The 70,914-nt window shown below is 43.4% G+C and overlaps 2 protein-coding genes across 2 annotated transcripts in view; one reads left to right on the top strand and one right to left on the bottom strand.

Annotated features, from left to right (window-relative positions):
- The window catches only part of LOC104521211 (collagen alpha-1(XX) chain-like), a 44,625-nt gene extending 13,832 nt beyond the window's left edge, over window positions 1–30,793 (top strand). Inside the window, 27 exon segments of the mRNA XM_029083795.1 lie at window positions 1,290–1,413; window positions 1,895–2,034; window positions 2,246–2,375; window positions 2,902–3,044; window positions 4,140–4,272; window positions 7,200–7,342; window positions 7,993–8,122; window positions 8,421–8,477; window positions 10,704–10,742; window positions 12,621–12,759; window positions 14,941–15,083; window positions 15,477–15,586; window positions 16,346–16,504; window positions 18,505–18,582; window positions 19,294–19,380; window positions 21,513–21,566; window positions 22,534–22,629; window positions 23,130–23,183; window positions 23,535–23,588; window positions 23,939–23,992; window positions 25,343–25,414; window positions 26,120–26,155; window positions 27,447–27,513; window positions 28,096–28,284; window positions 29,601–29,678; window positions 30,499–30,654; window positions 30,753–30,793. Of these exon segments, the coding sequence (XP_028939628.1) occupies window positions 1,290–1,413; window positions 1,895–2,034; window positions 2,246–2,375; window positions 2,902–3,044; window positions 4,140–4,272; window positions 7,200–7,342; window positions 7,993–8,122; window positions 8,421–8,477; window positions 10,704–10,742; window positions 12,621–12,759; window positions 14,941–15,083; window positions 15,477–15,586; window positions 16,346–16,504; window positions 18,505–18,582; window positions 19,294–19,380; window positions 21,513–21,566; window positions 22,534–22,629; window positions 23,130–23,183; window positions 23,535–23,588; window positions 23,939–23,992; window positions 25,343–25,414; window positions 26,120–26,155; window positions 27,447–27,513; window positions 28,096–28,284; window positions 29,601–29,678; window positions 30,499–30,654; window positions 30,753–30,793 (2,706 nt within the window).
- Window positions 30,794–38,587: 7,794 nt separating this feature from the next.
- CHRNA4 (cholinergic receptor nicotinic alpha 4 subunit) lies at window positions 38,588–59,648 on the bottom strand. The gene is made up of 6 exons (XM_010163138.1): window positions 59,585–59,648; window positions 58,170–58,321; window positions 55,536–55,580; window positions 55,335–55,444; window positions 45,563–46,943; window positions 38,588–39,177 (listed from the first exon to the last, which is right to left on the bottom strand). The coding sequence occupies exons 1-6, from the start codon at window positions 59,643–59,645 to the stop codon at window positions 39,052–39,054; spliced, it is 1,875 nt and encodes a 624-aa protein (XP_010161440.1). The 5' UTR covers window positions 59,646–59,648; the 3' UTR covers window positions 38,588–39,051.
- Between the last annotated feature and the right edge of the window lie 11,266 nt (window positions 59,649–70,914).

Genomic DNA, 70,914 nt, shown 5'->3' with positions numbered 1-70,914 from the left:
TCTCTCCATAGGGAGAGAGCTACTTATCTCATAGGGCCCTGGAAACCCAGGCACTGAACTCACATCTCTGCAGCCCCAAGTGTAATTCCTGTATCCTTAAGGCTGTACATAAATGTCTTTGCTTTGTTTATCTTAAAATATTGATTGAAAATTTGTTAGGGCAGTTTTCACTGATGTCTAAAACCAGCCCTGTGGTACTGCATAAGAATAAAACCATGAATGGAAAATCCTTAAGAATATCAAATATCAAGGATATATATCCCTTTGTAATGTGTGCATTTTATTGAGTTCTCTGGAGTACCTGTAGGCTGAGGATATGACTTTAAAAAAACAAACAAACAAAAAGGAGTGGGGGGAACATGTGTTTCCTCTTTGACCCACACCCCCCCTGAATACAGAGCAATAGAAGTAACTGCAGGATGCTTTTCAAAACAGAACAATTAATGCCTTATTCTCTGCTTTCAGTGCATAATTGTGTTGGTTTTTATTTTTAAGATTCAGAATGTTTGAAGAGAGACCAACTTTTAAAATTGTATTTTAACACGTTAGAACATTTCTGCAGTTACCTGACCCTACGCATTGTAAGAATGCAATGTTCTCAGGCTATGGGATGTCTGTAAAACCAGCATTATAATGTTCCCAGCCTTTTATAAAACTGTTCTCCATTTTGTACAGTTTTATTGTATAAGTCTCTGGGGGGTGTTTCTGCAGTGAGCAGACGGTCGGAGGAGAGCTGTGGCCGTGCTGTTAGCGGCAGGTGGCAGCAACCCGGCTGCTATGGGTCTGCTCTTCTGCAAGAGCTTTCCATGTGTCTGAGCAAAGTGGGATCACAACTCTCATGTACTCCCTGATCCAACAATAACATTGTCATTGTATAAAAAGACTTGCAGCTCTGCAGACCAGAGTAGGAGAAGGTGATGTGCACCCCCAACTAGCTTGGTGTCCTTTGGAAAGAAAGGCAGAGCATTGACCACTGTAAAGTACCTACCCAAGTGGTGAAGTCTCAAACTGGAGAAGTCCCCTTAGTGTAACCAAAGGGACCTTGGCTTGTGTCTCTGTAAGGTCTTTCTCTGTTAAGGTTGTTGGTGGGTACCCCAGCACTGAAGGGTACCAGGGGTACCTAGGGAAGTTGTGGAGTCCCCATCCCTAGAGGGATTTAAAAGATGGATAGATGAGGTGCTCAGAGATCTGGTTTATTAGTGGACAGGTACAGTTGGACTGAATGATCTCAAAGGTCTTTTCCAACCAAACGATTCTGTGATTCTATGAAAACATCTCTCTGTTGACAGGTGAAGGTGTCCCAACCTGAGGTCCTGCTGGATGGGCTGTCACCCAGCACAGAGTACTCTGTCGCGGTGTATGCGATGTATGGGGAAGATGCGAGTGATCCAGCCAGCATCCAGGAAACCACCTGTAAGTGCTGCTGCTGGTTACTGAGTTGTTATTAAACACTTAAGGCAGGAGAGATGTGTTAAATGAGGTGCTTCCCATATTGTGCATGTGGCTTGGAAACACGCTGCCTCTTCCCTGCTTGATCCGAAGAGAATAAAGGTCCCCGAGGGGATCTCTAATTATATGGTGAACTGTGAAAAAGAGATCTTTTTTTCACCCTGGGAAAAGGATTCCTGAAAGAACTGTTCCCTGAGGTCCTTGGTGTTTGGAGAGAAAAAGGGAGTTATTTGGTTGTTTCTTCACCTAAAGCCCAGACAGCCTTTCATGACATCCATAAGGATGGCATAAAGTGAATGGTGACATGAAGAGAATATTTTCCCACATGGTGAATGAGTCTTTTAGTTCAAGGTGGGGTCATCTAAGAGCAGCAAGAGTCAACCAGTGGCATTGCCATAGTGCAGCCTGTGAAACCTCAGAGTGTTGTCACTAACTGTTGTTGCAGTGGCCTTGAGTCCTCCCAGATACCTGAGCTTCTCTGAGCTCAGCCACGCGTCCGTTCGAGTCAGCTGGGAGGCTGCGTCCCCAGCCGTGAAAGCTCACCATGTCACCTATGTCTCTAGCAGAGGGAGCAACACTGGGGAGGTGAGTCCTCAAGGGGTTTGTAGATGGAAAAGAAATTTGGGAGATCAGATACTGCCCTGTTCTCCCTCAGCTGGTTCAGGGAGGATGTATCTGCTGGCAGTGTTGTAACTCTGAAATGGGCACTTTAGATGCAGTTGCCACCCATGTGCTAACCCCTCTTCAGCTGTCCCCATGCTCCTCTCCCAACACTCATACAACTCCTCCACTGCAGGTAGAGGTTCCTGGCACTGCAACATCCACCGTCCTGAGACCTTTGTCCTCCCTCACTCAGTATTTCATCAGTGTCCGATCTACATATGACGAAGGGGAGTCCTTTCCAATTACTGGCAATGTTACCACCTGTAAGTAGGGAATGGAAACGCTTTTGGTTCCAGTAACTGGTGACAAAATTGGTTTGTGTGTGTCTGAACTCGGGTGCTTTGATGATCAGTCCCAGCAGCTTATGGCCAAAAGTCTTGCACAAACCCCATATGATTGTTTTATTTTGTGTGTGAATATGTCCAACTGTGTTATGCTTAAAATAAGATAGAAGGAATAAAGAGAGGAAGCAAATGAAGAAAAATACTGATGTATCACTAACCTCTGTGTCCTTGAGAGCCCTCCTAGCCTTCCCCCGTTTACAGTACCAGTGTGGTACGTGTCCTCTCCACAAATGAGATAATCCTCCTTAATTAGGGTTTAAAAATAATTTACCCCTTTCTGTCCTGATGGCTGTTGTCATATGCATCTGAAGAAGTGAAAGACAGGCTGGTCTCAGACATCTGCCTGGTTGATGTTTTGCTCCCTGACCATCTGTTCCTCACCTTGGCTCTGACAAGACACTGTCAGTACCTGGGCTTTAGCTCATCTTCCTTCTGCATCCCTCAGTAAAGGTTCCCCCGCCGCGTGCACTGAAGGTTACTGAGCTCTCCGGGAACAGCCTCCGACTGCAGTGGGAAGCTGTCGCTGCCTCTGATGTGGTTGTCTATCAGATCAAATGGAGCACGGCTGGTGGAGAGAAGCCTCAGGAGGTATGGACCCATGCATGACTCTGGGGAGACTGGGTTGGCTTTGTGCCTGTTTGATGGCTCTGAACTCGCCTGCGAGAGTGGCACAGAGAGGTGCAAAATTATTCAGGTTAATGTCCTCAAGAAATTAAACATCTCAGCAGCCAGATGAAGGAGCCTATGGAATAAGACAGGGTCTGGCTCCGTTCAATGGAGCTGTCACCTTGAGTGGTGGAAGTGGGAGAGACAGCAGGACAGCAGGGTCAGAGTCCTACAGGCTCTGGGAAGATTGCAGAAGTGTTCTGGAAAATCTCAAGGATGAAATTCAATAGGGACAAGCAGAAAGTATTAAGCTTAGGCAGGAATAATTAACTATAGGTGTACAGGATGTAGAACAAACAGCCAAGAAGCGATTCAGTAGAAAAAGATCTGAGGTTGCAAAGAATCACCAGTCCACAATGTCAAGTTGTTGTGAAAAAGACAAAGATAATACTCAAGTATTTATAGCTGCAGATAATGCCTTTAAGACAGGTGAAGCAACTTTTGCTTTCCTCAGTGCTAGTAAACACCTACTACTTTTTGGGATATTGTTCTTCAAGAAGGATGAGGTCCAACTGAGAAGCACACAGAGGAGTATGACCAGAGACAGAGCTGGTGCAGGAGGGGCAGGGATGGACCAGGTGACCTCTTCCATCTCAAGTCCCTGTTTTCAGTATGAGTTGAAGTGGATTAAATACACAAATCTCTCATAAAATGTTTGACATTTGAGCTGGAATAGAGGTGTGCTGAGGTTTTGGTCCTCAGCACATCTAAAAGCTGGAAACTGGCCAAAGGGATTTCATGCTCAGGGCAGGTTGACTGCCTTGTGTCAGAGCACTACATTGTGATACTCAAGTAGCTGCTAAACATAACTGGGAGCAGCACATGGGCATCTACTCTGTATTAATTAGGGCTGGAATTTTGCTTTTGCTTAGATGTGTGCAACCCACAACAGTGAACTTTGTCCCCAAAGCCCAGTGCTAACTCATTTGTGCCTATGGGTAACCTGTGAGACAGACATTTGGATGATGTGAACCAGCCTGAGAACTCAAATGACTCATTTTTTTTCCCCCACTGCAGCTCTCCATCGCTGGAAATGTGGTAACTGCTGTCCTGCCAAACTTGCAGAAGAACACTGACTATAAAATATCCATCTGGGCCTATTACAAAGATGGTGCTCGAAGTGACACGGTTTCTGTTCAGCACAGGACCAGTAAGTGATCCTTGCTCGGTATCCACAGGATAATAAAAAGAGTATGAGATTCCTCAGAACCCATCACAGATCAGATCTGGTCATCTCTAGCTCTGAAAACCCAATCCCAAATGTCTGAAAGTGACTTGAGATATTTAGCCCTACATCTTAAAATGTTCTGAATTTACCCTGAGAAAAAACAGGCTGGGCAAACACAAGGAGGCTGGTGCATCTTATAGGCATCTGATACCTTTGCAAAGTGTTTTATGTCAAATATATTGCCCCCCCTCCTTGCTTCTGCAGAGTGCATTGATGCAGATGAATTGCCTTCCTGTGGGGTGTTCAGTTGAACATGTCACTGTGCTGCTAATGGATGTTTCCTGTTAGTAGAGTATTGTCTGTTGAGGAGAGTGAGGATTTCTTCAGCTACGTTGTTATTGCTGAGCTGTGCTTCATCTGAGGGCACTTACAAAAAATGAGAGAGAATCCTGCAGGCAGATTCTGTCTGGAAGCATTATCTAAATCTTGCTTTGTACAGGCAGGATATGAGGTTAAAAAGCAGCACTCCCAGAGGTCCTCTTAATTAATATTGCCTGGATAATGGCTTTGTTGGCAGTGAATGCAATGCAACTCATTCAGCTGCAGCAGTCCTCTCCTCCACCTCTCAGCTCTCAGCCTGCTTTGCTGAATGAACCCATTTAGGCTGGTGTTGAGCTGATGAAGATCAGAGTGAATGGCAGTCTTGGAATAAGAAGGTCAGGTTTTATTAATAATGAATAATAATAATATTTGTTTATAAAATGCTATGTCATGCAAGTACCTAGGAGCTGCATGCTGACAAGGAGAAAAAATAAATGAAAACATCTTGCAGGTATAATGATAAAGGGATATTTAGAGATATTTAGCGGCTTTGGAAAATGAATGGTTGTGTTTTAAGCCATGAATTATAAAATGTCAGAGGAGTTCCCTCAGCCCACTGCATATGGCATGAGATGGTGCCCTTCTAGGTATGATAAATGCCTTCAAGTTCTTTATCCAGTTCCTCAATGAGCTCTTCCTACCAGAGTGTACATTGCAACTAAAAGGGCTTGAAACATGGGGAAGAAAGAGAAAAAACATGACCTATATAATCATTGCAGATGAATATTTTGATGGAGCGGACTCCGGGGTTTTACTTTTATTTGAAAATGTGCCTGTAATGCTGGTTAGACCCAAGAGTGAGCAGCCTGGGATTCCTCCTGTGGAGGAGCAGAGGTTCAAGAGGTAATTGGAGGCACAGATGGTGTCCTCTGTGTCAGAAATGCTTCTTTCCTCCTGGGCAGCTTCAGGAGGTGACCTTTCCACGGCTGTCAGATCCATGCCATCAAATTCTGCCAGGCCTGGGGGCTTTCCAGAATAAAACTAACTCAGAACACTTTCTTTAACTTTCCTTTTGTTCACTTAAACAGAGTCTCCACTTACCTCAGCTGAAGGAAATAGCCAAGGCAGCCAGCAAAGTTGCAGATGTACAGCACAGCACTAATAAAAATGCTGTTGAAGTGACTTTACCTCCCACACTTGTTTTCTTCTCCGCTTTACCTTGCGGTGAGGCACAGCAACAGCCTCCAGCCTGATTCAGCTGCCAGCAAACTTGGTGCAGCTTCAGGAAAAGTAAGCTCATTTTATACAGAAAACAGAAAGAGGATCAATGAAGATGCAAATGATCTTCATTCAACCTGTGCTCTAAGGTCACCCTAGACTTTGCTGGGTGGGCAGAAGAGCCTTACAGGTAAAACTGCAGAATAGAAACCTCATAGCCTGGGAATGTGTCCTTGACTGTCTTTAGGGCTCACCCATCACTTATAGTGTCTTTGGAATAAAATTCCTCCTTTTCTTCATCCAAGACTTCTGTATCTTCACACCAGTGTAGGTTCAAGGCCAGACACATGATGCTTTCCTGTGCAACCTGCTGTAGGGAACCTTCTTCAGCAGCGGAGTTGGACTAGATGATCTTCCTGACTAGAAGGTCCCTTCCAACCCCTACAATTCTGTGATATATGGGGAGCAAGACACTGCTTGGAAACAAACTGCAGGAGTAGATGACCCCACACTCGAGCCCCTTGTTTGAACAGCAGATAGATTCAGCCCACTATGCCTTTCTCTTACTGACTCAGCCTCTGCTCAGAGAAATCACTCCAGCCTCTGTCACTGGGTCCAGTTTGCTACTCAGCAGGACCCCAGGGAAAGAAAAGCATTTCCATAATTAAAAATTGCTCAGCTTTGGTCTCTAGCAAACTCTTTTCTGGCTGTCCATGGCTCAGCCCATCACCAGTTTAGGATACATCCATATATCGCAGAGCAGGGCCAGAAAAGGGAGAGAAGCTGAGGGACACTATGTGCTCTCCTACTCAAGGCTGTGGGTGTGGGTATGAGAAGCACCAGACAAAACTGTTGTGTTATGGCCGCTCTGGGGATTTTTAGAATAACTTTAAAACAGAAAAAAAATTGGAAATATATTAGAAATTATGATGGATTAATTTTGAAGTGTGATGCAGGTTTAACCAGCAATCAAAATGTTTGTTTAGTGCATCTCCAGACCTTTGATGAAATTCAGTTTCAGTTCAGGACTTTATGAAGGGTGTCCTTCAGTGTTTGACTGTTATCTATCTCCTTTCCTTAAGCTTCCAGGACTCTTCCCTCCTTCCAAATGTTTTTTTCCATGTTCTAGGATTTGAACTGTTGAATGCTTGAGTTGTACTGTTTTGTACTCGAGTAATCCTCATCTCTCCAGGATATGTTCTCTCTCTTGCCTGGTCCCTCGGGTGACTTCTTCTGCTCTGGGTGTTGATTAACAACACCGCAAAGCACTGAAGTGTTCAGAAATGGGTTTGGAAGCAGATGCTGCTGGCCCTGTTTACAGACATTAAGTACTTGCCTTTTATGCCTTTCACCTTTAATCCTCACTGCAGATTCCCGGAGCCCACCCACCAACCTCTTCATTGACTCTGAGACCCCCACCAGCCTCCATGTCCACTGGACCCCTCCCGACGGCCGTGTACAGCACTACAAAATCACCTACAACCCTGTTTCTGATGCTGGTGCTCAGCAAACAGTAAGTGTCCACCTCCCTTGTAGGTGACAGGCACTTGGAACAGAGGGACGTGGGGACAATTTCATGCCCAAGGGAACTCTGTTCACTCCAGTAAGGCTTACCAGAAGGATAACTGGTTTGCAGGAGTACAAACCCAAATCTCTTCCCCTGCCTTGCTGGTGTGTTGTTATGTGCAGAGGACCTCCGGGCTTCTTTGTGATTAAGATATTTTTGTCCATCAAAGCTGCTGATAACGCAGCTGCCTCCCTTCTCTGGACTTGGGAATTCTCAGAGGCAGAGGAGTTTAGGCTAAACCTACTGCCCCTCTGACTTAGGGAGGTTAAACATTAACTCTTTAAAACGTAGCTTTTCTACTCAAACCCAGACTAGTTCCCATGTTATAAGGGATTCTTGCTTCATTTTCATGGGGAATATTGGGGTCTTTGCATAGGGGAATGCTCTTCTCCTGGACACATCTGCTCCCATGGCAATGCATGACCAGGTTTCCTCAGCGTGCTTTCACCATTGCCTGATCTAAGCGGGGATGCTGCCCTGAGCCCCACTGTCCCAGGACTTGCTATTACAAACCTTCCATATAAATCTAGGGTGTGAGTAAGAGCTATTACGGGAACCCTGACCAAATGTGGGGTTGTTTTTCCCCCTCACTGTAGATCATGGCTCCTGGCAAAAGCAACAGCGTGACCCTGCAGTCGCTGCTGCCTGATCGAGCCTACAAGGTGATGGTTTCTGCTGTCCACTACACAGGAGAGAGTGAGATCACATCTGCAACGGGACGGACGGGTAAGTGTGTCCATCAGAACACACATGTTCTTCATAACCTTCCATCTATCAGTCTTGAGGCAACCTCTACTGGGGCAGCGATGTTCTTGCTTGCACTGGGCTGTGTCCAAGGCCAGGGTTTTGCTCAGCAGGGTAGACTACTAGCCTTGAAAAGGGAAAATCCTGCCCAGTTTCTGCACTCCTGTGCATTATTTGCATTTCTAGGATGACTGGGAAGGGCTGGTGACCATCCAAGTCTCAAGCCAGGCACCGCTGTCCTGAGTAACAGGACTCTCATGTGCATTGCTTTGTCTTTCAGCTCCTGTGTTGTCTAAATTCCCTTCAATACGAGGATTTGCTCCAGCTAAAACAGAGGGTAAATCACCTCCTATAAAGTCTTTGGTTTTTCTGTTATTGTTTTGTTTTTCTCTTTTTCACCTTTTTTCTCTTTTTTTCTTTTTTCTCTTTTCTCTCTTTTATCTTTTCTCTTTTTTCTTCTTTCTCTTTTTTCTCTTTTTTCTTTTCTCTCTTTTCTCTTTTTTCTCTTTTCTCTTTTTTCTTTTTCTTTTTCCTTTTCCCAGTAACAAATCGCTCAGTACAGGATCTGCAGAGCAGGCAGGAAAGGGTATGTCATTTCTTGACAGATGCCTCTGGGGACTGTCCAAGGACAGCCAGAAACCACATAACTTCTTAAAATCAGACTCACGTAGGAAAGAGACTGATAGTATTTTTAGAGGATTTCTGCACAACTTGACCAAAATGGAGCAAAGGGAATTATGACATGTTTTAAATTAAAGTTCCCTGTAAAGTCTCTTATTAAATTTAATGAGCATATGTTCTCAGAGCTGATATAAAACAAACTATGAAATGGATTAGTGAGAAATGTTGAATTAATGAGGTTATAAAAAGTTGTTAATAAGTAAACATTAGAATACAGATATTGGGGCAGTAATGCCTTTTCCTGTCTATTTGAAATGATTCTAAACAAAAATTCATGTTTAAAATGTACTGAGGGAAGCCAGGAAAGGAGAATGAGGAAGGTTAGATGAGAAAATATTAGTTTGTATCCAGTAGATAACAGATTAAGTTTTCAAGTGGCTTATTGAGGAACTCTACAGTTGTTTAGAACATAGTGGAAAAGTCCTGTGAACTTTCAAGCAGAAAACAATCATCATAAGGTTGATGAGTCATCTTGTAGAATTTAATATATGTTTGGCTATGATAGCTGAAAAGACAATTGGAGAAATATTAAATTCTATATGTTTTATAAGGTAAATTTTTAAAGAAGTGGAGATGATATGTAATAATGCTGGGAAAACTGTTGGATGTGCAGTAAAAGACTCAAATATTGACATGGAACCAAACTACTGAGAGATGTTGCAGAAGGTTGAATAATGGAGGTCATGGCAACTTGTTTTAACTCCTGGCTTCAGCAGTTCCATGATCATCAAGGTTACAGGTTTAGGTGCCCTTTCTTCCCTGTATGTCTTGATCATGAAGAATGGCATTGAAACTCTATAGATTTAGGAATCTCAGGTGCCTTGGGGAGGGTAAGTCAGCCCCTTTAAATTCTTGGGCTCATTTTACAGAAGTTAGGTACGGACAGTTGGAAGCCCTGCTTTTCTGGTGAGGTATGAAATGTCATTGATGCAAGAATAGCAATAGCAAGGCTCTAACAGAGCCTCAATATAATGATCCGGTAGATTCTATTATACTGATGACCTAGAAAACCATTTACAAAACAGCTCATCTTGTCAAGTGTCCTTGATTTTCAGGGACATTTCTCATTTTGCGTCAAGCATTCCCTTTGTCCCAGCTCCATCTGGCATCCATGGCCTGGGATTTACATGGCAGCAGATAATTGAAAGTAACATTCGTGTTCTGTTTTCTAAAACACCCCCTTACCTGAGCCTTGAAATGGAGAGTGTTTGTAACCATGGGGCCTCATGTTCCAGCCTCATGTTCCAGCCTTTTCTCCTCTGGCTTTGCTTTCTGTCCTGTGGCATGTTAGAGGGTTCATCAAGGGAATTTCTGAAAGGCAAACCACAAAACTTTGTCAAAACTCTTTGTATTTCCCTGAAGAGTTCAAAAGCCAAAAATCTCAGGTTGAGATATTTATATTTTCTATGTGTATTTTGAGTTTCAGGTACAAAATTTGGAACTGCAGATATCATTCTTTAGTTTACAACACCATTTAGCTGTATATTTCAGTAAAAACACTGTTAAAAAAATAAATTAGTGGTTTGATGTCTATTTTTAAAGAGAAACTTGCAGAACATGATGGTCCCTTGTATTTCATATTGTAAGGTACCAGTTGAGTTAGTCAAAAGAAAGCAATTATGAAGATGAAAGACAATAGTTTTATTTTTGTGATGGACAAGCCAAAGAAAAACCTTTATGTTTACATAAACATAAATTCTCTCTATCTCCATTTATACAAAAACAAGATTAAAGGCTAGATGCTGAATTAAGCTGTAGAATAGTCCAGGTTTTTCTGTGTTTTTCCACTTCTCTGCCTAGAGGAACTGTGTTTATTTTCCTTCCATGATCCCCTACTATCTTTTTTTCTCTAATAGTTTTCCCTTTTATTTTCTCCTCACAGCCTGCCCCCCCATCAGCTCTACCGACGGCTCCGTACGAGGTACAGTAGCATATCAAGCCCCATCCCAGCTGGGCTGTGAATGTGAATGTGAAATCACTACCTGGTCTTGGCTTTTGAGAAATATGCAAGAGCTGAGCTGGGGGGAATGGTTTCCCTGTCCTGAGGGGAAAAGTCTGAGAAGTGAAATAGGAAAATAGCCTTTATCAGGTGGGAGAATATTCTGCACTATCTGAATTGGTGTGTTCCTGCTGTTCCACCAGCTCATGCTCTCAGCTGTTAGTGGTTAATGCTGGGATTTTCACTGGCCTTAAGGAAGCTGGGCTTCAAATGGCTGTGGAATTTCAAGAGGATTTCAATTCCTAACCCAAATAGGCTCCTTCAGAAAATCTCTCAGTCTGTCCCAAGACCATATTTGCATCCTCTAGAGAAGATGAAGATACCCAAAGAACCCTCTGCAGTCAAGCTGTATGGGATTTGCTAGGGCAGCAATTCCCATTTCTCCTGTCTATACCACAACCTCTCTTCATGCCGTCAGGGCCGCTTTATGTATTTTCTACTTATAAAACAATTAGTTCATCTTATAAAATGATATCACCTCCTTCCCAGAGAGCTTTGTGATACGAGTGAGACTGAGAAACCAGCTTCAGCTCTTAGCTCCTCTGTTGCTCTGTTGCTGAGCCACTTTGTTTTTGCTCAGCTCCCATCCTTGGACCTTGCAGCTCATGGGATGAGAGAAGATCCTCAGTGCCCTTGCCCTGTCTATACATGCAGAAGCCAAAGCAATCACATCATAAAACCACAACAAATGTTGGCCTCTCCTCCTCCTCCTCCTTGACAAAGGTGGCAGGAGTAGCCCATTTCCTTAGCAGCTCGCGGAAACCACTACACAGTAGATCCACAATATGATAATAACATGAGCATATTACAATATGTTTATAATTGTGACTCAAGCTTTATTTTCAGTCCTTACACTACAATATTTCCTGCATGTTTTAAGGAATTTCCAGTGCCAGAAACTTCATATTAGAGATAAATGACTCTCAAGTAGGTCATTTCCTTTGGCAAAATCACCCTGGACCAACCCCCAGATGAAATAACAACTCAAGCCAAGAAACTGCAGAGGATTGTAAAAGTGAAGGAGTGAGGGAATCCAGACCGAAAGGACCATGTTGTAATGAAGTTGTAGTCTTTCCATTTGCTAAAGAATGAGCTATCTATCTCCTTCATCCCAGCCTGCTGCAAATTCAGATAAACTTAAAAAAAAAATAATCCCAACTGCAAGATCTTGTCTTACTGAACAGAAAACTGAAATGAGAAAATTATTTGGAGCTTTAATGATGGGCTGGGAGAGTGAGATGAAGCTGCACGAGCCAGGGAGGGGATGTCAGAGATGTCAGGGGAGAATCTGTAGACTGCATCAAGCAGGTCACCCCTGGGTGTCTCATGAAAACAGAGAGAAATTGAAATGCTCGTAATTTAAAGTTCTTTCCTAATTTTTCTGATTCTTACATATAAAGCATTTCAGAGCAGAAATAATTCTCTCTCCTTCCTAGCAATTACTGGACTGATTCCATGTCTTTTGAAGATTATATTTTTGCATCTAGTTGAAAAGGAGAAATTGTTGGAGTAACTTCTTTTTCATTTGATTTTTGTTCTGGAGATTTGAAAGCACAGTTGTGAAAGTCTCCACATTTAGTCTACTCTTCTCCAAGAGAAGATTACAACAAATGTTTGCAGAGGGTACAGACACAATTTTCCACTTGTGGAGTACGCTCTGTGTTTCTAGTGGGTTTGCACAGCCTTGCTGTTTTCTCTTATTGCCTTCTCCATATTAGTTAGAGGCTACTTCTACCTGCTCTGCAATCACACTTCTTTTGCTCTTTTCCAACCACTTATTTTTCTGTTTGTCTGTTCCAGGATTTGATATGATGGAAGTTTTTGGCTTAGTAGAGAAGGAATACGCCTCAATTAAAGGTGTAGCTATGGAGCCATTCGTATTCAGTGGTTCCCGGACCTTCACCCTGTTCAAGGACATTCAGCTCACCCAGAGGACCAGGTGGGAGCAAAGCTGTGACCAGTGTCATCCTCACTGTCAGTCTCATGCCTACATATTAGCTGTGCCCACAGCAAAGGAAGATTTGTGGATGAATGATGCAGCCCCACTGGAAAATTCAAAATGAAATGATAAAGATGATGAGCTAAATCCATGAAATCATAGGTAGACTGAAAAAAATGCCAGAGCATTTTTCCTTGGTATATAAAGAAATTAATAAATCATCTGGCATTCTTCAAGATGAGTATGCAACATATCATGTGGAAGTTAAAGGAACACAATAAGGGTATTTATTGTATTTTCTGTGCAGCCATTTTCACAGTGAGGTTTTTCCTTTTTACAAAATCACCTTTTCCAGCAGTGTTAGTCACTGTGATGGACACAAGGATCATGTAATGTATGGACACTGCATGATTCCTTAGGTATTCTGTCCACAACCATGTACACTTGGGTGATGGCAGTTTGAGGTCATATTTTCATCTTCAATCCCATCTCCCAGCATCTCTGCTTTACAGACAGAGATGTGCTTTAGAAAATATTTGTCTCATAGCTGCTCTCTGCAGCTTGGTCCTTATTGATGAGGGGGAATAACTATTCACTCTGGGTTGTGACTTGACCCTGTTCGTTGTGTACGAGGCTTCTCTGCAGGGTCCCAAGTAGGGAGCCAGGCAGCTCCTATGACCTCATTGATTTTTTACAACTATAAATTAGGAATTATCTGACTCCTGACATTCAATGCTACTTTGTTTAAAGCCTAATTACTGAGGCGCTGGCTCAGTTTAATCTTAGTTAAAGAAGTAAAGCTTCTTAGAGTAAACAAAGTGGGAGAGATTCAGAGAACTCTTTGGTTTAAATATTCAGAAAGTTATGGGCAAATCTTTTGGTTCAGCTGGTACATAGGCATTTCAAGGACATTGCTCCTTCAGAAACAGGGAGAGAAATAAGAACCTGACATTACTTATGAATCAGTCTTGAGAAGGTGCTTGATGAGTTGTGCACATGCCCATGCAAATGTGTCCTGCTTCAGATTACAGATGTATTTCAGGCATAACCAATGTGACCTTCCTCCCTGCCTTGTACCCTCCCCAGCTGCTCCAGCCCAGTGTGCTCTGACGGCTTTGACAGCGGCGGCAGAGGGACCTGTATTGTGCCAGCAGCTGCTGATGGGCATCGGTGTGTGGTCATGGGTTCCAGCTCTGAGCCCACGTTTTGCAACTGGGACATGGGGACCTGGAGGGGTGTTTTTATGGGCCCTATGCTTATCCCTGAAGGGCACTTGGTCTGATTTCTTCCAAGGTTTAAAGATTCACCCCATGATACATGATGACAATTCCTCCTTCTTGGAGAGGAGACCTGGGGGAGTGTTTTGGAGCCTGGCAGGGATGTTTTATAAGCTACTGCTGGGCTCTGTTTTGAAAAGCATTAAGGCTCCACTGGCTGTGTCTTGGCATTCATAGAATCATAGAATAGTTTGAGTTGGAAGGGACCTCAAGGTCATCTAGTCTAATCCCCCTGCAGTGAGCAGGGACATCTTCAACCAGATCAGGTTGCTCAGAGCCCCATCCAACATGACCTTGAATGTTTCCAGGGATGGGGATTCTCCCACCTCTCTGGGCAACCTGGGACAGGGATTCACCACCCTCTGTAAAAAATTTCTTCCTTATATCTGGTCTGAATCTCCCCTCTTTTAGTTTAAAACCATCACCCCCTGTCCTATCGCTACAGGCCCTGCTAAAAAGCTTGTCCCTATCTTTCTTAAAGCCTCTCCTTTAAGTATTGAAAGGCTGTTAGAAGGTATCTCTGGAGCCTTCTCTTCTCCAGGTTGAATAACCCCAACTCTCTCAGCCTGTTCTCATAGGAGAGGTGCTCCAGCCCTCTGAGCATTCTCCAAGACAGCTCTGGCAGTGATGGACTGACACCGACTGCTCCCCAGGGGTCTTCCCCATGCCATGAGAGGAGGGCCCTGGTGGCTTCATCACTCAGCACAGGCTTCAGCAGCCCAAGATGGATGCACAAAACAGGAGCGAGGCTCTCTCCTGACATATCATGTTCAGCTTCCTTGAATGAAGCTTTCCAGGTCACCCTGTCCAAGAAACCTGATGGATGAACCATGTCTCTAGGATGTTGCCTGCTGGCTATCACTGCTTGAAGCCACCAACACTTGCTTGGCTTGTCTCATTCCAGTGATGTCCACCTCTTTGCAATCCCACCCGAGCACACCATCAGCATCCTCCTGCGACTCCTGCCTGAGACCCCCAAGGAGCCCTTCGCTGTGTGGCAAATAACAGATGAGGACTTCCAGCCCCTTCTTGGTGTTAACCTTGACCGTAAGGTTTCTTGTTGAATACATTAAATCCAGGTATTTGCATACATTTCCGTGAGCAGCAGAACTCATTTTGGTATTCACTTGGAAAGTTTTAATGTTTCAATGCTCTCGTGATAGAGCAGCAGTTTTGGGGAAGCTTTGTTGTTGCTGCCAACCTTGCATTTTAAATGCTTCCTACTGCAATTAAAAATGAAGATTTTAATTTTTATTCTACTTGTAACGTACACTTTATTTTGACATGCTCTTTTTCTTTTCCACTGTTTAGAAGTATTTCATTCTGACATATGACATCTTTCACCATGTTTAAGCCCATTTATTTACTATTGTTCAGGATGTGGGTGAAATCAGTTTCTCTTTTAATTCTAAGATGTTATTTCTCCTATTTTCCCTATAGCCACTAAGAAATCCTTGACCTATTTCAATCATGACTACAAGGCTGATTTACAGGAAGTTTCCTTTGACCAGCAGGAAGTGAAGAAGATTTTCTATGGGAGCTTTCATAAGGTCCTTATCAAGAGAGGGAGAAATGTAGCTCATGATCTCACTCCAGTCTGAGAGTATTATGCCATCAATGGGTATAGTTCAAAATGAAGAGTGATTATACAAATGCTTTGAGTCCAGGGAACTGGCAAACCTATTTGTTATGTTGAAGTTTGATTGTAAAGAATTAAGGTTCATCCTGTGTTCAAAATATGATTTCCACATATTCTTTCCTCCTCCTGAAAAAACTTCAGAGGTGAGGGGGGTTTTAGGTCTTAGCAATCAGGAAAAATTGAAATATATTTTATTTTATTTTAATTTGGGATTTTGATCATCATTTAGTGCTGGAAGGAAAGCAAAAAACACAAACCTAGACTTGTGAGAAAGCCACCGTGTCACTCATAACAGGGTTTTTTTGGCCACCTATATCCTCAGTGCATAAGTATTCCACTCAAACGAGCAAGGAGCACTTTCTGTCAGTATCTGTAGGCAGCTTCATTATTCAGCTAGTTCTGAAAACTGAATTATTTAATATTACAACTCCAGAAAGTCTTCTTCCAAGGAGTGGTGAGGGGAATATCAGGGGAAAATGCAGTGTTGTGCAGCAGACACCAGCATATGCTGAAACTTATTCCTGAGCCCCCTTGATCCATTTGGTCATTACAAACACACCACTAGTGACAGCAGCAGTCTGGGAATGGGGCAGAAGGCATTACTGTCTTTTTAAAGACTTCCCCATCTCATCACAGAGCTCCAACCCACCTCTTTCCACCTGCTGCCCAGGTGCACGTGGCCGTGAGCCACTTCAAGGTCAAACTCTATCTGGACTGTAAGAAAATAGCAGAGAAACCCATCAACACTCTCGGCAGCATCTCCACCGCTGGCTTCATCATGCTGGGAAAAGTGACAAGGACCAGAGGACCCAGGAGCGGGTCTGCATCGGTGAGTCCCTCCGTGGTGTGTGTTGTTGGAGAGTGGGGAGGTTAAATTGGGAACTGGCTGGGGTGGGCAGATGGAGAGGAGTGCCATCTCGCATCATTCTCCCTCTGAATGCCTCCAAACGCTGCTGTGACGCACGACCGTGTCCTGATCCCGCTGATCTCTATGATTTTAATGAGCTTCCCCAGTGCTGTGTTTCTCCTCCTCTCTTCCTACCTCTGTTCGAGGTCTGTGATCAGAAGCAGCAGCATAAGCGTGTCCCCATGGTTCTTTCAGCTCATTGCATCCTCTGGAGAGCAGGGGAGCACAGAATCTGCACGAAGGTGCTGAAGCAGAGAGGAGGGTTTGGAAATTACTGCTGCAAGGGAAGGTTGTGCCCATCAGCCCCCACCAAGTGATATTGGGAAATGCCAATGACTGAAGGCAACAGGATGCACCTCAGTTTCCAGCGTGTTTGGGCTTGTTTATCTGCAAGAAAATGATAGGAAAATAATCTTCAGTGTAGAAGCTTTGCCAGCTGCTACTTGAAAAAAAATAATAATATACAACCCAAAGGCTCAGTGCCAGCCTGTGGGTGTGTCCTTACTGCATCCCCCTGCAAGAGGGAAGAGTAAGGGGAAGTGTGGACTCGGTGTCATGCCCTGTGACAGCCCAATGCACAGTTCTAAAGGCAAAACCACCCGTGTATGTCATCGCCTGGCAGCCTGTTCCCATACTCAACTCCACAAAACAAGAGTGTTAAATATGTGTAGAACAAGGGGAAAGTTCAGCACTCGCTAAGTGCTAGTGGGACTGCAGAAAATCGGTCATGACTTATATGAAGTTTTATTCCTTGGCTCTGCTTTTAGATGGAAGAGGGTCCAGGGAAAAACAGCACATCAGTTGATTTACAACTTCCCTTGCCTCAAAGCAAGGCAGTAAAAACAGTTTGTCCCATATGCCTCCCCAACTGCAAAGAGAGAAGCAGAGGTCTGTGATATCCCAGGAAAAACACTGGAATTGTCTGTAAGATATGGGGTCAGCTGTATAAAAAACTAGGGACAGTGATGGTCAAATGGTATTTACTTATTTCCTAAATTAATAAATTCTGGGGCAATTTGATCCAAGCCTGTGGCTGACAAGGCAGGAATCTGTGCTCTCCTTGCCCCTCCCCAATTCTCCCTGTTACCAGCTTCTCTAGGCAGATCCAGCTGAGTAATGAACAGCTTTGTGCCATCCCTATTCCCATCGCCTTTCAAGCCCAGCAAAGCTTCACGTCTTCCACGGCTCTGCTGCCCTTGAGAAGACAGAGTGTCTCATTACTGGTTATCGTGGAACCTTATTTAATTTAAGATATCTTTAAATGTTGCTTGATCTATGGGGCTCATCTATATGTGTAGGCTGCATGTCACACTCCCTGGGCTGTACAGCTCACTCGTTGCATGGAAGAAAAATATAAAGAAAAAAGATGAGAAATGATGTCAAGGAAAGGGAAAAAAAAATCTGTGCCTTGTTATTTTGATTTGGCTTTGTGCAGTGTGTGCTCCTTCGTTAATCAGAATGGGAAGATGTGTCAGTTGTGAAGGATGTGGTGTGAGAGACGGGTTGGGGGTTCTTGGGAGGAGATTGCGTCTCTCCTGGGAAATGCTGCTGCCACGTTTCCTTTCATCTCCATGTCCCTAAGAAGAGCAAAGCAAAGTTTGCTTTCACATTTTTGTGAATTACTTAAGAACCCGCCTGTTGTTGCAGGATTGTGAGTAGATTGGAGACTTGGCTTTTGCTGGTGTGAAGCTGTTTGTTGACTTGCTTAGCGAGAAACCTGAGGGCTTGTAAAACACTCAATGGCCAGGGGTACTTTTCATGTGGTAGCTTTTTTGGGGGGCACAATTACAGTTGGGTTCACATGGAGGAGTCCTGTCAAATCATCATTGAAGATTATTTTTAACACTTGAACGTCATGAGGTTTGGTGATGAACTGTGTGTGCCAATGCTATTTTCTTGTCCAACTCTTGTTTTTTCCACAGTTCCAGCTGCAGTCTTTACAGATCATGTGCAGCAGCGTAGGGGCAGAGGAAGACAGATGCTGTGATCTCCCTGCACTGGTAAGAAAAGAGGGAGGAATCACTGCTAATTGACCTGAAGATGGGGATGATGGAACCAATCCCTGGCACCCAAGTGACACCACTAATTATTTTGATAAACTCAAGAGGGTCATTTTTTTTCTTCTTCATCACTTTTTCTTTTTCTTCATCACTTTTTCTTCTTCTTCATCACTTTTTCTTCTTCATCACATCACAGAAGGAAAAAACCATCATTTTTTTCCTTCTTCTCTTGAGAATAACATCTGTGTGTTTCTTGGTGAAGTGGACAAAATTGTGTTTGCTTCAAAAGGAAAGAAAACTCCAAATCCTCGTGCAGTGTCTGTCCCTCCTGTCATGAACTCATCTGTGACAGCAGCCCTGACAGTCCTACGGCTTTGCTGCCACCCCAGCCCTGAGTCACAACATCCCCCTGCTCTTCCTTTCAAGTTCTCTTCTCTACACAGAAAGTTGCTACTTAACAAGCAGAGAATTATATTCCTGTGTGTTATGCAAATTTCAGGCAGGACTGGTTAATTTTTTTTTTTGTCCAAACTTGTTATTTGACAGAAAAAATAAAGCACTCGATTGCTCACAAAAATCTCCCAGTGGGGCAGAGAAAATTTCTGCTTTTCTCCAACTGAAAGACTGAATTTTGAAACACTGAACATGTTACCTGTGACCTATCCCGCTCTTGCAGCTGCTCACACCACTTTGGTTTGCTTTTCATTTCAGAGGGATGAGGAGACCTGCCCTACCTTAGCTCCTGCCTGCTCTTGTACTTCTGGCCGCCCGGGCTTGCCAGGACCTCCAGGTCCCCCTGTAAGTTCACTCTTCCATGCAGTATATTGCACACATTGGTGTTGCTTCATGTTTTTCACTCATGCCATCCATGAGGATAATGCTCCTGGGGCTTCATGAAGTTTTAGAATCATAGAATTATTTTGGTTGGAAAAGACCTTTAAGATCATTGAGTCCAACCACTAACCCAATGCTACCAAGTCCACCACTGAGCCATGTCTCTAAACGCATCCAGGGATGGTGACTCTACCACTTCTCTGCGCAGCCCTTTCAGTGAAGAAATTTTTCTTAATATCTAATCAAAAGCTCCCCTGGTGCAATCTGAGGCTGTTTCCTCTTGTCCTATCTCAGGGAGTTTTGATGTCCTCCTCATGCCAGGTCAAGGCTGAGAGATGCCCTTCAAATTTTGGATGCTGATGAAATGGGGAGATGGCAAGTTGGCAACACAACAACTGCAGCTGGGAACAGACTGAACAGTTCCTGGTGCCATGTTAATCCTCTTAGGAGAGGAGGATGGGTCACCCTTGATGCCTGCAGACATTTCATGGATCAGAGGCTATGAAACTCTGTAAATGAAAAAAAAAACAAAACCAAAACACCACAAAACCTTCCTACCTGGTTGCTGTGTTAAGTGGGAGCCTTATAAGTGTCTGTGTGGGTGGGCAGTGTAAGGAGAAAGGGGAGACTGTAATCCTGCCTGTCCCCAGAGCTCGCTCTCTTTATAGTGAATGTGACCCACAAGAAAACTCTGAATTAAATCAAGTGATCACAGTTATTAACTATGTAACATGCTCAGGGATAAAGGGCAAATGCAATATTTTGCCCTGTCCATTATGGACGCAGGAGAGTCACCACAAGCTTAAATCTCAGGAGGAAATTAAATTCCAGTTAAACACTAGGAAGCAGCTATCAAAAAATTTCCATCTTGGAAGTTTGAGGAAAAATAGGCAATTTGCACAGGGCGGCCAAAACCTGACAACCTGCCCAGAGGACCCCATTTCAACTACTCCAGGTGCTTTTCTCCTGGAAAATAACCGTTAAAAAAAATCATGGGGCTCCTTGCTCAGGTGAAAAGGGTCCAGATCACCTCTTGCACTACTGTGGTTTAACTGTGAATTCAGTTCCACACTTCACAAGGAGCAGCACCTCGCTTCAGAGTAATTACATGCTCATTCCAGTGAAAGTTTAATTACACAGCACTCTCCACTATCACAGTTTGCTTCAATATCCTAAGTGCATAATTACCAGCTTGCGTTGCCCTGTGGTTTAAACATCTGCACAGCACAACTCTTTAAAGAGCAGGGTTCTTCAAAGCATTAGAGAAAATACGGGTTTGACACATAACCTTACCCTCACACCACTAAAGCTTTGGTTATTTGCTGCACTTACAAGAGCACTCACTGCTATTTTTAAAACTCCAGTTAGCAGGGCTATGTCCCACCTTGTATTTAGCACTGTCCTTAATGAATGTTTTTGGCCAGGTCCAGCTGACTTCTGAAATGAGCTTCTGGGCACTTCTGAAAGCACTTTTCCCAAAGCTCCCTGTCTATGCTTCTTAATTTAAATCAATCGGGTTTTTTTAGATTCAATAAAAATTTTTAGATTAGGATGTCAAAAGTTCACATGATACTGGTTCATGCCAGAAAATTGGTTTCTGCTCTCCATCCAGCAGTTATGGAGATGCAGAACTAAACCAGGTCTCCACAGAGCTGGTTGCTGTCCCAGATCTCAGCACCTGTCTCTTCTCTCAGGATGATATTATAAAAACCAGCATAGTCCCAAAGGATTGTAGTGTGAGCACCTCTTTTTCTTCTCAAGTGTGTTCCCATGTTCATATCTGTGTTGCCTCAGCATGGATTTGCTGGGGGAGTTGGAGGGAGGAGGTTGAACATGTTGAAACTTCATCTCTCCATGCTGTGTCCCACCACCTGTCAGGAAGGGGCTGTCCTTGTTCATCTCTTATCTTCTTTTCCACATTTTCTGGATGACTTAATTCATTTCCTTCTTGTCTCCATTTGCTGTGAGCTCTCTGGGGCATGAAACATCTTTCACTGTGCACAACAAAGTGCACCAACTTCTGTCCCCAAGGCTCCTGGTTACACCTCAGTAAAGACCATGATATTCTTAACAGCAGATTTGTGTCCTACTGGCAGGGCAGCCCTGGGAGGAGAGGACCTCAAGGGGAGCAGGGGGAGCCTGGACCCAAGGTGAGTCCTGATACTCAGCACTACCACCAGCTTTGATTGCTTCGGGCTGTGTCAGAATCATGATGCAGGAGTGCAGACTCCTCTGTTAGTGCAGCTGGATGGGTCCATTCCTGGTCTGAGCTGGACTCCTTGGGCTGGGGATTGTCTCGTTCCACCAAGCAGAGCCTTAAGAACTGATGCATTGAGGAGGATGGGAACACTTATTAATTAAATGCTTAGTTAGGCTTTGGAAATTGAGATGATGAGCCTGATTGCACTGAATTAATGCAATGCAAGTGGTCAGCAATGTTCTCTGAAAGCAACCTTGCTGGAAAATGGTCAGTCTTTGTGCTGTGCTTGCTCTGGCTGCCAAATGTCCAAACTAGACAGATTGGTACTGCTCTGGGGCAGAGCAGCGTGAGGAGCAATGCAGAGCAAGAACCACACAAAGCCTTCAGGAGCTGCCCTGAGGTGAACGTAAGGAACAACTGAGTCTGAATCCCCCAACCCTGGGGACTAGAGCGAGCCCTGGTGCACATGTTCACTGCTCCACTGACCAACACAGGGCAGAACCAGACCAGCTCATTGGTCCCCTTCTTCGGGGTGACATCTGGGAAAGCAGCATGGTTACTGGGGAAAGATTTTGAGGAAGGAATGAGAATGGATGTAGATCTCAGCCACAGGTTAAGGAACATTTCCTTTTGCTCTCTGGCCACCTTGACTAACAGGGTGACCCACCGCTTGGGAAGGTGAATCTTGCTTTGCAAAGCACCATCTGCAGCTTTACTCTCTTCTCCCATGAAAGAAGCCCCAAATCCTTGGACCTGGATGGAAAAGGCAGATGAGGTTATTAGAGATCTCCTCATTGCCTTCATCTTGAATCCTCTAGACCATTCATGCTGACCCAGGTAGTGCAGTGCAGCCCATGGGGAGAGCAGGCGCTAATTACTTTCTTTCCTTATGTTTGATTTCATGTCTTTGGCTTTAGGGTGAACCAGGCCCACCTGGACAAGTAGGGCCAGAGGGTCCTAGTGGCCAACAAGGCTCTCCAGGTTCCCAAGGAATCACGGTTCAGGGTCCTGTGGTATGTGATCTCTTCCTTCCACTGCCTTTTTTGTCACTTGCTCTTTGCAGTTAGAACATGTGTCAGAAATGGGTGTCTCAATAAAGCCCCCAAAACGTGATCTATGTATTTACATCATCCTTACTAACAGCTGGACAGCTGCCTTGGAGAGATGATGATCATTTATTTTCATGCTGATGAGGCCCTGCACTTAGTCATTCTAGCAAAAGACTTCTTTTGTCCAGACTCTCCCGTGTGCCTTTAATGAAAACAGCCCAGTGGAGTATTCAGACATTTTTCTCTGCAATGATCATCATTGCTTGGCAAGGAGTAAAGCTGGAGGCTCCTGTGTGCACGTCTGGGATGGCAGAATCCCCATGCACATGTTGTGGCTGTAACATAACCTGTAGCACTGCAAGGAGCAGGAGAAACCTGGGATCTTGGTTGTGGAGCAGCAGGATGAGGTTTGCCTTAAAGGATGCTGCAACGTGCCTAACTATGTGCTTCTGTTTTAATCCAAGGGACCACCAGGAATTAAAGGAGAGAAAGGAGACACTGGAAGTCCTGGCATGCAGGTAATGGTAGACACCATTGCTTCTAATTGTCTCAAATACTTGCCCATTTTTCCCAGTAGCTACTTTAAGCAAGATTGAAAAGTCATAGAGTTGTTACTGTTGACTGCTTGGAAACTATCTCATTCTGGAGTGTCATCACCTTCCTAAGGGAAATTGAGTCAGTTGGTGCAAGAAAGATATTCCTATCTGGAAGACGGATATAATGGAATTAAAGGTGGGGTAGCAGTGATTGCTCTGTTTAATGAATAACTCTGTTTCTTCTTCCCTCTTTTTCTTATGTCCCCCATTACAAGATGAATTAGGGCAATGATAACCATGATGCCAGCTTTACACAGCAATTCTGATTTTCAGGGAATTCCTGGTGTGCAGGGAGCTCCAGGCAGGGATGGTCTTCAGGGTGCAAAGGTAAAATACCTCATTCTGTGTTTATATGCATAGGTGCATAAAATTCTGCTGTGAGCCTACCAACAGAGACCCAAAACATGCAGCTCTCCTAATGCACTCAGTGCATAAGTGAATGGTCTTTTCACAAAGCCAGAGGGATTGGGGGGGGAAAAATCAAACAAACAAACAGGGGTCATCTCAGGTTTGTCCAAATTTGAGCAGGTCCCACCCTTCTTGCCTATTTGGCAGATGCATTTTTTACCCATTCCTAGCAAATTCCTGTTAAAAGCAGCACATGGAAAAACCACTTCACTGCTAACTAGGTCTCTTTGAATCCTCTTGTTAATAACTGACTGGATTTGGCTTTTCAGGGGGTGAGGGGACTAGAAGGCACAGCTGGGCCTCCAGGACCTCCTGGACCAAGGGTGAGTACTCATCAGGAGCGATGCATATTGAAATCTCTTCCTCAGCACGGGTTTGTGGTTTCTGCTGACTAGATGTCACCCAGAGCTGTCAGAGCAAAATCCCTTCTTGGGGTATCACAGGGAATACCTGACACATTGTGCAGATGTCCACTTTCCCTGCCACTCTCAATGTAAGAAGAAAAATCTTGGCTTCTTCTAGCAAGCTCTGGGGAAGATTTGTCCCAGCAAGGAGATGCTTGTTTTGCTATTTTTGTTTCCTGGTGTTATTGTTTTTCAACTGTTGGTTGAGTTTGAGGTATATGGGCTTGATAAACTGACATCAGCAGGAGCTGGAGGATGCAGGCAGGTGTGAAAAGTTTGCCTCCACACCATTTCCAATATTCACTGCTTTAAGATTTGCTGATTTACACCCATCTGCTTATTTGAAGTCACCACAGCTCTTCCAATTTCTGTGCAACAGGTACACTTGACTTCACGTGGGAAACTGAACCAAATTTGGTTTTAGATGATGGGTGGTGGACCTAATAGTTACTGATTCTCGGATTTGGTCCTGAATAGTGTAAGACAGAGATTGCTCACTGCTGTCTTTGCATTAGACCCCACAGTAGTTGTGGTGAAGTCAGGTATTTATGGGAGCTAAAGTTGAGTTCAGCTCATAACTTTGACTTGTTCATCCTGGGAAGATGTGGAGTTGGCAAGGTTAAACCTCAGCTTCCAAATATGAGAAAAGCACTGTAGCTTTCAGAGCAGGCTCTGAAAGCTGTTCTGGTGCTGCCTTGAAGACTTCTTTCATTTTCACTGATGAGAAGAGCTGTTAATCTCTATTAAGCTTAAATGTAATAGCTGGAAAACTCTAAAAGAAAGTATTTCTACTGGTTGTTTTTTTTTGGCTTCTCACTCTCTAAGCTGCTGTTACTGTTGTGAAGTATTAGAGGCAAACACAGGTCTTAAAGGAAAAAGAAAACACCAGCGTGGTATTAGGAGGCTGAAGAAAAGGATTATGCTCTAGGCTATGTCTAAATTTGAATATATAATGAAGAATCTAAAGCCTGTAGTGTGAAAAGCACGTTGCAGGTTGCTGGCAAAACTCAGCTTTGCTGGCTTGACCATAATTGAGACAGTAATAGGAAATGATGTGAACGTGACTCATACACAATATACTCTTAACATTGGACTCATGGCTGGACGAGGTACTGACATAAACCTTAAGGCTACAATGCCCTTGCTAGAGTCCTCTAAACTCAAACTGCTGGTGCACCTGGAGCTGTAGGGAGACGTCAGCATTGAACAGAAAAATAAAGTTAGGAAGTAGCTGGTCTTTTATCTGTGTCTTGTAATTAATGTCTGCAGGGTTTCCAAGGAGTGACAGGCTCCCGAGGCAGCAGTGGAGAGAAGGGACCTCCAGGTGATGTTGGGCCAACAGTAAGTTTCTGCTTTTGGGTCTCAAAGAAGGCTAAGACATGAAATAATTGAGTGGAAACAAGCTGTTCAGACAGCAGTTCTCCCTCAGAGTCTAAAGAATAGTTTTAATTCACACTCATCCTTCTTAAAGAGATGTCTGGATATGCAAAGCCCAGGCTACCTAACTGTTGAGAAAGGATTTAACAAATCCCACCTCCCTTCACTTTCTGCAGCTTCACAGGCCACACAAAATCCAACATCCAAACCAATTTCTGTTGTGAGATTCTAGAATAAAACAAGAGAGTCAGTCCTGAGCTGCAGTAGCCAGCGTTGGACTTGTAGGGACAACCACAGGTCTAGATGTCACAGATATTTCTTCTTCTCAGATGTTAAAACCCAACTGCTATGTTGGGAAATCTGTTCTAAGGTTATAACTGAGGAATTTCTGCATCCCCATTGATGGTGCTTTGTGCCACTGCTCTAGCTGCTGCTTTGTTATTCTTTTTCTTAAAAAAAAGAAACCAAAATATTCCAATGAGTTTGAAGCTCTTCTAGTCACTGCCATGAGGTCAAGGAAACGACAGGAGTGTGGGAAACAGACTTTGTACTCCATGTCCCACTAATGTAACCCACAATGCCATTGATTTTATTTTTTTAAATTATTATTATTTCCTTCTGCTCTTCCTTTCCCTAGACTTTTGGTTTTTTTCTTTTCTTTCCTTGTAGGGATTGCCGGGTCCAAAAGGAGAAAGAGGAGAGAAAGTGAGTTTTTATGGTGTTAGGCAGCAACACTGTCCCTGTATCCTACACTCAAAAGTGTGAATGTGGTAACGTGTTCCACAAGTTCTGCTTACACATAAACCTGCCTGGTGTTGAATATTCATGTACCTATGGCTTGTTCCCTTTCCATCCACCTGCACTGGCTGTGCTGGTGGGATATAAATAATCCTGCAGCAGTCACGAGCTCCCTGGTACCAATTGTAGTAACAGAGAAGAAACGCCAACTGAGAATCCATTCTTTGCTGAGAAGGAAAAGCCAAAAACCCCTTGACTTGACTGAGTTGCTCTTTTTCAATGAATTGTGTAAGAGGGGAGTAGTTTGTAGCATGTCCCAGCACGTTGCATTGGATGTCAGGAGATCTCCGCTGCCTTCAAAGTTTGTTTTATTGTGAGAGGAAGTTTTTCTCATTCTAACATTTGATTAAAAAGAAACCCTGTGTCTTTTTAGGAGTCTGAGTCTCATCGACAAGATCGAATTATATGAATTAGGCTTCAGAGAGGAGTGAGCTGCTTTTGTCTCAAGTTAATGCTTCAGTATTAAAATTTTTAACACCATTCCCCGTCCATTCCCAGCAGCTTTTCCTTTTCTGTGCATTTTTTTGCAGTAGAACTTTCCTTTTCCCTCCCTTGAGTGTTGTGCCAAGCTTTTGTTTAAGTCTGGGTAATCTGCAGAGTGAGCCAGCCAGAGATGTATATTTTATAAATGTTTTTGGAAGTATGTAGTATATTAGTTATGAATTTTCACAGATAGAGTCAGCGTTTATTTTTAATCAGCTTTTTGTATTTTTATCCCCTTTCCCTTCTTTACTAAAACTTTCTAAAGAAGCCCTCAGATATGATTTATTCAGAATACAGTAACAGTAAGAAACAATATTCATAAAAGATATAGGCAAAGATAGGATGTTGTAATATTTGATCATATTAAATATTTTACATATCACAGAACATTGAATTATAGACCTAGTATCTCTTCTGATAAAATTTGAGTGAATTTTACTCTCCTTTTTTTTTGGTAGCTCCAGTAATTATCGAGATTTGGTCTGGGCTTTTTGATGTGCAGGAGAAAAAACCATTGTTGATGTTTCCCCATTTCAATTTTATGGCTTCAGAACTTTGTGATAAATAAATAAACCTGCATTTCACAGTAATTAATATCTCTGAAACTCAAGCTGACAAAAGGAATGGGTAGAAAGCTATCATGCATTATGATATCAATCCTTTTTGGAAGATACTTTTTTTTTTCTTTTTTAATAAAATAAATGTTTCACTTTAGGGGGAACCACAATCCTTGGCCACAATCTACCAGCTCGTTAGCCAGGCTTGTGAGCGGATGATTCAGAGTGAGTATAACCAGCCCAGCTCCTGAGGGTGTTCACATCTCTCCAGCAGCGATGAACAAATCCAGAGAGGAGACAGCATGAAGCTGTAGTGATCCAGGGAGCTTCTCCATCCTCTGCTGTGCTGACCATCACACACAGCAACTGTCCCATCACAGGATCTCAATCCTACGTTGGTTTTATTGGGTGGTATTAGCACAGAGACCTGTGAAATATTTCTTTGGAAAACTTTTTGGCACTTTGCAAAGACTCTTTTCTTTCTTCAATGGAAAAGTTTGAAACTAATTTGAAAGAAATGAGTATTTTGGTGATTTGTGCTGGTTCCTCTTGAGACGAGGCATTTTTGGTAAAGCTCCCATGCTGTGATGCATGAAGAGAAGCAGGGATTTGCCCAAGGTCAGGCAGTGAAGTCGCGAATTAGCTGCCCATCTTCTTCTTCAGCTTCTGGCATTCTCAGCTTGGACTGACAGCCTTTTAGCACCAGCTGATAGTTTTAAGTACATTTTTAGACAACATCCTCTGATTTTGTCTTTTTTCTGAATTTCTCAGCCAAGGAAACATTAATTTTCTGTCTTCCCTTCTCAGCTCACGTGTTGAAATTTGACTCATTCATTCATGAACACTCAAGGAAGCCAGTTCCTGTTTGGGAAGAAAGGTTAAAACCAGGAGAACCAGGACCACCAGGTCCTCCAGGTCCCCCTGGGAGCAACGGAGAAAGAGGAGCAAATGGCATCCCTGGACAACCAGGCAAAGATGGGTATCCTGGAGAAAGAGGTATGGACAGAAGTGGTGATAAGTGTTTTTTTTACTGTATCTTTGATGTTTAACTAAACATTTTAGTGCCTCAAATAGGACTGTAAAGGTAACCCACGATATTATCTCCCCTCATTACTATTTTCCTTTTGGACTTCTAGGAAGAGTAACCCAAGTTAGGTAGCTCAATGAGTAGGGAGAAGACAGATGCAGCCCACTCTTTTTGCAAGCTCTGCTTTGAGAGGAAGCCAGTTTGCTACCATATGTAGGTCTGGGGGGGATAGAGAGTTTAATTTTAGAGGGCAGGAGGCTTTTTTTTAGAAAAGCAAAAGAAATGGTCATTTGGATGAACTTGTGGTGGTGGAATGTATCACCTCTGGGCAGAAATGATAAGTCTTGGAAAACACTGAAGGAAAGCATGAGGCAACTGAAGTAATACTGAAAGTGGCAGTAGGTTTCTGGAGAAGTAGTTCCAACAAAAAATCCTCACACACGGCTAAAAAACAGATTAATGTAATGTCAGCAAGTGGCATCAGTTATTGCACATGAATGAGTGAATGGCAGGAATAGGTTTTGCTTGGATTTGCCGTTTGTCAGTGGCTCAAGTAATTGTCTGACAAAATAAAATGAAAACCATTGGTTTCAGCAGTGTCCTAACACTTGGAAGTAACTAGAGGCCTCCTGTTTAACTCCTTGCTCTGACAGTCTTAGCTGGTATCTGCAGGGCTTATCAAAATGTCACTTAAGAGAAAAGGGAAGTAACAACCTGCAGCTGTTTCCAGCCTGTTGAGCAAGGAGATGGGAGAAGACAGATCTTGCTGAAAAACAATCTTAAGGACATGGCTGATCAAAATATTTTCATCTTAAAAATACAAAAATATGGTATTTTGTCAAAATTTGCCTGTTTCACTGAGATACACTGATTTCACAAGCAATTTCATGAGGAAACAGCAAGCCTGACTTACCAGCACCTGGTCAAAGGGAGGGTTCAGCTTTGTGATTTGTCTGACTCATGTGAAGAGCATGGGAGTGGGCCTCACACTCAGACCAGTGCACTAACACCGGTGCTATGAACTTCTCTGTGAAAAATCTCTATTTTCACCCTTATCAGGCTGCAAATGAACACTGGTTGGAGCCTTGTTGGTCATGGGCAACTGACCATACTGGAAAAGAGAGCAGGTGCCCAGAGAGAATTAAATGAAATGGATATTTCTTTGTGTTGCCAAAGGTTGTGACTCTCTTTCACTTCAACATCTAAGAAGAGCCTGGTGGGAGCATTAATTCATGGTGAAATTCAAAATGCAGTGAAGTAACACTTATCTCTTACTTGTAATCAGGTGCCCCAGGGCCCAAGGGAGAAAAAGGAATGCCTGGAGCCAGTGAGGAAGGGATCCAAGGACCTAGAGGCAGAACAGGTAGAGTGAATACAATCTCTCTGTATTGACCCAGTGGGACCATCCAGAGCTTACCAGCTGTCAGATTCGAAGTGTCCTTCAGCCTTAGGACCACTGTGGTGGGGGAGACTGACCTTCCCACCTCAACACTGTCAGTAGCATCCTGGATGGTTCTTTGCTAAGATGTAAGAGATTGCTCCAGGCAGCCTCTTCCCTCTCCCTCATTCCCAGGTAATGTGGTATTTTAAGGACCTGAGACACATCCAGGGAGTTTTAGTTTTACTGCCTTCTTGCAGGCAAGACCAGATGAGGAGGGGATTGAAAATTCAGCTCATGAAGCACAAGGGGTTTTGAGTAATCTGTCAGGATTTGGCGGGCTCCTCCTCCGTCCTGATCCCTGTTACTTGGCATCAGTGAGAGGTTTGCCGCTGACCGTAACAAACCAGCTGCCACCAAGGGAATGTGGTCAACCATATTATTCTGTATTTAAATGTTTATAGTTGAGATGTAAGGACACAAAAAGCAATTACTCTGAGATGGATCCTGAGGTTAAGGTGATTTTCTACATAGGTGGTGATTTTCCACGTAGGTGGACTTTGGATTGTCATAACCAGGTTCCATTTTTAGCCAAGATGGGTACCCTTAAGGTCAAGAATAAGACCTCCAATCACTGGGATTCAGATGAGGTTTTCCAACTGGCAGGTCTGATTCTTCCACCAAAATGAGGAAACAATTCTCAGAAAATTACCCACCATGTAGGATGGAGAAGATACATAAGAGGTATTAGACTGAAGCTGCTAAAGTAGATCTGCTATGACTTACAATGCTTTTCCTTCTTCAGGTCCACCAGGAGAAGTTGTGCTGGGGAAACCAGGTCCGAAGGGTTACCCTGGGAATGCTGGTCCTCAAGGCTTTCCCGGTGTCAGAGGACAACCTGGGCAGGCTGGATATCCAGGGGGTTGTGATATCTCTGGATGTTATGGGGCAGATAGAAGAGGTAAGTCTTGACTATCTCAGTGCAAAAGTTAGGATTTTAGAACCGTTTTCTCTGGTTACTTCTCTTAAGCTAAACAGAGAGCTCTGTTCATCCTCCAGGCACTGGCAGTCCTGCAAAAGCCTCCTTTACAAAGCAATAAGGATGATTCACGTGCAGTTGGTACAGATAAAAAAGCCAGTTCAACTGACTGCTCCTCACCCATCCTTCATAGGCTGACATATAACTGCAGCAGTAGTTGAGCAGGTGGAGTGATCATGGGGGTATCCTCAGTTCTTTATGTCCCTGGCTATGTTTCCATGGTGGATAGAAAGGAAGTGATATATCTCAGTTCCTACACATATATTTCATGGAGGCTCAATTGCACAAAGTCCTGGGAAATGAAGAAAATCACTGGCACAGAACGAAAGATTTACAAGGGAAAATAATTAATTCTACACCATTCTTTCTCAGTACTCGACACTGATTTATTCATTTGCTCAGTGGCCTCATCTCCTTTCTACACACAGATTTCATCCCCTGATGGCTGGTGTGGAGGCAGCTGAAGACTCTGCTTTGCCCTGGAAATCTCTGGGTGAATGCTCCATGCACTCCAAGAGAAGCAGAAACCTGAACACCAGATGTGTTATTTGTGGGTTTTTTTTTTTAATGTCCCATCATTTCTATAGGGACAACTCAATCAAACACTAAAGCCACCAGACCAACCTACATTCAGATGAGTCATCCATCTATTTTTCAGCACTGGCCAACTGCAATGTTCAAACTCACATTACGTGTCCTACAGCAAGACAAAGACACAGTCAGAAGTGCAGGCTGACAGACTTGTAAGAAAAATAATGTATTGAAATGCTCAAAAATAACAGATCATTTTTTTGTCCCCCATTTGTCTGCTCGTGGTTTATTTTTGTCACTTATTATTCTGGGTCCCAGCACAGAGAAAGACAGCACCTCGTGCCTAAAGATGCAAATCCACTGGAGCAAAACTGCATTTTCTGTTGGTTGACAAGGTAACAAAGTCTGGCACCATTTTGAGTGTTTCTGCTTTTGGCAAGATGCTGATGGGTCCCTTGCAGAGTTGTTAGGTACACAAACACCGCAGACAGTGTGATAACCTTCCCGTGATGTGACAAACCCCAGCGTTTAGCCTCATTTTCTGGGGCTTGGTAACTGTCAAGCAAAGCCTGAGATCAGACAGAGCACAGCCATGTACTGAGAGGAGCTGGAGATTAACCTCCTGGCCTTTTCCATCCCTGCCTTCTGCGGTCTGAGTGGCTACTTTCCATTTAATCAAGCAGAATTTTCAATAGTTCCAAGTCTGATTTTTATATATATGACATAGGGGTAATTGTCATGTTACACCCCTTCCCTTGAGTGAGCCATAGTCTAATATATACCCACAAAAAACCATAGAGATACAGATAAAAATACATCTCCTTTGCTGCTTTAGGCTGTGCTTAGTTACACTCCTTGTAAACTGCCCCTGCTTCAGCAACAGTTGTGTCTGAATTTTGATTTTAAACCAGGAACAACAAAATATTTCCATTTTTTTTGAAAAAGTGGAATGAAACAAAAAATATCAGCCCAGATTTTTAATTGTTTTTTTCAAAGATGTTAAGAGCATCATGCATATTCCTGTGTGCTTAGTCTGGATGTGCAACTTCTGCACCTACACACAGACTGGTAGCTGAATATTCATGTGGCCATACACAACTTTTGAAAACTTAATGACAAATACATCCACATTTAGAAACTAGATTGTCACATAAATACCAAAGAGCAAGAGATCTACCTTAAAAAAATTAGGTTGTTTAGACACAGAATCCAAATATTATTTCTTCTTGTCATTATGGAAAAATCCTGTAGAATTAAAAATTTTTGCTAAAGGAACTTTTGATCATATCAAACTTGTATGGGAGTCATCCTACAACTAAAGTCACATAAAATGTTTACTGCATCCTGTAAGTATTTGAAGCAGTCCTTGGCTTAATGCATGTTCATTCTCCAGAAACTCCCAAGAATTAATGTTTTCAGTATGACATCCATTCCCTTTGGAAAATGGAGGAGAATACATAGAAATACCATGCTGATAAAAATAACATTTCTTTTCACTTCAGAGCTTTCCAGAGTTGCCTTGACATATAAAATAGAAATCTTTCTAGCCTAGATGAAGTGTTATTGCAAACAAAGCTCCAGAGAGATGAAAAGGGGAGGTCAGAGGAGCTGAAGTATCCAGCACATTGGGAACACAGTGTTTGGAAGAGATGAGTTCCTTGAGATAGACACCCTGTGTACCTGTTGTGGAGGTGGAGACGTTTCCATTTATACAGGTCAAAGAGTTGATGATCTGTGTTTTCCCTATTCCCTAAAAAATGAAGACATTCTGAAAATAAACCAACCAAACCCATGTTAAGTTGCATTCAGAATGGTTCTGTATTTAGGACTGGATGTAAAACCCCAGACTGTGGAACATCAGCACCTTGCTGGTAATTCCTCTTCCCTTCCCATTTAAATCAGTGCAGCTGAATTCCCAGTTCTGAACTCACCGTTCTGTCTGTTCAGATCTAGTACCTGCAGGTGACGTGACACTGAGCTCCTTTGTTTTTCTTTCTCAACTGTTGTTGAAAGTTCCTCCCATCATTTTACCTGCCTTGGGATTTCATCTATTTGGTAGAATTTCAAGTGGCATTTGCTTTTGTATGATTATTTCAGATATAACACAAAGGGTCAGACTTTAACAAAATTAGGTCCCAGAAGGGTTATTGATTAGGAGACAGACAACCTGCACAAACTTCTCCATTTATGTTCCTAAGCTCTGTCCCATGAGTGCCTTTATTTACTTGAAATCATGGATATTTAGTCCACCTAGTATTACAGAGGACACATGGAAGCACTTTATAACCCAGTTCCTTGAAGCTAAGGAGCATTTCTACTGAGAGATTTTAGGTTCTGGGGATATCAAAACCCAGCAATGAACACTGTGTGTTATTAAACAGCAAAAAGAAAAGATTTCAGTGGTTGGAAAAACACAGCAGCCCTAAAGGTGAAGGTGCAGGGAAGCTCAGGAGACCCTGCCCAGTCCAAATTGCAGTTCCATCTTCTGGCAGTGAGGACAGAAACCAGCCATTTGTGAATATATGAATATATTAATGTGAATATAACATTAATATCCCACAGACTTTGCTGAGCACAACCTGTTGTTTTCCCTTCTGTGCTGTTCTTTAGCACACTTTGTACTTTTCTGACCCAGTTTATTACTTTTAATGCAGACTGTAGTTAAGAACAGTGTCACTCATTAGCAATGCAACTTAAAAAAAATTCTCTTGCAGATCTTTCCTTAGTAGGGACTTTGTTCTCAAAGCTTTAATTGCTACAAATAAAAGTTTGGATATTATTTTTTCTGGATTTAAACCTTTATTCTGGATAAACCTGAATTAACCTCAGTGCATAAATTTAATGTGTCCCTGTGAAATCCCACAAGTTCCCACCATTTCTTTACCTTGGTAGACCCACACCTGTTTATCTCCCCTTCTGCTCAGTCCTTATTAAAATCCTTTGTCCTGTTTTCCTCATTCTTATTACTGCCCTTAAGTAATCTGTGCCACAGAGACTTTATTTTCTTCATAGCGTGTAGTGTGACATCATATCTTCAGTTTCTTTAAAGCTTCTGTCTTCCAGTCCTTAAATTGTGATAAATTTGGATTTTTAGCCCTGCTGCAGAGCTTGACCCAGCTTGTGCACCTAGATTCTGGTGGAGGCTGATGACCTTCCAAAGACAGATTTTTTTTTTGCTACAAGCATCATCTTAAGGTGTTAAATCATTCTCAGGGGTAAGATATAATAAGTACAAAGGGCTAACCAGCAACAATGCTAACAAGCAGCTCTGGAAAGGCTTTCTCTAGAGCTCAGCTTGCCCAGATTTAAAGGGATGGAGACAAAAAAGGCATCCTGGGTAGGGATGAAAGATCTGCAGTAGGGCAGAGCCCATAGAGGCTATCAAGGCAGGGGGGGCTGATATAGGGGCCTTTTCCTTAGCACTATATGTGCATTTTACATCTTACATGTGCATCTTTCTGCCTGTCTGTCTCTACACAAGTGGATTTCCTCCACTCCACTTTCTTGATAAATATCTAAACAGAAACTTATCCAAAAGGGAGGTGATGTTAACACGCTATGTGGATTAGCTCCCTGGAGAATGAGATGATATGGTGGAGATCAGCCCTGAAAACAGCTGGGGAAATGGGAATTACATAGATCATCCTACCAGCCAGCTGTACAGAAAATACCCTGTGCGTGCCCTGTGGCTGGGAAAGCGACCCAGACAAGGTGAGCATTGGGGAATGAGAAGAAAGAGAATGTGGGGAAAACCAGAACAATGGTGGCAATGGAGGTTATTTTGGTTGGGTTTCTGTGCTGTTGTTCTTCCTCTGTTCATGGCCAGTGGAGCTGTACTGCTGGGAAAGTATGAAACACCATGGTGAGGATACGATCTCTTCTCCACAAGTTAAACATAAAAAGGTCCATGTCTGTGCCTGCTTTCTGTGATGCCTTTGGGGTCTCTGGGCTTAGTTTTGCACTCCCAGATCTTGAAAACCAGTTACTTTGCTCTGGGTTTCTTCCAGGGCATTTTCAGAACTCCTACTGTATCCCAGTCTTGCTTCCTCACTCGTCTTCTGGTGTCACCTTGTTCAGGGGAGTCCTGGGAATGGTTCTGAGCTGGGGACATTGTGAATGTTAACAGCCTGGCTGCAGACATTTTCCTGGAGCCTTTCATATGCTAAAAACCTCTCATTTTGTGTGTCATGGGTTTGGAATAGCAGAATTCTTCATTATGCTGCAGTGATTGTGTGGTTCACATCCCAGTTTTATTCCAGTTTCTGGTCACTGAATCCTATGGAGAGATGGCATCCTGCTTAACAACCTCCAAATTGGAATAACCTGGCTGAGAAAGAACATTAAGTGTCGATTCCTATTTTTTCCCCTGAGATTTTACAAGGAGGTACATCAGAAGCAGAAGGTAAGGCTTTATTATGAACTTTAAACTGGGGAGCTATTAATGTCACGTGAGAAGCAATGGAGTTGCTGCTGTATGGAAAACGTTATGATGTCAGCAAAACAGAGAATGCCAGTGACCTGGTTATCTGAGCTTCTCCCCAAATACCAGTAACATCTTTGTAACTGGTTTCAGCTCTCACTTCTCATCTTGTCCTGCCAAACCTTGTGATCCCAGAGTGGTGTTGATTCTTCAGGGACACAACCACCTCCTTAGCACTCTTAATCACACCTGATATTGTTGATGTGCTAATGGCTCTTTCCTGCTTCTCCTCTTCCTCCTCCTCCTGCGTGGCAGGGCAGTTCTGCCAGGGGCTGCATTGCAGTCTCATGTCCTTGCCAAGGAGTCCTGCTCCGTGGCTGTCACCGTGCAATATTCCCCTTGAGATGCTGCTGTTCACACATTGCTGTGCCCTGGCAATAACTTTTTTTTTCAGAAAAGTGGAAGATTTGAGATGGAATCTTTGCTGTGAGCAAAGTACAGCCCATGCCTACCCCGGCTGAATTTCCCAATATGCCACCTTAAATATTTGTCTCTTAAATTTTTATTTAAACTTTTATCCATTCTGCTGCCCCCAAATCTTTCCATTCTGCTGGGCAGGGGCCTGACCACAGCTCTTGCTGTACAGCCACCCTCACCTCTGTGGGTCCCCATCCCTGGGCTGCTTTGGCCAGTGCTTGAGCCCATCTTCACTGGGAGATGTGAGCAGAGACTGGAGCTGTTGCTGACTCTCCAGCCTAGTTTAGAAATTACACGTTTTATTGCTAAAAACGTGCATGAACAGTCAAGCCTCTCACCTGCTCTGATGTTATCGGTGCTCAGGAGAAGGAGAAGGTTGTAGTGGGAGCTCTGAAGAACCATCATGGGCATGGTTGCAGCCAGGCAATATAATGCCCTTGACGCAGCAACGCTCAGGGTCAGAGATCATCCCACCTTCACGATTATTTTATAAATTAAAATTTATATATATATATATGTATATGAAAAGAAAAGTGCTGGAGAGGGTTCAGGCCACTTCCATGAGCCCAGCCTGTCTGCAACACAAACCATAACCCGTCCCTCCCTGTGACGTGCAGCCGCCGCGCTGCAGACTGCAACTGCCTTGGCACAGTTACGCACTAGACCTTGAAGATGTTTGATTCTCTGTTTTCCTTTCATTGCCATAAGCAAACTCACTGACTGTGAAAAGGGATAAATTAACATCTCCAAAGACTGAGTCTCTCTTTATTCTGAAAACAAGCAAAGAAGCAGCAGCAGCAGCCCAGGCTCCCTCATTACTCCCTCCCTGCTCTGTGCCAGCAGAGCTCTTGGTGGAACCGGCCCAAACCGCGGCTACTCTGGGTTTTTGTGAGCTGTACAGATTGGAAACGCTTGGCTGAGACTGTGCATATGGAGGTCAGCTGTAGCTTCTTAGATGAGGCCAAACAGACTGATCACTCCATTGATTTTTTAGCCTCTATTGCTTGGACTGAGTCCAGTACCTTGTATTTCAAAGAAGCCTCTTTAAACCGTATCATCTCAGTTCCAGCGTTACTGTCACAAGCCCAAGCAGATCTCTGCTGCTCACTGAGCCATGTGGCGTGAGCAAGCCTCATGTGCCAGGCTACTGTGTAGCCATGCCATACATCTCACGTGGGGTCTCACCTACCCCAGGCTCTGCCTTCTACTGGGACCTTCTTTGCTGGTCTCCAGGCAGCTGCCTGCCTCTCCTGGTGTACGTTCTCCAAAGCTCTGAGATAGCCAGAGCTGGCCAGCTGTAATCCTCACAGTGACCAGGCTCACACATGCTGCTGTGGGCTGTGGAGGAGGTGCTGGGTGAAGCCCAGAGCCCCTCAGCATCCAGCCTGGGCTTTGAGTCGTGCAGACATGGCAGGTCCGGGGGGAAGGTTGTATTTTTAGACTGTATCTGCCTTTCCTTGCACTCTGTAGAAAACTGTTTATAAGCTTTTCTGCCTATGAGTCTTCTGAAGTAAGCAGGGAGACACTGGGCTGGGTGCTGCTGTGTTGATCCCAACTGGAACCCAGCAGTGAGGATGGGAACGGTGGGTTTGTGGGGCATGCTGAGCTGGATGGACTTACGGTCTGTCCAAGCATGGTCACTCCTGCAGTTGCAAATGCATACAGAGAAAAGGCAGAGGATGGATGAAGCCTGTGCTTACGCTCTGTCATCCAGCCTTTCACCCACACATCTGTCTCAGCTGTTCCGTCATACACTGATGTCTCCCTGAGGTGGGACATGGCTCCAGCATCTCCCCTCCCTCTGGCCAGTGGTTCCTGTCCCTGCCTTCTCACTGCAGATCCCAAAGCAAGGACAAGACGTGCAAAAAAAGGCTGATTTAGTTTGGATAGAGCTTGGAAGAGCACAGCTGCTGAAACAACTGGCTAAATTTAAGGCCATAATAGCTGTAATTTCTGCAACGTGCTGCTCTGAATTCCCAAGCGCTGCTGTGTGTCCTGTTCAGGTTGCCCAGGGTACTGGCACATTTCCTTATTAACCTAACACACTGTCCTGGACTTCTGCTGTGGCTTCCCCATCTCAAAACACCTTCCCTACCTACAGCAAGGGTTTTTCAGCTCAGGTGACCCTCTGCTATTTTGCAGCAGACATAACTTGAATCCAGGAGATTTCCCTTGAAAATGCTCTCAACACAGTCTGAACCTTAACCCCAAATCCTCCCATCATTGGCATGATCCTCACTCAGCTAGAGTCCCCATGGTTCCTGAAGGGTATTGACCAAAGTAAACTCTATTCAGATAAAAACCACAGCTATTGTGTTTTGATGAGCTAATGATCACTGTTGGTCCTAAAGGGGCTGAGCTGCCTCAAGTTCCTTTCCAGTCTGTCCATCTTTACCAGCCAACCACAGACCACATCCTACACAAATATCCCAAATCTGGAACTTTATTTATAAAATGAGTCATACAGGGACACTCAGTCCTCAACCACTTTCAGCTTGACAGGGCAAAATTACTAGGCAGGGCACGCTGAGACCTCTGAAGATGACTGGAGCTAATTTGCCTGGGGCTGGTTGGTAGATGCGAAGCCTCTTTATGTGCTGCTTTAGGGACCAAGCTCGTGTTCTTACATTGCTGAGTATATGCCAATGAATGCCACCATGCTATGTACAGACTTTTTAATAAGAACTTTTCCCCTAAATTAGATGGAGGAGATGAAAATGGCTTGGCAAAACGATGCAACCTTGGAAAGTATTCCCAGAGAGCTCTGGAGCAACTCAAGCGTGGACACACAGTAAATTCAAAGGGTTGTCTCCATTCCTCTGCTCCTCTCCTTCCCAGGTGAACTAAAAATCCATAGAGTGGGATATACATTCTTCCTTATGTGGCTCTATTTAGATCATTCCTGCCAGCCATGGTGGGAGGAAGAGACCAACAGTTCCCAGCAAGCACACAATGATGAACATCCAGAGGAAGATCCTGTCGATGACCATTGCAACGTACTTCCAGTCTTCCTTCACCTGGGAACATAGAGATGAAAGGCTGAGTATTTATGTTTATCTGAGATTAAAACACAGAGACTATTAGTGCTTTATTCTAAAATAGAATATTTTACTTTAAGTCCAGAGATAGGAGGGGAAGGTCTCGCTTATATTTAGTGGTCCTATATGATGGCAAAGATGTATTCCATCAACTGTTGATGTGGGAGACAGATTCCCAGACTGTTTGGGTGCGTGTGTGAAATTGCAGAGTTCACAGCTCTCCAGGGATGACATACACCCATGGATAATTAAGCTCATCTGCATGCTCACTATCCCATTTTCCATGAGCAACAGCTGTAATTGGGTGTGTAAACGAGATTGCAATTCAAACTGGGGAGGGTGGAGTGTGGGGGGGGAAAAGAAATTACTCGTTTCCCGGTGCTCATAAACAGATTTGCTTACAGATTGATGAAGCCAAACTCTTTCTGCAGAGGGATTTACAGCTTTGGGTGAGTAAGCAGTGAAAATGAACCAGCAAATAAAAGAAGTGGTCTTCCTCACCCTTCTTTTTCCCTGGTTTTGTCTTGCTGCAGGAGGATTTTCCAGCAATTCTTCTCTGGGGAGGTCTAGTATTTATTAAAACCATCAGGCAAGAATTGTAAATGGCTATTTAATTAAGTAAGAAACCACATACACATGAAAATCCCTTTTATTACATTACTGTCACTAATTTCTTTCCCAGGAAGAGGACTGATCAGATGGCAAAGTTTTATTTGATATGGTTGTACCAATTATCATTTCCTACAATATACCACTCGGTGATTAATAGACTCGGGGGCTGAAATTTGGCACTCTGCCTCGCTCTTTAGGGAAAACATCTCAGCAGGAGCAAGCTCAAACCTCTTCAGCAGCCATGACTGCAGCACGTCAGGGGTGTGGTGGAAGGAGAAGGAGGAACAGAGCCAAGGCTGAGCTTCGCTGGGGCTGCCAGCAGGAGCAAGCTCAAACCTCTTCAGCAGCTATGACTGCAGCACATCAGGGGTGTGGTGGAAGGAGAAGGAGGAGCAGAGCCAAGGCTGAGCTTTGCTGGGGCTGCTTTACTGCTGTCCTTATTTTTAGCTGGGCCAGAGCTGGTTTCTTTTCAGCGGCCAGAACAGCTCTGGGGTTTGGGTTCAACTGGGATTTGTTAGGAGAGACACACTAAGAACAGACTGATGTTTTTAGTTGTCACTAAAAATTGAAGGACTTTGTGTTTTGCTGGTTCACAGGTGAAAGATCTAGAGGGTGAGGAATGTTTAAATTAATGAGCTAAATTGGCATTTGGCTCTGCCAAGGGGCTATTCCATCTCCTGTCCCCCATGGGCAGGAGATTCATGAGGGGCTCTTCCTCTCTTGCTCTCTCTGGATTTCACTCAGGCTCTGGCTCTCCCAGGATTGCGGTTTCGGGTCGGGATTGTGGCTCCTCCGGGATCGTGATCTGGGAACGGGCTGGGCTTGGTCGGTGGGTGGTGAGCGATGGCACTGGGTGTCACTCATTTGCATATTGTATTACTGTTATCATTATAATTATTATTTTAATACCATTATTATTTAAAGTTTTATTATATTCCAATTTTTAAATTGTTCTTCTCTCAAACTACGAGTCTCCTTACCCTTGTCCCCCGATTCTCTCCCCTATCTCCTGGGGGCAGGAGTGAGTGAGCAGTTGTGTTTGGCTGTCAGCCCAGTGATCCTACATTTGATTTAAACAGACAATAACAAGGGAATAACCCAGAATAGTAGGCAAGAGCTAAAACATGATCTGAGTGAGGCTTGGCTTGATTTTTTTCTTTTTAAGGATTTGCTGATTATGCTGAAAATTAATTTTGGTAAGGGAAGTAATCCAAATATCCATGAAATAGCCATTGGCAGCAGGTGATGTTTTCACAGGTACAGTGGCAGATTCAGGTCCTAAAATCTCTCAAGCATCAAACAAACAAGCTCTGAGCACAGCACTGACTGAAAACTCCCTGAGTCTTGTTTTTCTTTATCAGTCACGGATGCACCAGGAAATTTTATCTTCTACCTTGTGGGTGGTGCAGAGAAATCACGATGTGTCAGAGGGAGGGAATATACAATCCTGGCTTCTGTGACCAACGTTGTGACATTTGATTGAGCTAAGGTATGTGCATATACCTCATTCTGGTGTGCTGAACCCTTCACAAACTGATCACGAATCTTCTGATGGATTTGTAAAGCCTCTGTTGTCACTCTGTGATCAACAGACAATGTGAACACGGCTGAAGCACTGCCAGCAAAGGGAGCTCTTTAAGTACCTCTCCCATTATTTGTCAGGTGGACGGCTTGGTTGGGTCTTTAAATCATCTGATATTGCTCCAGCTTTGTAAACTGGGAAATGAGGGACACACTAGAGAGCAGATCATATTTTCCTATAATTTATTATCTGAACAAAACACCTTAAATTTCAAGAATACCTGAGCATTTTTAAAAGTGTAAGAATTGGCTCAATATTTTTATGCAATGGATAAATTATTCCCTTTATAAACAGCACCCAGTTAGGCAGGTCTCTCCTACTCAATAGGCAGAGGTGACAACTGAGGTTTGTCCTGAAGCTTGTTATCTTCTTGAGAGAAACCCTTTTTTTTTGTTTGTTTGTTTGTTTGGTTTTTTTTTGGGGGGGGAGGGGGTGTTTTGTTTTGTTTTAAATGATTGTACAGCCCTTAATACACTCATCTATAATCAGGGAGAGGAAAAGAAATAGTGACCTTTGAAATCAAAGAGGATTCTCTCATCCCAAGGAAAAGGTCTCAGTGGATAACTCCCCTTTGCTGTATGTTTTCTGATTTAGTCATCACTTGCTGAGAGTTGGAGTGAGTCTCTGATGCTTAAAATTCCTAGGGAGAAGGCCAGCTAAGCAAGCTCTGGATGACTGTGTTTATGGGATTAGTGTCTCATGATGCAACCAATGTGGAAAGAAAAATCTGAAATTTACCATCTGGAGTCCAACTAGAAAGCTGGATTGAATGACTAGTGCCCCATTCTGGGAAAATAATCTTTTTTGAGTATTTGTGCTAGTAAAAGTAAGTGCTAAATCACGCAGAGAAAAATTAACCAGATGAGTTTCTTTTTGGGAAAAGAAATGGGAGAAGAGGAAGAACTTGAAAAGTGCAACAGAAATTTGTTTTCAAAGGTGATGGTGTATGCAAAAATACTCAGCCCATCTTGAAAATGATGTCTGGGAGCATATCAGATGTTTCTAAAATCAATACCCAGCTCAGACTGAGAGCACAGAAGGGTGAAATTGGAAATTATGGAGAGACAATGAGAGGGAAAAAAAAAAAAAAAGAATAGGAGAAAAGGAAAATGCTCCCTTTTTCTTCTTTTGTTTTGTTTTCTGACAGCACTGTAGCATTTCCCTGTGGCCCAGCACCTCACGTGGAGCATGATCCACAGAGGCCTCTCTGAGAACATCTCTGCAGCTGTCAACATCTGCCACCCCAACTCCTGAGCTGTATTTTGATTAGTTTTTAAGAAGCTCACTCCAAACTATTTTCAGGAAAGGATCAAGGGCAAGAACCAGCTGGCTACCTCATCCCCAAATTCCTGAAAACTAAGGGAATCTGTGGCTCTTCCCTAGTCCAGCTCTTTGCAGGTCTGAGCAGTGTGAACAGGGCATCCTGCTTTGAGTGGAGGGTTGAGGTGACTTGGTGACACCTGACCCCCAGAAGCCAGAGCCTGCAGCACAGATTGAACAGTCTCAGGTGGTTTTATTGCACTGTGTTAAAAATAAAGCAGTGAGATTATCCCATGAGTCCTCACCCTCAGCTACAACCTCTCCCATTTTATTTTTAAACCATCTTCAAGTCTTCTTATTAAAACAGTCCAGAGATGCACGTGGGCGTGAGGACAACAAGGCTTTCCAGATGGTTCTGCTGGTGTCTGGTTATTTTGGCTCATGTGTGACATGCAACTTGTTTTGCTTCTGAGTCTGTAATTAATTTCTAATGGCATTTCTATCATATGCTGGGACAACTGGGTCTTGCATTTTCCCCAGCGTACCCTTGTGCTCGCATTGTTTGCAGATATCTTTTTGTAACAAACAGCTGCCTCTTGCATTTCCCATTTTCTCTTTGCTGAAGCACTTAATTAAATGAACTATTTACTTTTAATTTAGAAGCACTGGCCCCGTGGCAATGGTGCTTTATAAAAAAAAAAGACAAGAACTTCAAAAGAAGCTCTGTTCTTATTCTAGGAAGGTGCATGTCTCTGAAAGTATTACCCAAGAGACAGCAAACCGTGTCTCAAGGGCTGCAGTGGCATCAGAGGTGCCTGCTGATAGATTTGTTGAAGACTTCCATGAAAGAATGCCACAATTTGATTTTAAAATGAAAGCAAATTTCTGTGTATTGATTTTTTTTATTATTTTTCTTCCACAATAAATTCTCATTTTATTAGATCAGTTCTGCTCCTTAGAGTAAATTTCAGTTCCAGGAGATCATGTTTCCTTCTTCTTTGTCTTTTCCACCTGGAGAAAAACCATGCTTTCCCACTTGATATTACTTTAATCCAGAAAAAACCAAACCAGTGTAGCCTCAGACCAGGCTCAGCAATGATTCCCCCAAACCTGAAAACCCAACCTCTGCCTGCCATGCTATTCACAACTGCTGTGAAAGAGAAACCTGAGGGCAGGTCTACAGGCTTTTCCTGGTGCATTGGTGATCCTGGAGGTGACCCATCTCCATTCATTGCTGGATGTTTTCTTGGGCTGGTAGGAGGTGTGCTCAGAGCCCTAAAACTGCTCCTTTTCTTCTCCTATTGCTGGTTAGTGCTGTAAATAGCTTCCTCAGGGTGATCATTTCAAGAGGGAAGAGTAGTGGAAGGTATAAGAAAAAAAATTGTGGCTTCTGAAGACTCTTTTCATTTTCAAGAAAGTTGCAATCATGGATTAAAGGGAAAGAACCCAAAATATTCACCGACTCAGTTCTTGATAATACCAACAAACTTGGCAGAAAGAGAATCAGATCAGATGAGAAGTATTATTGGTGTAATATTCTTTCATTTGCACCAGGGGGAAACAAGAGTGTTAAAATCAACTGATTTCCATGGGTTTACTCGTGATTATTGCTCAGAGGAGAGAGCAGAGTTTAATTCCCTCAGTCCTAATGTGCTTGTGAAGTGCTTTAGCCTGGCGAAGAGTGCTGAGCTGTCAGCTAATGAAGATGAGGATTCACAGCCCATCTCTGCCACAGATTTGTTCTGTGACCTTGAACAGGCCACCACATCTCTGTATTTTGCCTGTCACTCCTCAACGTGAGGAATAAACAGTTACTTTCCTCAAAGGAAAGTTGTGAAATGAAATACATTAAAAAAAACCCCAGAGGTCTCTCAAACTATGGTACCAAAGCATGTATAAATGGACAGTAGCACTTCATCTTTTGTTGCTGCTGCTAAGTGCTCAGTGCTGTGAAAAATGCAAATAGAAAGACACTCTTCATGCCCAGGAAATCTTGTGTAAAAGCACTATGACTTGCACTGACTTGAATCTTGAGAAAATCTAACTGTGAGCACAGCTGAAAGAGTACCTTTTGCTGACAGATGCCTCTAGGAAAAGCTAGATAAGACTTTTCTTTAGCAAGAAATCTAACTTCAGGTTAGCTTGTAGCTTCCTTCATTATGACCATAATTAGAAGCATAGAATGGCACATTGGAGCCGTAGTATTGCAGGGGAAGAGCTCTAAGAGACGTGAAAGGAGGTGGCATTTGTAAGTGCATCACCATCCCCATTAAAAGAAATCCTTTCAGCCTCTACTTTCCTTCTCTATTTGTAGCCATATTTACCCCTTCAGAGTAAGTGTGAAATCTGTCTGTCCACCCACTTTCCAGCACAGAGCCAACTGCTCCAGGGGAAGTCCACTAATGAGGAACTGCATCACACAGAGCTAAACAAAACCTGCAACGTCCCCACGCTACTACACGCTTTCTACATTTCCAATCTATTTTGGGAATTTGCTTTCCTAGGCTCAGGAACCAGAGTCAGTGCTTAATGAAAACCAGAGAGTGTGGATTCCCCGTCTGTGGGAAGCTTCTCTATAAAGAATATCTGCTACGTTCCCACCACATGACTGCTTTTTGGGTCTCTTTCACAATTTTAGCTGCTTCCTTCCTACTTAACAACAACTTTGCTCCTATTTTCTGCAGGAGAATCCTGTTGTTCTAGAGCAGCCCTGAGCATGGTCTGGTTGTGACCCAAAGGACAAACACCCCAGCTGTGCCTATAGTGGGCAATGTGTTCAAAAGCTGTAATATCAGGGATGGTTGTATCTACAAGTACAGTCTCTCTGTGTAGCCCCCAGGTTTGGTGGGGCTTCCTTAGCAGATAATTTTTGATTTACTCAAGAAAAGCAGGGTAAGATAGTGTACTCACTGAGAAATCAGCATCTTCTGCTCGCAGGTGATCTGCGATGTAGTGAACCCCTTCCACTGCCAGCTTCAGAGCTGGGGACATCAACACAAGATGTTGCTCTTTGGCACCGAGAGTCTTGCTTCCTTGATCTGGTGTACCAGCTGCTTTGTTCTTTTTGCATTTACATTTGCACTGAGGGGGCTTGTGCTGGGGCTGCTCTTCATTTAGGTGGCACCTCTGGGATGCTGGAGAACCAGTAGATTTGCCATTGGTCTGGGAAGAGTCCTCTTGCAGGTAGCAATACTGGATGCTCCGGGACCTACAGCGGATACTCCCTTCCTCTGCCTTATTGGGGGTGTACATCTGCTGGACACTGAGCGATCTGCCTTTGGAGATGGACGTGGTCTGGGTGTCACTCAAGGGGTGGCATGAGAGTTGTGGAGAGGAGCAGGTCAACTGCACAGGCTCTGGGTGCAGCACAGAGTACTGCCCAGAAGGGGACTTGCAGACAGGCTGAGGCTTGGCTGGCTCCTCGAGGTGGGCACAGAAGGAAGATGTGGGTGATGGCTCATTACTCTGAGGGCTGGGGGAGGATGAGGTAGTGAAGTTGGGTTCCACGTCAATCTCAGACCAAAGCCGTGGTGTATTGGTTATTTTGTGCACGGATTCAATGAGCTTCTTGCAATTGTCTTTCACTGTGGAGGGGCGTTTCATGAAGAGGAGGCGTGGGACTATGTCAAGGAAGATCCTCCTCACCCAGTCAGGCATCGTGTGAGTACGTGGGGAACGATGGTGCACGTTGAGCACAAAGACAGTGATGATGATAGACAAGGTAACAAATATCATGGTGAAGAGAAGATACTCTCCAATCAGAGGGATGACCAAGGAGGTAGATGGGATGATCTCTGTGATGAGCAGCAGGAAGACAGTGAGGGACAGCAGCACAGAAATGCACAAGGTTATCTTCTCTCCACACTCAGAGGGCAGATAGAAGACCAGGACAGTCAGGCAGGAGATGAGCAGGCAGGGGATGATCAGATTGATTGTGTAGAACAGTGGCAGCCTCCGGATAATGAAGGAGTAGGTTATATCGGGGTAGATCTCTGTGCAGCATTCATATTTCTTGCTGTTGTAATTGCCCACAGCGTTAATGATGACCCATTCCCCGCTCTCCCAGTAGTCCAGCTGGTCCACGTGACTGTGCATGCTCACCAAGTCTATCTTGGCTTTGTCATAGGTCCAGGAGCCAAACTTCATTGTGCAGTTTTGCTGGTCAAAGGGGAAGAAGGTAACATCAATGCTGCAGGAGCTTTTATAGATAGCAGGTGGCATCCACTTAATTCTTCCATCATAGAAGAGGTGGGCCTTGGTCAGATGGGTGACTGCAAAGTCACCGTCAGCACTGGGGAGAGACAGAAGATAAAAAAAAAGACTAAGGCTTCTTTGGGACATCTCAACTCTGTTAAAGAAATAGGATATTTAATGCCTGGCTTCCAAAAATGCACTCAGGGCACCAGAGAGGTGCAAGAGGCACAACACGTGCAAACACTGGATCCATCCACTCTACCCAGTGGGTTTTGAATTCTGTTGGATTTGCATGCAAATGTCAAACCTCACCTTGCATAAGTCAGGTCCTTGAGGTGAATGGACACAAGTTTTCCTCAAAAGTGTCCCATGAATTCCCTGGAAAGGGTTGAGTTTGCTTTAGAGAGGTGGGAGGAACAGCTATCAGGTAGTGTGGCTGTGGGCTCTGCAGAATTAATTGTGACAGCTGCTGTAAATGAAACAGTGTTGGGTAATCATTCAGTCTCTTACATGAAAAACAGCAAGAACATCCTATTAATAGGAATAATGAAAGTTAATCTCTTGATTTCCCGGTCAGGAAGAGAGTTGTCTTTTATGGTGTCTTCTTACAGGGATGTTCAGCTGGGGTCTGTGTGCTGGGATGAGATATATAGATAACAACCCAGGATTTTATATCCGAAAGCCATTTTCCAGCTGGTGAAAAAAGCTATTGCATAAGCATCATTTTTTTGTTGTTTTGGATCTGCTTTTCTCAGCTGAGCAGTGCACTGATTTTCCCCAGCACCATGCCACGCACCCGTGACACCAGCTGCTTCCAGCTCGTCATGGGAACTGGGATGCAAGTGAAGGAGATTAAAAAAGAAAACAGGAGAGTCAAATGCACTGGGGATTTGGGAGAAGAAAGACCACCAAGGAATGCCATACTTGAGGTAAGAAGAGAAGAAAGAAGGTGTTGGAGAAAGGAGGGAGACCGAGAAACTCTGGGGATAGGATCCCCAGCTCTGGAGACAGCCCTGTCCTCCCCCTGCCTCAGCATCACCAGTCACGGCTCAGCTTCTGCACATTAAACATTGAACCTGTTGCTTGCCCCAGTGTGTGGAGGCCACAGAAATAAATTAGCTCATTAATAGATCCAATTAGTGCAGCAGGTAATTAATGTCGTGCCTGGCTATGCCATTGAGAAGCACTGTTCGTCCCCTACTCTCAGTGAGGAGGACATCCAAGTAACTAGTGATAGAACAAGAGGAAATGGCTTCAAATCGTGCCAAGGGAGGTTCAGAGTGGATGTCAGGAAGAATTTCTTCACTGAAAGGGTTCTCAGGCACTGGAACAGGCTGCCCAGGGAAGTGGTAGAGTCCCCATCCCTGGAGGGATTTAAAAGCTGGGTAGATGAGGTGCTCAGAGATCTCGGTTAGTAGTGGACAGGTACAGTTGGACTCAAAGATCTCAAAGGTCTTTTCCAACCAAATGATTCAATGATTCTGTGAGGACTGTGACACTTAAACTCCACATCTGGGGCCAAGTCCTCAGGTACCTTCCCTACAACAACATCCTCCCTCCAGGCAGCGTCTGCAGGATCTGCAGCCTGTGTTTATTTACACAAAGAGGCAAAGCTGAAGCGCTCAGAGCTGCACAAGCGACACATCTCCTTGTTAAAATAATCAGAGTGATGGAGACTGGGTGTTTGAATCACAAAATTATACCTTCACCTGGAAACGAGCCAAGCCCCTACATCTGCAGCCCTTTTTGAAGCTGAAACTTCAAACCCTCCCTCCTCCTTGATTTCTGCTTGCAGGCAAAGGATTTTAGAATCTTTGGACAGTCACAACCTGGATCAAGGAGCCTTAAAATGTGTTGAGGTTTGGCTAGAGCTGCAATTTTTTTCACTGCAAGCAAATGTCTGAAAGGTTGAAATCCCAACTGAAAAAAACCAAAACAAAACAGGTGTAACCTGTTTGTAGAGCAATATCCTCAAGTCCAGCTACAGGAATAGAGAAAAGAGCATCCAAAAAGCAGGGCAGGAATTGGGGACCATCTTACACATCCACCTTGAGCCTCTGCAGAGCTCGGGGTTACAGAGGGAGAAGCCCGTTGTGTGATGTCGAGTCACAAACAGCGACGCTGCTAAACAAGGAGGAAGCTGAGCAGGGGAGGGAAAAGCTGCTGCTAAAAACTTGAGATGAATTATTCAGGCTGATACAGACAGAAAGCTCTCTGCTCCTGCCCAGCCCTTCCCTGCTGGAACCCATCCAGCCTGCAGCCACTTTCTCAGCCATCAGCAAATTCCCTCACCCTGCTCTGCTGCTTCGGTGCCCAGATGTGCCCTGACAGCAGCTGTGCAGTGACAGGGTGCACGGGGGTCACACCTCTCCTCTTCCTCACCAGCAGCAAGATAAACAGCACAGGGGTGATCCAATGGGACCCTGCAAGCTGCTGAAGGAAGAGGAACTTCCCCACATTTATTTCTTCAGGAGATCATCCATTAATTCATATGCAAAAGGACAAAAAAAGACTTTCTCATATTTTATCTTGTCCTGTGAAGCATCCTCATCAGTCCTGACCACAGTGGATTCCAGCAAGACTGGGGTAGTATTGCTCATTTTGGGAAACAGTGTCAGGATCTGGCCCTTGGTGAGCTGTCTTGGGTACCATGATACCTGGGTAGAGATGGCACATGGCCCAAACCCCAAGATCTTTGTCTTCTAAGACAATTTTCCAGGTGGGTTGAATTAATGGAAAAATAAACTCAGAATTATTATGTGGTGGAGAACCAGGTTTTTACTAAACTCTTCTGAGGTTCTCTAATGGAAAACCTTTGCTCTTTGTGGCACATTTTGGAAAAACAAAAGAACACAAAAAGACTCATTTCTTTTTGACTTCTGACCTGGATTTCCTCCTAAAGTTTAATTATTTTTATATATATATTTTTTTTTTAAGATAAGAAAGCTAAAAATATGCACAAACCCAGACTGCTGTCTCAAAGGGATCAAGGCAAAACCACCATTGTGTTTTACTCCTATGTAAATAAAATCGAGGAATGCCTTTGTACCATCCACCCAACTCCTTATCTCTGCTTTCTTACATCTAATTTACTCTCCAGGGCCACTTGCTTTGGATGAAAACTATATCTTTTTTTTTTTCTTTGCTTTTTTTTTTTCTCCTGGGTTTTGCCTGCACTGTAAAGCCAGATTGAGACATGAAACTTGCACAGCAAGTGATAGTCCAGTGTTTGCTGTTCTCTGTGGTTTTTCTTTCTAAATCTCAATAGGAATTTGGAATCCAATTCTGCATTTAATGAGATCTCTGAGGCAAGATTAAATCATTCATTAATGGAACAATGTGTTTCTAATTGGACTCATATTACAGAAAAGGGATAATGAGCATCCACTAGTGTTTCCTTTCTTAGGTGGAGCAACGTGTCAGTCACTGGATATAACACAGGTGTGTGTTTTTCCTTTTGAAAACTGCTGGCAAAGTGTATGAAATTCTCCCTCAAAATTCATCCAGGAACAATAATAATTCTTCACAGAATTGTGTTTCATTCCCAGAAATGCCTTCTCTGTCAATTTTCAGTCTCTGCGTGACCCACCACACGCTTCTCTTCTCATAGATATAACCAGTGTGATGCTGCACATCTCGTGTGTCAATTATTTCCATAACTGTTTTCCATGCAGTTGGGAGATACATCATCTTATAAAATTAAATGTTTTCAGAATGCATGGAAATGAGGCACACATTTATTTTAATTTCTGATGATACAATTTAAATCTAAAGAGAGCTTAAAAAGCCTGAAAATTAGCTATATACATATGTGGATATAGCTAGAATGTCCTCATTTAAAGCATTTCTCATCAAACTGCAGTAACCAAGGAAAATTGCAGTTTCAAGACCCCTTTAAAGAATGTACCCTGCACCCTTTTGGTACACACTAAAGAGATGCTTCTGTAATGTTCAGATTAAAGTACTTTCTGAAAGCAAACCAGAGAATATTGTGTTTAACAATTGTTTTGTCCTACCAAAATGGTAGCACAAGTTTCTCAGAAGGCTCTAACAGTGATAAATTGTTGCATTTTTCTTTGACTCTTCCCTTTGCCCAGCATCCTTATCAGCATTTTGTCAGCAAAACTCTAGTTTGGTCCTTAGCACATTGCTAGAAGAAGTCCTTGGATGCTAACACAGGAATAACCCATGAGAGAGATCCCTCTTAAAGATTTCTATCAATCCCTGTATTACTGGATAGAGCTCAGCAGCAAACCTCAAAGGCATCTAGAGACACGATTCCTCTCCAGAAAAAATAGTCATTTAAACTTCAAAAAAAAAAAATCAGGAAAGCTTAAGTGTGAAGCAGCAATTATGGGCCTATAATAATCAAAATCTGGTGCAAAATGACATGATCTGTGCAAGTATAGACACACAAAGAAAAATGCCAAGAATATTTCCAATATTTTAAAGGTGAGACTAGGTCATCTTTTGGTATTTCTCCTCAAACAGCTTTGGGATGACTCAGAAAACCAGTGTTACTCCATAAGTGTCACTGGTTGCAAACATCATACTATAGTTCAAAAGAACAAGCTGCTGTAGTACAGTTCAAAAGAACTCTTTGCTATCTCATGATTTTCAAAAGCCACCTGCCAGATAATCTTCTAACCCAGTCCAGAAACCCTGTGTGTCCATATTACCACTGGGTGAATTTCTCAAGATATTTCTTGTTCCTAATTACAGAAATTTGTATTTCAGTCCCTTTCATGCATGTTCCTGTCTTTTTTAAATTTATTTATTTATTTTGGTGAAGGCAGAGATTACTTTTTGGAACAGCTAACACCAGAAAATATTGAGAAAAAAAGACAATTTTGAAGTCTGAATGTTCCCAGTAGCTTCTCCTCAGGTTTGACAATCATCAGGCTAGAGAAGACAAATGCTATGAAGCTATTGTGAATGTTCAGTTGCAAACTAGCCAGTGAAGTTCATATTTCAAGGATCCATCCATTAGGTTCAAGGAGATGGTCTCCCATTCCTCTGGGCAGCCTTTGGCAGCTGGAGCACCTGGCTGCAAACCTGCAGTTTTAGGGTTTTCTCCTCTGGAGTTTCCATGTTGCTTGAGGTCCAAATGGCTCAACAAACCAATGGAGAAGTGGAATAATAATAATAAAAAAATCTCAAAATGCAGCTCCAAGAGTTTATTCCCTGACTGGACTAAAAAAAATTGGTTGGTTGGTTGTTTTTTTTTACTTTAAATATAGAAAGAAAAACTAAAATGTGCTTAAAGTCCATTCATAAATGGGGAAATAATACAATGCAGAGGATTGATTAATTCATTTATAAATGATTTGGTGGTGTCTGAAGAGCCTTTATGGCTTCAGACAGGGAACAGCTGGCCTTCTTGGCAGAGAAGAGGCAGCTTTGTCTCTTCACTATTAACCATATTCCTCTGTTACACATATGTTTTGTCACATCGAGTAGAAACTATTTACAGAGTCTTGGAACTTATTTCATCAGGCCTGAAAATTCAACAGCATATTAATTTCCCTGTAGGATATTAATTTAGTTTTAGATCCCTTATGAATGTTGACAACTACATATACTCTCTAGGCCAAACCAGCTGAGTTTACTGATTTAATTTGGGCCTCTAGAGTAGATAAATGGAAATTTTTTTACAATAATGAGCTTAGATATGAGAATAACCTCACAACAAGGGGTTAGGTTTCCTTAAAGATGGAAATCTCACATCAATTTAAATTTCACCATTTTCAAATATACCCCAAGATGAAAACAGAAGAGGCATTTGTATAATCTCCTGCTTTTTCCAAAGGACACCAACCCAAACGTACCACACTTCTGACAAAGCATGTGGTAAGCAATAAATAGCTCCCATGAAAAAGCCTGAGCAGTGCAAAGGGCCAGTGTGGCCACTCTTTTTCTTCAACCAAAGTCTCTGCACACAATTCTCTTGCTCTTAGGGACACAGAATTTATTTAAACTATCTCTAAATAATATATATATATATATATGTGTATATATATATATAGTGTGTATCTATAGTGTGTGTGTGTATATATATATACACTCTAAATAATATATATAGTGTGTGTGTGTGTATATATATATATATAAGTATATATATGAGACGGAATCCTTGTCAGCATCACCCATGACTAGTCACTGTATTTGTGAAGCTTTTCTTTAGAAACATTTCTAGCTGAGATGCTCACAAAGAGAAATGCTGTCTGGTTATGCAGTTGGTGAGCTGCCACAGAGAAGAGTCTCACCTTGGTGTCTCATCAAGCTACAGGTTTTACCTTGCATGCATTGCATTTTCCCTGCAACCCCTAAGAAACATGAAATCTGGTGGGTAGAGCACTTCAACTAAGCCTGCAGCTTCAGATGTGTTTGGTAGGAAGTTAGGTAGAAGAGAGAAGTATATCCCAGGGTAGAAAACAATCTACTCATCACTGTATGAAAGAACATGGACAAATATAGTAGTAAAGAGACACAGAATTCATGGAGAAGCATTACGGACTGTCTAGTGGTTGGCGCCTACATCCATGTTTAATTCATGGATAAAGTAACCAATTAAAAATGCATGATGGACTCATGGCAACCAACAGAAGAATGTATGATTATTGATGGTAAGTATGGATAAAGGGAGAGAAGTAGCTTGGGTTTAGGTAGATGGGGCATTAGACCTCCCTGCATGGTGGCAGGTCACCAGTATGGTGACACTTACTCTCTGCCAGATCTCCCTCCAAGTCGAACTGAGTCAAGCAATAAGGTGGGAAAGACTGGAAGTCTTCCATCCCAGAAAAGGGTAAGGAGGACATTCTGGAATAGGTGCTGTGGCCAGCAGAGAGCCAACTGCTCCCTGGAGACCTTGTAGTTGCTCAAGTGACAGTGGCAGTGAACAAGGACATCAAGCCAAAGGGGTAGAAGCCAAAGGCTACCCAGCTCAGATGTCTGGGGGACCACTGACCTTTGGGGGCTGCTTTCAGCATGAAGTCCCAGAATGTTCAGAGTACAAAGGGATAACGAGGTCTCCTTCTTTAGTGCTAGGACCCTCCTTGCCCAGATGATGCTCATCAGCCATGGTGAGCATGGTGAGCCAAGGGAGGAGATGCAGAGGTTACGCAACAGCCTCTTCTGTACCAGCAGCTCCAGCAAATGGATGGTTTGAAGCACAAAGGCCCAATAGATGATCAAGATTAGCATAGCACTCTCTCCTTTGGCACTATGGTCCACCACAACAACCACCAGAAGCTCCAAAAATAATAAACCTTACCATTGCCATCAATTAAGCAGCGAGAAGGACAAAGACATCCCTGTTTTTTTCCAGTGGAAGCTGTGAACACCTTTCTTGGCTGCAATATGAGGGTCTTTTAATATAATATTCATGCTCAGAGTGTGTCTCTGTAGGATAGGAAGGTCCAAGTGCCGATGAATTAGTCATTTCCATTGGTCTAATCTCTGAAAGGTGCTATGTGAGGATGCAGTGATTTCCACGAGGTTTGCAATCACTCCACACCACTGAGGATCAGAGACAAGCTAATGAGAAAGAGAAAAATTTCCACAGTCTCCAAAGCTCACAATCCCCTGGACAGATTGATCCCTCAGTGGTTTTTTTTTTTGTTGTTGTTGTTTTTTGTTTGTTTGGAGTTTTTTTTTTAAACAAAAGCAAAATCCTATCAAACTAGAACCAGGCAACTGTTTATCAAAAATGAGCCTGGCTCCTGTTGTGAGTGTTTTCTCTGAGTGTTGGCCACATACAAAGATGGTTTTGTTTGATGCTTGCAGCAAGTGTTTTCTCTGGAGCCTCTGCTGGGGAAGGAGACTGGGATATCCTACCTCCTAGGAGACTGGAGAGCTCTGGTATGATAAGCCAAGGAGAAAACAGTCTTGGCACTTGAACAGTCTTTCTAAGAATATCAACAGGCTCCGAAGGAAAGAAAGAAAACAACCACCTGCTCCCTTTGATGTGGCCATACAGGAGACAATTTTCAAGCTTTTGGGATGAAGAAAAAATACCTATTTAAGAATAATTCTAGAATGGTGTTGGGCTGACCTGAAACCTGTTTGTAGACACACAAGTCTGACATATTCCAGCATATTTTCCTTATTTAAACTCATCCTCAATAACTGGCTTTTCCAGTTGATAGTGATGAATTAGGAGAGAGCTCCTCGATGAAATGAAACTGAAAAGGACTGAAAAAGTTCAAATTCAGCTTCATTGTGTATCTGACGTGTGAAGAGAAAACAATACCCACATCCCACACAAAACTTGTTGTCCAGAGAAAGGCTCATTAGGAGAACAAAGCCCCTGTGATGAATGTTAGTCGTGTCATTTAAGGCACATCTGGGACAGATATTATGAGAATCCACATGGAATTCAACCGGAGAACAGAATAAGGAGGAACAATTTCAAAAATAACCTTGATGCCATAGGCAGAGAAAATTTTCAAGGATGGGTTTGCCCTCTGGCCACAGTGCTTACACTCACTTGTTGTAGAGGACAATATCCGGCCTCCAAATGAGCTCCGAGGGGATTCGGATGGATGTGACGTTTTCGTATTCTTGGGGGTCCCAGCGTAGCTTGTAGTCGTGCCACTCCTGCCCAAAACGAGGTGGTTAGAAAGTTGGGAGAGTTCAGATTCCAAAAGTGAAAAGGAACTTGGAAAAGGACACGTTTTGGTGCACCCACCTGCTTCACCCACACGTTCGTGGTCATCATTTGATTTTTCTCATCCTGAAATGCAAGATCAGTTATTGGTTACAGAAGCAGATGAAATGGCCCAAGGAATTAATTAAATTTCTCTTAATTGTACTTCATTTCTGTAATTATAAATCACCTCTGCAATAGGAGTAAGTTCTGCCTTGGAAATAAAAAGCAGATATTTCTGTCATTTAACATGGGACAGGGCACAGGGATTTAGACCCTTGGTGGAAACTCCTGCCCATCGCTACACCTGAGGGCTTTGATACCCTCCTGAACCAGGTGAAACATGACTCTAGTCCCATGGGTTTATCTCATAGGGGGTTTGCAATGAGCTAATGACTGACTGTCTCCTCCGCCTGCACAGATGACTTCTCCTGCACAGACCAGAAGACAGCAGGTGATTCTACAACTGAGAGTGGTGGCCTCTTTTCTCAAGGTGAACCCAGCACACGAGGTCCTGCAGAGACAGGGGCTTAGGATCCCAAATATGTTCCTCTGTGGTTGCCCCTGGACACGTGCTTGATCCCTCACCATGTTTTTTTGGGCTCAGAAAACCCTCAGCACACCAGGGTGAGGTAAGGACACACAAGAATGTCAAGTTCCACATTGATTTTTGTCCCCCCCCACCCCCAGCTTTTGTCAGCAGGAGCTGGGGTTTGAATACAGCTCTGATTTCTCTATCAGACTTCTCATCATTGGGAGCTGAACATCAGGTCTGACAATTGCAGAAGGGTTTGCACCAAAACAATGTCATTGTCAGGAAAGGGGAAAGACACCCCAAGTACTGCAGTGGTGGCAGGGAGTGTCATCAGTCCCCAACACACCGAGTGGGGCAGGAAGGGATGAGAGCCTCCTCCAGCTGTACCCACCATCCACAGCACGGAACTGCCTGCTAGTTGCACTTGTAACCACTGACAGGGTTTTAAGAAGATTAATTCTTCTTAAGTAAACTGGGAAAAACATTATGAAGCAGGTGTATCGATCTCTCCCCTTCCACAATTCAGCAGCTGCATAATGGAAAGTGTCTCTCATGCCTCCACAGTCACTAATGTCTCATCTTTAGTCTTATCAATTATTCAGAGGAGAACCACACAACTTCAACATTAGCAACTGCAAACAGCCCTGGACGGCTCAGGCTGATGTAAGAGAGAGGAGGGGAATGGGAGACCATTCTGTGCTACAAAACTGGAAGCTGATGGCTTGTGCCCAAGGAGATGCAACTCTCTAGCAACTAGTGGCTCTAATTACCTACTTCCTGCACCATGTTGTCTGTGTTTCCTCTGCATCTCAAAACTCTTTTCGCTAAATATAATACATGGTAGAGAGTTGTCTGGTATGATTGTCCCATACCAGCAATGTCTTTATGTTCATAGAATCATAGATTATAGAATGATTTTGGTTGGAAGGGACCTTAAAGCTCATCCAGTCCCAACCCCCCTGCCATCAGCAGGGACACCTTCCACTAGACCAGGTTGCTCAGAGCCTCATCCAACCTGGCCTTGAACACTTCCAGGGAGGAGCAGCCACAGCTTCTCTGGGCAACATGTTCCAGTGTCTCACCACCCTCACAGTGAAGTTGCATTATACTTTCCATTATCACCTCCTTTTACTCTGCCACACGGATACAGTAAAAGTGACAGAGAGCCTCCAAGAGGTCAATAGTTGTTCAGGAGATGTGCATCTACACAAACAGACTGTCCTGGCAAGTCTTGCATGCAAACAGGGAGGGGAGAGGAGATTGAAGCACTCAGGAGCAGATCTGCACAAGCCAGACAGTGTCTGTGTGTGTGCTTAACATCTGCAGCTCTGCAGGGATCTCCTGTGGATTCAACACTTGACCCCAACACACTGTGACAGAGTAATCCTTTAAATACCATTTCAAAGTGCACTCCATTTTGTACATGGCATATGCAGTTTGCACACGTGTAAATTCTATTTGAGCAAACATTCAGAAACAATTTTCTTTGTTAAAATCTGCCAGATTAGCTAAAAACTCTCAAAACTTTCATTTGCTCTTCAGGCAAGCTATCTTCCAGAGATACACAAACCACTGTTCCCATCAGCTTGTGTAAATTAGTGTTAATAATTATGGCTCAAATTCCAAATCAGCTACTAGTCATGGCACCAAGCCTGACAATATTCCAGCAGCATTTGGCCAAGGCCCTCAGGGACATGGTCCGAATGTTGGGATTGTCCTGTGCAGGGACAGGAGTTGGACTCCATGATCCTTGTGGGTCCCTTCCAACTCACAACACTCTATGATTATATTTGTTTGTGGTTTTGTTTGTTTGGTTTTTGTCCCTTAGCCAGAATCCTCTGGTGTTTATACCAGTTGCTTCACTGCTCTGCTGTGATCAGTCCCACAGGCTTTGATAACAAATTTGGGATTTTGCCTATTGTAAATGAAGAATAAAGGATCCACTTTGATGACCAGCTACTCACATGAGTCATCCCTTGTTCCAGCAGAGCTGTCTGCATGATTACTCTTCTCTGCTGAGAGCAAAGTCTTCCCAACCTGATCCTGGATCAGCCAGTAAAACCCACATGCACCAGGAGCCTCTACCCAAGCTCCATCCCATTTAATTTTGGCCACTTCTTGCACATACACATTGCACTTACCACATCGATGAGTTGGGCGATGGACAAGCCAAAGCGGACAATGACCACATCGGAAATGTTGGCGACAGGGCGGGACCACTTGTTATAACCAGAGAAGAGTTTCTTCAGCAGACGTTCCTCCGCGTGGGCTCTGGTTTCCACGTGGCCGAAGGCTACAGGGAAGGCATGGGGCATGGTGGGGTGGAACATGCAGCTCCAAGTGCCAGCATAGCTGGAGTCTTCTCCAGGAGGGACCCCTGGGCTAACCCCAGCAATGGGCAACTAGGGACACATGGGAGGATGATGCCACCCTGGTGACTTGCTTCCCTGTGACCCCAGGCATGGCCATGTATTTCTCAATCTATTCACCCACCGTGGACAATTCCCAATGTAGGGTTTCTATTGCAGAGTAGGATTGGTCTGCAAAAAGTGGGGGCATCAGTAAAACCATTTGGAAAACACTACATGGGCCGTTCTCCCCTGAATCTGGTTTAATTTTTACGGCCACTTCACAGCAAGTTTCTAGCCCTGAAGTTTGTGAGCAAGAAAGAGGGATGCTCGAAAGATAAGACAAAAAGGAAAAAGCAGCTTTCTGCTGGGAGACAGGGATTTTTTGGATCAGATTTACACATAAAAACTGGCATCAAATACAGGGAAAAAAAAAAGGTAGACTGAAATTCAGCTCTTCAAACTAAGCTTTGTAACTGATCTGTCACAAAAACCACGGGTGAAGGAAGAGGATGGCGGAGAGCACAAATTGGATAACAAGAGCACAATTTCCCTCAAGAATGACTTTAAAAGTTGGAGGCTACAAGGAGCAGCCCTGACCCTGCACGTACACTACAGGAACCATCAGAGGTGCCTGTTGGTCATTAAAAATTAAAGCCACCCATCTTCCAAGGGGCTGCTGAGGAGCCGTGCTCCTGTGCCGGCTGCAGGCAGATGCATCTGCCACCACGGACGGATACAGGGACAGTTGAGCCGGGGGCATCCCCACATCCCTCGTGGAATATGGCTCCTACTTAGGCTTCAGCTGCCCTGGATTATACAAAGGGAAGCATTAGCTGAGAGCTGGCTGTGCTCTCCTCAGCCGGAGCTGTAGCCCCGAGACACATTAACACACTTTACCCAGGGAAGAAAAACCCGGGCAAGAGGCAGGATGCTGAGTCCCTGCCTGTGTCCTCCATCCTGTCCCCTTCCCCACCACGGATTTAACCCTTTCCCCATCAAATCAGGCAAAGAGCAGAAAACAAAAGCGAAGCATTGCTCAGCAGAGGCTGGTGTTAGGAGATCTGTAACAATGGGGAGGGAGGATGCAGGAGTGGGGGAAATTCCTTGTGGACCAGGGACTGGTCTTCACAGCGTGCCTTTGAGAGGGCTAAGGGAGAAAAGAGCTAAAGAGCAGCGAAGGGGTAGGAAAGCTTTCTCAAACTTACCAGGGAAGATGCTGGCACACAGCAGGAGGAGAAGGTTTCCTTTAGACACGAGAAATCCCATTGTGGAGCAGAGCTCCGGCTCTAGTACACAGAGTCTCCCGTCAGGGCAACTTTTCCTCTCGGAGTCTCTGGATCTTCCAGCTTCATTCCTCTAAACTCGTTCCAATTCCCCCCTCTCACCTGCCTCTGGGGAGGGATAAAAGCTGGTGGTTTCTTTGCTTTTTCTTTTCTCTTCTGACTGATTGCCAGCTCTTCCTCCCAGAAGGATGTTCTTCCCTGGGACAGCAATGCACATATACTCGCAAGAGATACACAAGGGCTGCAGAAAGCTCCTGTGAAGAGACATGAGATGCTCAGCCTCCCTGGACTCTCCTGCTTGCTCCTCTCTCCTTTCCTGGTTTGGCTGCTGGGTTGATTTGTTGCTGCTGCTGCTGTTTTCACCCTTCCCCCAACCCTTTGGGCAGCCTTTGCTCAGATTTTGCTGCTGATGGGTCACCAATGCCCACACCAGCCCTCGGTGGAGCAGAGTATGTTTGTATATTTAATGTCGTTAGACCTGCCCACCTCCTGCTTTAGGAGGAGGAGAGAATCTGTGCGCTCCAGCAAACAGGCTGCAGGGAGGAAAACTTTTAACGTGAGAAATAAAGGGGGAGATCCAGACCCCAGCTGCAGGCAGAGGTGGTGGGTATGGGGCCATCTGGGATCTTTTTAGCACCTGAAGCCCAAACAGTTCTTAATTAACGAAAGCAGTCTGCTTAATCTTGTCCAAGTGCTTTTCAAAATCACTCCTGTAGACTAACAGGGTAATTAGTCTGAGAGATATTTCTGGCCTGGGCATGGATCTTTGCTGTCGACAGTTATTGGGCTGATGAACCTGCCCATGAGAACAGGGCTCTGCTGTGCTTGGTGCTGGACAAATACGTAGTAAAAACACAAATATGAGTCTCTGCCCATAGGCAACATGCAAATCAAAGCTGAGACTGAGGCAGGAGGTTACTTGAATACATCTATACACTTGAATGTATGTTAAATATACCACAAATAACTCCATTGAAGTCATGAAGACTTTTTGTGGAGGAAAGGATAATTGTGTTAGCAAGGAATTATCACTCCAGCCCTTCATCTCGCATCCCTGATTCCTCACACGGGAGATGTGGAGTAGAGCCCACTCTGTTTCATTTTAAAACTAGCTTTGATATTAACACAGTTACTTCCACACAGATAGCAAATGGATTTCTTTTTCATGCAGGGGTAATTTTGCCAGCTGCAAAATTAATCACAGTCTGTTCTAATAATACAAGCTACATATTTTATGTATAGTAATTTCCCTACTCCCAGAGCATGTCAAATATTGCCAATATAATAGATTGCTGGCTGAAAACGGGGAGGCTTAAAACCACAAGAGAAATTAGATCTGTGGTGAGATTATAAATAGTATCTGTGTAGCACCAAACTCATCTTTTCTTGTCTCATTCCTTCCTCAACAGTTGTCAACCTTTTCAAATGACAAACCCCTCCATATTTTCCTACTGAGTGTATGGGCTCCTGTATGATTTGCTTGCTTTGCTTTCAGTGTCCTGACCCTCCTTGCAGCACCTGAGCACCTGTGACATGCTACAAAAAAAAATCTGTAGTGCTCATTCCAGGGAACCAGCTAGCGTTAATTCAATAAACAGCAGATGTGAGATCAAATTAACTTAAAGCTGAAGTGTGGGTGACATCCTGAGAGGCAGGTCCTGCGCAGCACTGAACACCTCTCCTTCCCACAGCCAGCCATAGGGTAGCAGAAGGACAATCATTCCTCATCAGTGTAAAAGCAGCATCACTCAGTCACACACTGCAACCACACGTTCTCAAACATCCATCCAATAACCAGAAAAAAACATTTTAAAAATACCTTTGCTTTATGAAATCTGGAGGGAAGGGGTTGTCACCACTGTTTGCATGTTCCTCTGCTCCTCGCTGGGTCCAGCGCTGTGCAGGTCAGCATTAAATGGTGAAATCCTGGGTTTCAGCTGTCTAGTTCCAGCAAAAAACACCAGATACAACAAATCTTACAAATTCCCAAAGGCTCATGGTGGGAAATGGGATTTCTAAAGGCCATTTTTCAAGGAGGCTGGTACTTTGCACAGGTCACACATTGGGCAACCAAACCCAAGGGACCCAAGATCAGCTTTTCCCTTTTGAAAGCCTTGGCCATAAATTATACAGATATCCTTGACTACAGGCCCTCCTGCACAGAGCTGATTCCAATCCCATGGACAAATCCCATCCATCTTCACCTTGCCTCAGTTTCTGTGCTGGACAGCAATAGGGATGGTGAGCAAATACCGCCTTGGATTAACCCTATAAATAATTTTGATTAAAAAAGGATTTCCTTCTTTTGGAAATTAATCATAAATCACCATTTCCTATAAGTGAAAGGTTTATCCTTTATCCCTCACCTCCCCGGCCCTGTTTTCATATGATATGGGGAATGAGCATATTTTACAGAGGTTTTTGTGCCTTGAAGTGACCTTGTTAAATCTCACTGTCAGTTTCTTTCTGCATCATTGGGCCATAACAAAATTTCCATCAGCTCCTGTGTGTATTTGGAAAGTAATGCCTTCCACTGGTACATGTGCAAGGGATTCAGTCTGACTGGGACAAAAGATGCTGTTTAAAGCTTTTAATGATTTTTTTTTTTTTATGGTGACAGAAAGCTGTGACTCCAGCTTGACTCTGAGCCTCCTCATTATTATTATCTTCCTTTGTCTGAAAATAACGATGTGGATAATTTGGGTGATCCAAATGTTCACAAAAACTGCATGCAAACATCCCAGCTGTTGAAGGTTGTAGATTGAACTAAACAGAACTAAGAGACTGTTTCCCCCAGGTTTTCAATGAAATCTCAGTCTTGGATATAAGCACAAGTCAGTAACAAGCTCATGTTCAAGTGATTTGGGTCACTTAGTAGAATTCCAAGATTTTGCAAAGATCTGGTAGCTCTTGAATTCATTACTTTGCATTCAGCACTCCTGCAAATCTCTTCCCCATTTTGGCCCTTTCTCAGATAATTTTTATACTGGAAAAAGTACTGAAGGGTTTTGAAGGCCCCCAAGAGTTGGGTTCCTGCATATGAACTCTTCCTGAGCCCCCTCTCCTGCTGTCACTAGTTCAATACGGAAAAAATTCAACTGCTGAATGCAGTTGAAGGCAGAAGCACATTGCACTTTGCTTTGAATTTGCCCTCTCTCCCCCTGATCTTGCCTTGGATGCCACTGCCAGCTCACCAGGTCAAGCTCTTGGCCTCTGTTTATTTTGTAACATGTCATCTGCATGTTTGAATGTCCAGCAGTGGGACATAATAATGATAATCTCTCCTTCCTTGTTCCCTGTTTGGGCTTGACACATGGGACAAAGGCAGTTAATGGAATGCTTAAGAAACACCACTTTTGCATTCAAAAAGGTGATCTGATTTTTTTTTTCCCTGTGATAAAGAAGATTTCTCTTTCCCCTTCTAAACTGCTTTGTCATCAACAGAGACCTGAGGTAAAGCAAAAGCAGTAGGAAAAAAAAAAAACACCACTGAAGGGGGAGAGATCTCTTTTCAGTGATATGTGCATTGAAATGAGCAGAGGGATGTGCAAGGCTGTTCCGCAGAAGAGCAGGCTCCATCTGCCTCTGGGGAAATCTGCAAGGTACCGCTGGCCTCACAAGAGTGACTCTGATTTATTCAGATTTATTTCAGATTGCCTGTGAAGCACCAGAAGACTTTGACAGACACTTTTAACTAAATCAAACATTTTTGCTGTTTAAGAGACTTTTGGGCATGCAGGGAAGCTGAGACACCTGCATGGAAATAAAAACAACAGAGAAAAAACAAGTGTAGTAATTATTTTTTCCACAGCAGTAGATGTGGTTATGAAGCACAGGTTTCTCCCAGGCCTTGTAGGTTGGCTGTGGAGTGGGTGGGTTTCCAACCATACAATATTACTATAGGCTCTTATTATTTCCTGGGGCATCCTCATGGCGGTGATCAGACTCTAGGGACAAAGACAGTGTCATGACTTTACAACTACGACAACACCCACAGCGAGAAACCAACTTTCCATTGGCAACGAGCAACACATCTGACGCGAGATGCTCCAAAGTTACATCCCCTACATGATTCCTTTCTAGACTAGTTTCCATCACAAAATGCACACAGTGAGCAGGTGAAACAGGTACTTGGGGCCACCCCAGGCACGTGTCCATCAGTCAGGGCACTTCAATCCTGACCCAGGGCAACCCCCATGATTCAGCCATGCAGAGATGCTCAACAGGCCATGGAGCAGATAATATATACACTTCACAGCAGGGCACTATGGCTAATGCAACATCTCTCCCTCCTCTCTGAGAGCTGATTAAGATTTGAATCCAAGCGCAAGAGTCCTAATGCATTAACCTATTGTGTTGCCTTGAATTTCTCATGCATTACTGAGCTGGGAGTTAAAGGAGCTCAGCACCTTGCAGGATTAGCTCCATAACAAAGCTCTGGTGAGCATCCAGTTGCATTTAACTCTAAACAGGCTGTACTGATGGAGAGCAGGAGGAATTCTCTCACCACCTTTGTCTCCTGGCTGGCACTTCTCTGTCTTCTACAGCTCTGTTACATGGTGGTCAACTTTTTCTCTAACCATTGACTCATGGTGTCAACAAAATACATTAATCCAGACAATTATTTTTCCTCTGGATTTCTCCTCTTCCTGTTCCTCACTCAGATTTATCCTGGGAACTTCTGAATAAGGTTCATTATTAATAAAGCAACAGAAGGATTTGTGATTCTGGCTATGCTAAAATAAAGCAATAAACAAAGTGAGCCAACCGTGAAAAACAGAAAGGAAGCAAAGCAGCAAGTCATGGCTTCATTAAAGCTTCCAGCTCTACAACTATTAAAGACCTCATGTTACAAATCAGATGAACCTCTACATCTTATTTGTAAATGCCAGGCTTCATTGTAAAGAGCCCATAAAGAGCAAGTAGGCAGCTTTCCCTTCTCTCAAGATCCAAGAAGACAGATTTTTAAATGAGAGAACAGAAGCACATCTCTCCAGACAAGTTTGTTCTCCAAGGATAGCTTTGGTTTCACAGCTCAGCTTTGTAGATCTAAATTAGGCTCTTGTCCTTCCTCATCAGAGGGCAAATGCTGCCCAGTTTATTCACTAAAGAAATCTAGAGTTGGCTGATTGAAAAATCCTTTCCATTTTCTCTCCATAATCAGCACCAGCTATGGATCACATCTTCCCAAACAGCACAAACCTGTCCAGAGGCACTGCATGCTACAAAAGCAGGACTTGATGAGACCCACAGATGAGGTGGCTGAATAAGTTACAACCTCCCCTGAGCTCCTGGCCTGCTGTATTAATGTGAAATGTAATAAATCTACTGAACACCCTGGGCTATGAACATCAGGAAGCTCAGTGGTGCATGCATCAGCTGGAGAGCAGGAGTAGGGAGCTTCTCCAGCCATCCACTGGTTGAATCAATGGAGCTCAGGAGGTGCCACCCCGATTTGAAGCCCTCAGTCCCAGTGCATAGACATGATCTAGAACAACAGCCAGGCATTAGCACCTTGAGTAGAGGTCATTTTAACCAGGCAAGTAGAACAAAGCACAGCAGACCAGGCCTTCTGATGTCTAGTTCAAGTGTTCTCATCAAGGCTGCTGTGAAGGCAAGAATGAGGTTTACCAGAGCAGACCCTTCTCCAAGCTGTCTTGATGACTTCAGGCTTCAGTTTCATGCCCACATCAGTGTGAATGTGATCTGTGTCCTTTACGCAAAAATCAGCATTAAAAAAAATGCAGTCAGTGCTAAGAACTTGGTCATAAATATTGTGCTTGGCACCAAGCTTTGGCCATAAATATTTCCTTGGTTAACCAATAGGAAATGATAGCTCTTAAATCTCAATTACAGTTGAGTAGTAACTGGCTCACACTCATTGGCACTGGGGTCCTACCTCAATTGCGTGGGAATAAGGGCAGCTTTCCCACAGCTTCTGAAGTAACTTTGAAATTCTGATTTCTGGCAATTCCCAGAATTCAACAGAATTTTGTCCTTATAAAGTTTGGAAGAGCTACTATGAAAAATAAACATCTATGTATTTATAAGTATTAATATTTATAAATATATAGATATGTATACTTAATTTCTTAAGCTCTGTCCTAAAGCTGCCTGCAGGAGAGGTTGCAATGATAGTGCTGTTCCAGCTTCTTGTTTTTTCATCAGTCTCCTCATTGGATGGGATTGGTTGGATCTCCTCAATGGTGGGATTCATTCCTATATAACTGACAGTCTTAGGATGTGAATCTTCCAAAGAACTGTCCAAACAGGGGAGGAAAGTTTTTTCAGGAAACCCATGGAACTGGCTATTGTTGAGTTGCTACCATCCTGTCCAGTAGATTGGCTATAATCAAGCCAGTTGAGATGACTTTTGGTACCTCTTATAGGTTCTGCATTCAAAGTTTTTTGTTTGTTTGGGTTTTGGTTTTGTTTTGGTTTTTTTTAAGAAAAGAAAGATGTAGAGCATCATCTTTTTTAACGGCTGACAGACAAGCTGTGGTCACACTCATCATACAGACAACTGATCCAAGTGCTGCACCTCTCCAATGTGCACCTTGGGAGGCAGAGAGTGAACAGTCCAAGAGCTCCAGAAAAAAAGATGCCGTAACAGTCTGAATGAGAGCCAAAGATCTTTTCTCCCTTCACAGACCCCAGAACATCTCTTTTTGAGCAACAGATAAGGAAACCTTTTGATAACTGGGATGGTAATATCTGGTTTGCCTGTGCCCCATCTCCCACATTGCTGGTACCTTCAGGCTCACATCTTTCTGCTCATTAAGACACATGCTTCTATTATTTTGCCGGCTGACTGGCCTACATGAAAAGAAACATCAGCCATCTGTTACTCCCACAGTTTTCTGGATCACAAGGGTTTCGTTGATTAAGGAGGAAGCTTTTCAAAAAAAGCCCCCATTTCCCACTGATTTCCAAAAACTATCTATACCGTCTTCTTGCAATATCACAGCTTCTTTGCCTGCTTTCAAAGTAGAGATCTTGCATATTAATAACACATTGACCTTTACTGGGGTCCAGATTCATGGACAGTGTATTTGTACAGCCTTTATTTACAGCAAAATGTTCTGCTCAGTCTGAGTAGTGGAACACAAACACTTGATTTCAAGTGCCTGAATATCTTTGGAGATCAGGACCATGCCCAAAGTATTGTCTGTAAACCACAGTAGTCTTTTGCTACTTGAGAACATGGTTATTTTATGCAAAAATATTTTATCATGATGTCTTTAGGCCTCATCCTGCCACTCTAAATACCCAAAAGTGTAGGGATATTTATACCTGTGATGCTTCTTATTTTGCCAATGAAGATGATTGGGCTGGCATGGCTACAATAAGTCCCCTCCCATCATGGTGACTGTAGAGCTTGGAATTAGCATGAAGATACTTTGACGTATTTTATTCCTGATTCAATTCTTCTTCATTTGGCATAGACTAACGTCCCATATGGCCTATTGTTGGACCCTGCACCAGCTGAAGGGAAAGCATCTTTGATTGACACTTGAAAATACCAAGCTGTGCCTTTGGGCTGGCTCAGGCTGAAAATGCTCTTGGCAAATGGAAATAGTCTTGTCATTTTTATTTCGCTGTTCAACAGGAAGATGACATTTTTTTTACATTGAGCAATATACATAAAAGTTTCTTCTCTAAGGGGATAAAATATTCCTCTTTTGATCTCCTGTAGCGTATTTCTAACTGGAAATGGGTTTCAGATCAGACATTCAGCTCTGAATTGAACTTGGGGGAATAGAAATCCATTCCCAGCTCTGGCATCCAGGTTCAAAAAATCAAACAGCTCTTTCCTATATAGAGGAAAACTCTTGGCCTGAACAATCTTCTGCTCCCTGAGCTTGAAACTCTTGCATGGGATACCCACACTCAAGGTACCTTCTCTCATCTGTGATGGGAGAAATTCAACTGAACTCTTGAGGATGAGCTGGTGGCAGAAATTTGGAGGAATGGGTACTGACATATTTCTTTTTGTATACCATCTCCAAAAACACAGTGACGTGTCTATTTACTTTCTTTGAAGTTCTCAGGATTACCCAGAACATCAGGAGTAAAAGTTCATCCATTGTTTCAAATTTTGGCATTAGGGACGAGGAGAGAAATGAAAAAAGACTCCCCAGACTATTTCACATAAAAATAGGTATGGCTAAATGAGCAGCAAATAACAAAAAACCCCCAACCAAACCCATACCTTTTAGTAGTGATGCTTGTGCTGACATTTTTCTGGTAATCCTGATAAAAGGATTTTAGTGAAGTCAGAGAGGAGTTGACTAATTTGTGGGCTGCAACAAGAAGTAAAATTTGTTTAAAAGAAGAAAAGATGGACATGGGCAAATTATCCCCACTGCCTGTCCAGAAAGTGCTCACAATAGAATATTTGGATTCCTCAAATATTCTCAGTTGTGATCTTGTTACTGGCAGGGGAACCAAATCAGGCACTTGGAACAGAGCACTGCAATCACAGATTGGGGCCATTTTGTGGCATGAAAATTTTGGTGGATGCAGAGCTGGCACCATGTAGGAGCAGTTGAGTTTAATCCTATAGCCTAGGTAGGGATAACACACACAAACTCCTTGAGCAATGGAGTATTTAAATGGAAATCAGACAGCTCCACACAGCACAGAGTGAAAAATCAATCAACTATAATAGCAAATATAAAATGCCACGCTGTCAGGACCGAAGAGACACTTTGCTCTCTATATTCAAACAACTCCAGCAGAAGAGGTTCCTGCAGTGCTGAAGAAAGATTTCTGATCTTTGTCCTTAATGAAGACTCAAATCACTGAGCTGAGCTTTGCTTTGTGCAACACTGACCACTTAACATAGAAAAAAAAAAAAGCCCACAAACAAGAGTCATGCTCCAAAAAGCAGGAGTTTCTTAAAAGTCATAGAATTAAAACATGTATATGAGATTATTTTCAATTCTTATTGCCCCATCTTACAGAGAACGTACACTTCATTTCTTGACCAAGACTTTTTACAGCTATAAGAAAGAAAAAACCCCTGAGGTTCTTAGGTGCTTCCTTAACTTCAGTAGCTGAGGCTGTTGGGACATCACAAGCCTTGCAACATAACCCTGAGACCAGGCAGTCCCACCTCCCAGTCCTTCACCCAGGATCTCTGCCAGTGCCACTGCTGCATCATTTTATAGGAAAACCAAGCTTATGGAGACAAACCTCTGGCATGGCTGGTTCTGCTTTGGAAAAGTTGTTTGCTGGAAGTGTGGAACACTTTCTAGATTTAAAACCCCACATAACAGTAACAATTTTCTGTTGCTGGGGTTTGTTGGTTTTTATTTTCTTCCCCCACTAGTGAAAGGGCTTTGGAATTCATTCAAGTGTTTCACTGAGGAATATTTGCTTCACAGAACTGCCTCTGTGAGCAGACCCAGCCGTTGTTTTCCCCTTTATTCTCAGAAAGCAAACACAAATATATAAATTACACAGGGAAAAATCAATGAGGCTTCTGAGGGGTGGATTCACTGACACTGGTTTTGAAGGCAGAGAGTTGCTCAGCTCTGCTACAGCCAGTGACTCATAAATACTGATCACACCAGCCCTGCAGTTTATTAAAAATCAAGTCAGGTCCCATACAGAAGTGATGCTATTCTAATATCACAATCATTTCAGCAAGGTGTAAATTGCTAGGTTGCAAGGAATGACGTTGCCTGCGGCAAGCTAACACTTTTTTGGAGTGGGGTAGGAGATCATTTGTGGAGGAGACACAACATAAGAGCAGGTAAAGGGCTCACAGTCTGAATATTTCCATCAGGATCCCAACTGTAGCAGCCAAAGCTTCAGTCAAAGACAATCATTGCTAGGATACAAGAAAATCTGTCCAGAGCCATAGCAACAACTCATTACAAGCAATTCCCCAAACATCCAAGGGGATGGATCACCCCAGATCAGCACCTCAACTTCTTGGTGTTTATCCAAGATATAAACATCTTTATCCAAATAATCTATCTAGCAGCCATGAAAATCAATTACATGGGAAAGCAGATGCCTGCAAAAATGGTCCCTGCAAAGATCTCTGTTTAGGTGAGATCCAAGGGGGTCAGCAATGTGGGTCCCAACACAGGAGCTCAGAACCACCCACATCTTCCTCCTTTATGCACATCAAGTTGTGCAGCCCTGGCAAGGCTCTCCTTACCCCTCAGATACCATCACTGTCATCGATTGAGACTTTAAACACATTAGGGAAACACTGCACCAAAAACTTAAATTTATACCCCATCTTCAGTGGAGCTGTTGGGTATTTAATGCAGCCAAGGCTAGAGATGGCCCTTTCAATGTTTCTACATCTACTCTCTGCTTGAAGAATGCTGCATGTGAATGGAGAAATGGCCTTCAGAGGAAGAAAAGACAATGAAAGAAGTCGGAATTAGTTAAGTGTGCACAAGGGAGGCTTTGTAAGCCTAATTTGAATGGAGAAATGGCCTTCAGAGGAAGAAAAAAAAAAATGACAATGAAAGAAGTCCAAATTAGTTAAGTGTGCACAAGGGAGACTTTGTAAGCCTAATCAGAGGTAATTAGAAGTCCTTCAAAGCCATCCACCAAGGCTCTGCTGAATATTTATTGCCCTATTAGGGACTGTTCACAGGTATTCTCCAAGAAGAAGGTAGTTTTTGGGGAAAGGCAGTGATATATGTACTTTTAAAGCAATTCTTTTCCAGAATTGCAGTGTGCTGTGGCACTTACAAGATTTTTATGGGTTTTTCTTTTAATTTTACAGGGAAAGATAATGACTTTTCTTGGGATATAAATGAGAGGTGACCTGACCTTAGTAGAAACAGTGGTTCACCTGCTATTCCTACAATAGTTTGGAGATACATTGAGGAATCAAGGTGTTATTTGCACCCTGGGCTGTGTGTGGGATTCTGCACAGGCACAGGAAGCAGCTGGTTGTATTGACCTCTCAGAAGGAGGGGAAAGTTTCTGAAGCCAGAACGTGCAAGTCAAACAGTGATACACATCACACAGTTACAGCAGCTGCTGATTTAATGATGCTCAAGTGTTTGGAGTGCCCTTAGAAGAGAGAAGGTAAGGCTGAGTTGCTGGGTTTTAGTCTGGGCTACCAAGGCAGGGTTTTGAAGAACTTTAGTGGTACCTGCCTGAGAAAATGTTATACATGAATAAAACTTTGAGCCCAACTCTCATGAGGCTTTCTTATGAAATGTGATTCCTTTAAAATTACACATTATGGAACGAGAAAAACATCTGATTTTTAT

Source organism: Antrostomus carolinensis, unplaced genomic scaffold, assembly GCF_000700745.2.
Source record: "Antrostomus carolinensis isolate BGI_N321 unplaced genomic scaffold, ASM70074v2 scaffold2512, whole genome shotgun sequence".
Taxonomy (NCBI): Eukaryota; Metazoa; Chordata; class Aves; order Caprimulgiformes; family Caprimulgidae; genus Antrostomus; species Antrostomus carolinensis.
This window is presented reverse-complemented; position numbering and strand designations above follow the sequence as displayed.

Bases quoted from the DNA above. Each gene is read 5' to 3' on its own strand.
- CHRNA4 (XM_010163138.1), bottom strand. From the start codon at position 59,645: ATGGGATTTCTCGTGTCTAAAGGAAACCTTCTCCTCCTGCTGTGTGCC. The intron at 55,581-58,169 runs GTAAGTGCAATG...CTTGCATTTCAG, and splicing joins TCGCCCAACTCATCGATGTG to GATGAGAAAAATCAAATGAT. The intron at 39,178-45,562 runs GTGAGTACACTA...CTATGTTCCCAG, and splicing joins CAGAAGATGCTGATTTCTCA to GTGAAGGAAGACTGGAAGTA.